Here is a 70,852-nt window from a genome sequence, read left to right as displayed (position 1 = left end):
AGCCTGGATATTGTCCAGGTCTTGCTGCAGTTGGACACGGACTGTTCATTATCTGAGGAGTTACGAATGGTGCTGAACATTGTGCAGTCATCCGCAAACATCCCCACTTCTGACCTTATGATGAAGCAGCTGAAGATGGTTGGATCTAGGATACTATCCTGAGGAACACCTGCAGTGATGTCCTGGAGTTGAGATGATTAACCTCCAACCACCACAACCATCTTCCTTTGTGCCAAATATGACTCAAACCACTGTCCACTAATGCCGCCACCAAGGTGTGTGTCTCTGCACTGATGGAAGCTGGGGTGATGGCTGTGATGCCTCGATGATGGTCTCCTCGGAGCTCTCCTCCAAATTGATCTCCCAGGTGACAAAGGGGACGACGACTCCAGGTGGCCTGACCTCACCAGATGGAGATCCTGTGAGACAAAGGACGTGTGGTCAGTGAGAGGGAAAGATCATTTTGTCTGACATGAACTCACTTGAGACAGGTATTCTGGGTGAAGGTTCAGTGGATCATTACCTCTGTGGCGCAGGCCAACCTCACTGTTGGTGACTGCTCTCTCCTCGGTCAACCCTGCGATCTCCAGGGCCTGTTCCTCATGGCAGGTGAGCGGGGGCTCAACTCGAGACTCTCTGCCCCTCATCTTGGCTTTTCCCCATTTATTATGGGCTATCGTCTCCTGCGGGGACAAAGGGGGCACTGGTAAGCTGCACACTTGATGGGTCAGGGGGGTCTATACGAGGTGGCATGCTCAGGGACCACACTTGGACATAATGGGATTGTGCTGGTGGGTGACAGAGGGTCTGAGGAACAAGCCCAAAGATCAGATGTGGGGAGAGTGTGAAGTGCCAGCTAGTAATTTGGGGGGGGGTTAAAAAGCTCCCCTCGTTAGCGATGAGAGCTACAGCGCGAGTCTGGCGAGACAGCCAGTAATGACGAGAATCTCGTGGAGGCTCATTTTTGGCAGTAAGTGACGTTGAATACAGGCTGCGATCTCACCAACTGGGCTACCGAGGAACAACCCGCCAAACACGCCCAAAACTTTGAAATTTTCCCGTTTCTAAGCATAGTAATCTAAAATGGTCAGAAGCCATTTTAAACTAATATGGAAGACATTTTCAAAACTCAACTATTACTGGAATGCAGCCAGATCAGTTATGTAGAGTCTTAATTGCAAGACAATAGTAATTAATCAATAAATGTAATCGTAAGGCTGGTAATAATATGCAACACAAAAGTTCATACCTTTTATAATTATAAACACTTCACACCTGATCCGGACAAATGTGAGGTAATGCATTTTGGAAGGTCTAATACAGGTAGGGAATATACAATGAATGGTGGAACCCTCAAGAGTATTGACAGTCAGAGATCTGGGTGTACAGGTCCACAGGTCACCGAAAGGGGCAACGCAGGTGGAGAAGGTAGTCAAGAAGGCATACGGCATGCTTGCCTTCATTGGCCGGGGCATTGAGTATAAGAATTGGCAAGTCATGCTGCAGCTGTATAGAACCTTAGTTAGGTCACACTTGGAGTATAATGTTCAATTCTGGTTGCCACACTACCAGAAGGATGTGGAGGCTTTCGAGAGGGTGCAGAAGAGATTTACCAGGATGTTGCCTGGTATGGAGGGCAACAGCTATGAGGACTGGAAAGATAACATGATTGTTAGCATTGACTGAAGAAATAAGTAGGCTTTTATTCAAGACATCTCAATTATAGATGACACACAGTTATGTTAACAAATTATTGTTCGACGCTTAGCCCAACTCAAAATATAGACATCAAAGCTGTGCATAATTAATTAAACCAATGGATTTGCTCTGATTTCATGATTGTTAAATTGTAGGCCTATAATAGGTATAAACTAAAGGTCTTGAGAATCCAACTTGTTAACACGTTATCGACGTTTTTGGAACCTTCACAGGTCCCAAGAAAGGTGGTGAGAAGTCTGTTTACTTGTTAGGTTAAGCCTTCCCCTACAGCTAGTTACTGTTAATTGACACTTTGCTTCTAACCTTTGACTTAGAATCATAGAGCACAGAAGGCCATTCCATCCATCTCGTCTATGCCAGCCAGAGGATCCAATCCCACTTTCCTGTACTCGGTCCATAGCCCTGTATCTTACAGCACTTAAGGTATTAAATCCAGGTACTTGTTTAAAGGAGTTTCGGTCTCTGCCTCCTCCACAAGCAGCAAATTCGACTCCCACTGCCCTCTGCATAAAAAATGGTTAATACATTTTCTAAATTCACAAGTGTTCATTCTTGCCATGTGATTTTACAACTGGGGAATTATTGCAAAGTGAACCCCATAAATCTTTATTCTTCCACCACTTATTTTGAACCCAGTAATTGTAAGTACTCATACTTCAAGTGGCTTAATACTTTCAAATGGCACCAACATTTCCAAAACAAGTTCCTAAAGTCAAAGTCGCTCAATATTAATGAAGCATTCACTGAAACTGTTTGAAAAGAGTATCACCTTTCAACATTGTAATAAGATGGGACTTACGGGTGCGGCGATGACCAGCTGAGTCGCACGTTTCGGCAGCTCCCGGTGAAACGGGCTTTTGGGCTCTTGATAGGAGCCCCAACGGCAATTTTGACGGCTAAAAACACTGTGCGGTAAACCAGAAGGGAATCCCCCCTGGATACGGATGGAAAAAGGAGGAGAGAGTGGCCAGATTGCAGTGGATCCTTTAGAACAGCGGCAAGGGAGGCAAGCAAAAACCAAGATGGCGTCGGAAGGTGGCAGTTTAACATGGGGCCCTGAACAACAAGAGTTCTTGAAATGCTGTGTGGAAGAGCTCAAAAAGGAAATGAAGAAAGAGCTGTTGGCCCCGATACTACAGGCAATCGAAGGGCTAAAGGAGGAACAAAAGACCCAGGAGCGGGAGCTTCGGGTCGTGAAGGCAAAGGCAGCCGAGAATGAGGACGACATACAGGGCCTGGTGGTGATGACGGAGACGCATGAGGCACATCAGAAACGATGTGTGGAAAGGTTGGAGGCGCTGGAGAACAACGCGAGGAGGAACAACCTAAGGATTCTTGGTCTTCCTGAAGGTGCGGAGGGAGCGGACGTCGGGGCATATGTGAGCACGATGCTGCACTCGTTAATGGGAGTGGAGGCCCCGGCAGGTCCGTTGGAGGTGGAGGGAGCATACCGAGTGATGGCGCGAGGACCGCGAGCAGGAGAAATTCCCAGAGCCATAGTGGTGAGATTCCTCCGTTTTAAGGATAGAGAAATGGTCCTTAGATGGGCAAAGAAAACTCGGAGCAGTAAATGGGAGAACGCGGTGATCCCCGTTTATCAAGACTGGAGTGCGGAGGTGGCGAGAAGGAGGGCGAGCTTCAATCGGGCCAAGGCGGTGCTTCATAAAAAGAAGATAAAATTTGGAATGCTGCAACCGGCAAGACTGTGGGTCACATATCGAGGGAGGCACCACTACTTTGAGACGGCGGGTGAAGCGTGGACTTTTATTGTGGAAGAAAAACTGGAATGAGCGGGTTATTAAAAAGAACGTTTGAACAAAGTGGTGGGGCGAATGTGGGGGGCGAAGAGGGGGGTTAAAAAGGGGGGAAAGAGGAGTTTTATGTACTAATCCTGCGATGTGGTAACTTTTCTCTCTTCCACAGGTGGTGATGGGGGGAGGAGGGGAGGTGGAGGAGATGGGGTGTTGGCCATTGGGGGCAGGGCCAAGGGAGAAGCGCGGGCTTGGTTCCCGCGCTATGATAATCATGGCGGGAATAGAGAAGCAGGAAGGAGGGGGCGTCGCACGGTGCGAGCCGAGGTCACGGGGGGAAGCTGAGGTCGGCCAGTGTTTGCTGACTTCTGGGAGCAACATGGGGGGAGTAATTACGCTAGCGGGGGATCTAGCGGGGGGGGGGTGGGAGGGGGGAATTACTGGGTTGCTGCTGCTGGGGAGAGGGGGGAGCTGGTATGGGAGGGGATGGGCGGGGCGGCACCGCCTGGGGGGGGGATACAGCTGCGTGGGAACCGGGTGAGGAGCTGGAAAAAGGGGATGGCTAATCGACAAGGGGGGGGGCGTAGGAAGCCCCCCAACCCGGCTGATCACGTGGAACGTGAGAGGGCTGAACGGGCCGATAAAGAGGGCACGGGTACTCGCACACCTTAAGAAACTTAAGGCAGATGTGGTTATGTTACAGGAAACGCACCTGAAACTGATAGACCAGGTTAGGCTACGCAAAGGATGGGTGGGGCAGGTGTTCCATTCGGGGCTAGATGCGAAAAACAGGGGGGTGGCTATATTAGTGGGGAAGCGGGTAATGTTCGAGGCAAAGACTATAGTGGCGGATAACGGGGGCAGATACGTGATGGTGAGTGGCAAACTACAGGGGGAGACGGTGGTTTTGGTAAACGTATATGCCCCGAACTGGGATGATGCCAATTTTATGAGGCGGATGCTAAGACGCATTCCGGACCTAGAGATGGGAAAGCTGATAATGGGGGGAGATTTTAATACGGTGTTGGAACCAGGGCTGGATAGGTCGAAGTCCAGGCCTGGAAGGAGGCCGGCAGCAGCCAAGGTACTTAAAGATTTTATGGAGCAGATGGGAGGTGTAGACCCGTGGAGATTTAGCAGACCTAGGAGTAAGGAGTTCTCGTTTTTCTCCTATGTCCATAAAGTCTACTCGCGAATAGACTTTTTTGTGCTGGGAAGGGCGTTGATCCCGAAGGTGAGGGGAACGGAGTATACGGCTATAGCCATTTCGGATCACTCTCCACACTGGGTAGACTTGGAGATAGGGGAGGAAACAGGAGGGTGCCCACCCTGGAGAATGGATATGGGACGAATGGCAGATGAGGGGGTGTGTCTAAGGGTGAGGGGGTGCATTGAAAAGTACTTGGAACTCAATGATAATGGGGAGGTCCAGGTGGGAGTGGTCTGGGAGGCGTTGAAGGCGGTGGTTAGAGGAGAGCTGATATCAATAAGGGCACATAAAGGAAAGCAGGAGAGTAAGGAACGGGAGCGGTTGCTGCAAGAACTTTTGAGGGTGGACAGACAATATGCGGAAGCACCGGAGGAGGGACTGTACAGGGAAAGGCAAAGGCTACATGTAGAATTTGACTTGCTGACTACGGGCACTGCAGAGGCACAATGGAGGAAGGCACAGGGTGTACAGTACGAATATGGGGAGAAGGCGAGCAGGTTGCTGGCACACCAATTGAGGAAAAGGGGAGCAGCGAGGGAAATAGGGGGAGTGAGGGATGAGGAAGGAGAGATGGAGCGGGGAGCGGAGAGAGTGAATGGAGTGTTCAAGACATTTTATAAAAAATTATATGAAGCTCAACCCCCGGATGGGAGGGAGAGAATGATGGGCTTCTTGGATCGGCTGGAATTTCCCAAGGTGGAAGAGCAGGAAAGGGTGGGACTGGGAGCACAGATCGAGGTAGAAGAAGTGGTGAAAGGAATTAGGAGCATGCAGGCGGGAAAGGCCCCGGGACCGGATGGATTCCCAGTCAAATTCTATAGAAAATATGTGGACTTGCTCGCCCCGGTATTGACGAGGACCTTTAATGAGGCAAAGGAAAGGGGACAACTGCCCCCGACTATGTCTGAAGCAACGATATCGCTTCTCTTAAAGAAGGAAAAGGACCCGCTACAATGTGGGTCCTATAGACCTATTTCCCTCCTAAATGTAGATGCCAAGATCCTGGCCAAGGTAATGGCAATGAGAATAGAGGAATGTGTCCCGGGGGTGGTCCACGAGGACCAAACTGGGTTTGTGAAGGGGAGACAGCTGAACACGAATATACGGAGGCTGTTAGGGGTAATGATGATGGCCCCACCAGAGGGGGAAACGGAGATAGTAGTGGCGATGGATGCCGAGAAAGCATTTGATAGAGTGGAGTGGGATTATTTGTGGGAGGTGTTGAGGAGATTTGGTTTTGAAGAGGGGTATGTTAGATGGGTGCAGCTGTTGTATAGGGCCCCGATGGCGAGCGTGGTCACGAATGGACAGGGATCTGCATAATTTCGGCTCCATAGAGGGACAAGGCAGGGATGCCCTCTGTCCCCATTTTTGTTTGCACTGGCGATTGAGCCCCTGGCGATAGCATTGAGGGGTTCCAAGAAGTGGAGGGGAGTACTTAGAGGAGGAGAAGAGCACCGGGTATCCTTGTATGTGGACGATTTGCTACTATACGTGGCAGACCCGGCGGAGGGGATGCCAGAAATAATGCGGATACTTGGGGAGTTTGGGGATTTTTCAGGGTATAAATTGAACATGGGGAAAAGTGAGTTGTTTGTGGTGCATCCAGGGGAGCAGAGTAGAGAAATAGAGGACCTACCGTTGAGGAAGGTAACAAGGGACTTTCGTTACCTGGGGATCCAGATAGCCAAGAATTGGGGCACATTGCATAGGTTAAATTTAACGCGGTTGGTGGAACAAATGGAGGAGGATTTCAAGAGATGGGCTATGGTATCCTTGTCACTGGCAGGGAGGGTGCAGGCGGTTAAGATGGTGGTCCTCCCGAGATTCCTCTTTGTGTTTCAGTGCCTCCTGGTGGTGATCACAAAGGCTTTTTTAAAAAGGATTGAAAAGAGCATCATGGGTTTTGTGGGCCGGGAAGACCCCGAGAGTGAGGAAGGGATTCTTACAGCGTAGCAGGGATAGGGGGGGGCTGGCACTACCGAGCCTAAGTGAGTATTATTGGGCCGCTAATATTTCAATGGTGAGTAAGTGGATGGGAGAGGAGGAGGGAGCGGCGTGGAAGAGATTAGAGAGGGCGTCCTGTAGGGGGACTAGCCTACAGGCTATGGTGACAGCCCCATTGCCGTTCTCACCGAGGAACTACACAAGCCCGGTGGTGGTGGCTACACTGAAGATTTGGGGACTGTGGAGACGGCATAGGGGAAAGACTGGAGCCTTGGGGGGGTCCCCGATAAGAAACAACCATAGGTTTGCCCCGGGGGGAATGGATGGGGGATATGGAATGTGGCAAAGAGCAGGAATAACGCAACTGAAAGATCTGTTTGTGGATGGGAAGTTCGCGAGTCTGGGAGCGCTGACCGAGAAATATGGGTTGCCCCAAGGGAATGCATTCAGGTATATGCAACTGAGGGCTTTTGCGAGGCAACAGGTGAGGGAATTCCCGCAGCTCCCGACACAAGAGGTGCAGGACAGAGTGATCTCAAAGACATGGGTGGGGGATGGTAAGGTGTCAGATATATATAGGGAAATGAGGGACGAAGGGGAGACTATGGTAGATGAACTAAAAGGGAAATGGGAAGAAGAGCTGGGGGAGGAGATCGAGGAGGGGCTGTGGGCAGATGCCCTAAGCAGGGTAAACTCGTCGTCCTCGTGTGCCAGGCTAAGCCTGATTCAGTTTAAGGTATTACACAGGGCGCATATGACTGGAGCACGGCTCAGTAAATTTTTTGGGGTGGAGGATAGGTGTGCGAGGTGCTCGAGAAGCCCAGCGAATCATACCCATATGTTTTGGTCATGCCTGGCACTACAGGGGTTTTGGATGGGGGTGACAAAGGTGCTTTCAAAAGTAGTGGGGGTCCGGGTCGAACCAAGCTGGGGGTTGGCTATATTTGGGGTTGCACAAGAGCCGGGAGTGCAGGAGGCGAGAGAGGCCGATGTTTTGGCCTTTGCATCCCTAGTACGCCCGGCGCAGGATATTGTTAATGTGGAAAGAAGCCAAGCCCCCGGGGGTGGAGACCTGGATAAATGACATGGCAGGGTTTATAAAGCTAGAGCGGATTAAGTTCGTTCTAAGGGGGTCGGCTCAAGGGTTCACCAGGTGGTGGCAACCGTTCGTCGAATACCTCGCAGAAAGATAGATGGAATGGAAAAAAGAAGGCAGCAGCAGCAGCCCAGGATCGGGGGGGGGGGGGGGGGGGGGGGCGGTCAGGGTTGTTAATATATACTGTATAATATGTATAGGTCGTTGCGACAGATAATTATATATTGGACTGTTAAATTATATTTTTGGAGAGTGTTACTTGTGATAAGGCAGTTGCCAATTAGGGTTAGTTTTCATTTTTGTTATTTATTATTTATTCATTTTTTGTTTATAAAATAGGTCATTGTTATTTGTGTTGTTATAATATTGTGTAAATAATGCACAATGTACTGTGTTGGTTGACCAAAATTTTCAATAAAATATTTATAAAAAAAAAAACATTGTAATAAGATGGATAAAATAATCAACTTGTAAATGTTGATGTCAGAGACTTGGGTATGTTCATACAAGGAATGATGAAAATTAGCATGCAGTACAGCGAGCAATTAAAAAGGAAAATGACATATTACATAGAACATAGAACGATACAGTGCAGTACAGGCCCTTCGGCCCACGATGTTGCACCGAAACAAAAGCCATCTAACCTACACTATGCCATTATCATCCATATGCTTATCCAATAAACTTTTAAATGCCCTCAATGTTGGCGAGTTCACTACTGTTGCCGGTAGGGCATTCCACGGCCTCACCACTCTTTGCGTAAAGAACCTACCTCTGACCTCTGTCCTATATCTATTACCCCTCAGTTTAAAGCTATGTCCCCTCGTGCCAGCCATTTCCATCCGCGGGCGAAGGCTCTCACTGTCCACCCTATCTAACCCCCTGATCATTTTGTATGCCTCTATTAAGTCTCCTCTTAACCTTCTTCTCTCCAACGAAAACAACCTCAAGTCCATCAGCCTTTCCTCATAAGATTTTCCCTCCATACCAGGCAACATCCTGGTAAATCTCCTCTGCACCCGCTCCAAAGCCTCCACGTCCTTCCGATAATGCGGTGACCAGAACTGTACGCAATACTCCAAATGCGGCCGTACCAGAGTTCTGTACAGCTGCAACATGACCTCCTGACTCCGGAACTCAATCCCTCTACCAATAAAGGCCAACACTCCATATATATTGGCCATGCTGCAAGGGGATTGGAGTACAGGAGTAACGATGTCTTGTTACAATTATACAGGGTTTTGGTGAGGTCACATCTGAAATCATCCTTACTTAAAAAAGGATTTACTTGCATTGGAGGCAGTACTAAATTGGTCCTTGGGATGAAGGATTGAGTAAATTGGGCCTCATATTCAGAGTGCTGAAGAAGGAGAGGCAGTCTCATAAATATTTAATGCAAAAGGATTGTTAATCTTTGGAATTCTCTATCCCAGTATGTCGTGGATGCTCAAACATTGAATACACTTAAGAAAGGGATCAAGAGATATGGGAGCAGACTTGAAGCCCAAGATCAACCATGATTGTGTTCCATAGAATCCGTACAGTACAGGAGGCCATTCAGCCCAATGAGTCTGCACTGACCCTCCTAAAGAACACTCCACCTAGGCCCACTGCCCCGCCCTATCAATGGCCAATTCATCTAACCTGCACATCTTTGGACTGTATTTGGACTTGTATTGAATGGTGGAGCAGGCTCAATGGGCTATATAGTCTACTCCTGCTCCTATTTCTTGTGTAATATTTCATATTCCTCTCCATCCCATAGCTTTACTTTTTAAAAAAATTTGGAGTACCCAATTCATTTTTTCCAATTAAGGGGCAATTCAGCATGGCCAATCCACCTACCCTGCACATCTTTTGGTTCTGGGGGTGAAACCCACGCAAACACGGGGAGAATGTGCAAACTCCACACAGACAGTGACCCAGGGCCGGGATCGAACCTGAGACCTCGGCGCCGTGAGGCAGCAGTGCTAACCACTGCACCACCTTGCTGCCCTCCATAGCTTTACTTTATTGCGGTCAATTATTTCTACTTCTCTCCCCTTGCTTTTATTCCATCTTACTAATGGTTCTTTAAAATTTTGTTTTTCCCCTTTGCTTGGAATTCCAAGCAATGAGAAAAGAAAATAATTTCTTACTTCTTTCTTGATTCAAACTCTTATTACAGCATTAAAAAGGCAACATTTTAAAGAACTAATGACGTCCAATCCTCATGTCAATATTAAAATATATATATATATATATATATATATATAATTCAACTGCAGGGAATCACACCAGCTATTTAATCCCAAGTCTCACTATTGTTATCATATTTGTAAACAAAGATAGTTCCAAATTGCCGATTATATAAATTCATTTTTGTATAATTGACCATGCGCAGTGGAGGGAACTAGTTTCGATTCCGGCTTGGGTCACTGACTGTGCGGAGTCTGCACGTCCTCCCCGTGTCTGCGTGGGTTTCCTCCGGGTGCTCCGGTTTCCTCCCACAATCCAAAGATGTGCAGGTTAGGTGAATTGGCCAATGATGAATTGCCCTTAATGTCCAAATTGCCCTTGGTGTTGGGTGAAGGTGTTGAGTTTGGGTAGGGTGCTTTTTCCAAGAGCCGGTGCAGACTCAAAGGGCCGAATGGCCTCCTTCTGCACTGTAAATTCAATGATAATCTATGATTAATCTAGGACAAAGGTTCGGCACAACATCGTGGGCCGAAGGGCCTGTTCTGTGCTGTATTTTCTATGTTCTATGTTAATACTACAGCAGAATAAAGCAAAGTTTACATTGCTTTTAATTGTGGGATTGTGCAACACAGGTTCTTCAGTGCCTCAAGCATTTCAGAAAGAAAGTTTAGAAATGTTTAGAATCATTTAAAATAAATACAAAATCATACTTGCTGGATGTTTCCAAAGATTTAATGCTTTAAACATGGTCTCAAGAGAGCTGGAATCTGTTTAACAAATGTTACACAAAAACATTTTAAAACAGCGATGGCAGAAATCTGTTTGTTGCCTCGAAGTCCAGCATGAATACTCCTCATTTCATGGCAGCTTTGAGTCTCTCTCCTACATTCTCCCAGTTGATAACATTCCAGATAGCTTTTAGATAGTCACCCCGCACATTCTTGTACTGCAGGTAGTAGGCATGCTCCCACACATCAATTCCAAGTAGGGGAATTAGACCTGAAACATGGGACATGTTGACTTTAGTGAGTCTATTCAAGGAACGTTGCATTAACAATTGTACATGTTATCCATAAACACAAACATCATTAAGTATTTGCAAAAATATGAGTAATATGATTTGAATAGAATGAAAAATGAAATGAAAATCGCTTATTGTCACAAGTAGGCTTCAATGAAGTTACTGTGAAAAGCCCCTAGTCGCCACATTCCGGCGCCTGTTCAGGGAGGCTGGTACGGGAATTGAACCGTGCTGCTGGCCTGCTTTAAAAGACAGCGATTTAGCCCAGTGTGCTAAACCAGCCCCTAACTCCAATAGATAACTCCAATTGAGGAGGTACACTGCACCCAACAATTATCTTGTGCTGTAATTGTCCTTTTGGTGTACTGTATGTACTTTTATTTTCCACCATCAAAGATATGGAGCATCATAGAGTCAGAGAGGTTTACAGCATGGAAACAGGCCCTTCAGCCCAACTTGTCCATGACGCCCAGTTTTTACCACTAAGCTAGTCCCAATTGCCCTTATTTGGCCCATATCCCTCTATACTCATCTTACCCATATAACTGTCTAAATGCTTTTTAAAAGACAAAATTGTACCGTCTCTACTACTGCCTCTGGCAGCTCGTTCCAGACACTCACCACGCTGTGTGTGAACAAATTGCCCCTCTGGTCTCTTTTGTATCTCGTCCCTCTCACATAAACCTATGCCCTCTAGATTTAGACTCCTCTATCTTTGGGAAAAGATGTATACTATCTATACTATATCTATGCTCCTCATTATTTTATAGACTTCTATAAGATCACCCCAAGCCTCCTACGCTCCAGGGAAAAAGGTCACAGTCTATCCAGTAGAAGGAAAATAAAATTAAAACTAGGATAAGTTACCAGGAACCTCACGTAAGGAGGGCAAAAACATAACTGCACGCCATTAATGCTATCGTTTCAGAAGGACCACGGATTAATGTTATTCTTTGGTAATATAATTGAATACAAAATCCAATCTGAAACCTTTAAAGCGTTCTGATTCCTATTCATCTTGGGGAAGGGCAGGATTGAATTTGTAAAGATTCAGTTAAAATAAGAGCAGACAATCAAAAGGTCTGACCAAATTTAGAGACTGGTCTATTTGGAGATAATCAATATCTACCAGCAAAGTAAAATCAAAGCATATTCTAAATGTGACAGATCATTCCTATTTAGGCCATTAATTCACGAGAAGGGGAAAATAAAGCCATAGCTAACCTGTTGTTCCTTGCAGTGGATCCTGATTGGAAGCAGCAGCAAGCTGTAGCCTTCCTGAATTCTTGTTGTAACCCAGCCATCCCCATCCCGAGCCTTGAACACCAACTGAGGTTGCAGTCATCGTTTCCTTAAACTTTTCAAAGGAACCAAAGTGCTGCTTGATGGTTTCCATTAACGCTCCTGAATATAGCAAAACAAAACACACATTAGGAAGCATTCTTCAACTCCACCAATATTAAAATGCTTTCTCACTAAAGAGTCTTTAAACCATATCCCACCAATTAAAGCACATGAACATTTAAGGAGAGGTATTTTCCCAGAATTGTCGGACTCAGACTGAAAACCAGCACGTTTCTCTCCAGAAACACATCCAAATTTTCAGACCAGATTTTCTGGCACTTAGTGGAGAGAAAATCTGAGAGTGTGGTTTATGCCGTCAATCTGGTAGAGTTCGGCCTGATAGAGCTGGAAACTTTAAGTTTCCCCAACCCGTCCACAGACTACACCCACAAGCTTCGGGCAATCCCTCCCACCCCCAACCACAGAGGGCACCCTCCCCTGTCTCCTCTCCTCACCCCCATGCTGTCATCAGGGCTCTCCCCTCTCTCCCCTAATCACCAGGAGGGTGGTTACACCCCTGGCACTGCCTACTGCAGCGGCCACTTGGCACTACCAGGGGTATTGGCCATCCTTGGCCCTCAACCCCTGGGGTCTCCAGGCACCTCTGCAATCCTGGCATGGCTCATGCCACTGAGGAACGCAGACTCCACGATGGCCGGATGCTGCGGCTATTCTCAAACAGGAGATTTTGCCTTCGCAAATCCGGTTTTGGCCCTTTCGTGAGATTCAGCAACCATAGCGGGATTTGTGCCTGCGGCAAACGGAACCGCTAGATCTCTTCCAAAATGTTTCAGGCATTACAAAAGTTGGTTTAATAATTACATTTTGTTCCATTGCCTCACAGCAAGTTTTATTTTAATTTAAGAGTACCCAATTATTTTTTTCCAATTAAGGGGCAATTTAGTGTGGCCAAGCCACCTACCCTGTACATCTTTTGGGTTGTGGGAGCGAAACCCACACGGGGAGAACGTGCAAACCGCCTCACAGCAATTTACCTTGAGACGGCCTCATTATTGACATCAGCAAAAAAAAGAACACAGATTCCTGGGGGCACTGAAGCCTCACAGCGATAGGGACCAGAGTTCAATTCCGGCCTTGGGTCACTGTCTGTGTGGAGTCTGCATGTTCTCCCCGTGTCTGCGTGGGTTTCCTCCGGGTGCTCCAGTTTCCTCCCATAGTCCAAATATGTGCAGGTTAGGTGGATTGGCCATATCATAGAATCATAGAATCATAGAAGTTTACAGCATGGAAACAGGCCCTTCGGCCCAACCAGTCCATGCCGCCCAGTTTTTTTACCATTAAGCTAGTCCCAGTTGCCCGCACTTGGCCCATAACCCTCTATACCCATCTTACCCATGTAACCATCTAAATGCTTTTTGAAAGACACAATTGTACCCGCTTCTACTACTACCTCTGGCAGCCCATTCCAGACACTCACTACCCTCTGAGTGAAGATATCTTTTTATTAAACAGTTCACAAGACAGTTGTACCAGGCCAAACGGTACAAACATTAATTTTGCGTTGGAGAAACAGGGTACCCTCCCCTCAGTACCAACGTATGGGGAGGGGGTAGGATACTCTGATTATTAAAACAGTTCATAACACAGTTGTACAAAAAACAAATGGTGCAAGCACTAATCTTTGCGCTGAAGAGACCAGATACCCTCGCCTCTGTACCAACAGAACAACCCTCAATTTCCTTGATAATTAAAAAATTAGCCAACTCAGCCATGAATGACCCAACCTGTGCTGTTTTCTGTGGAAGAGATTAAAGACTCTTTGATAGAAGAAAGGCATCGAACCATAGAATTCCTACAATGCAGAAGGTAGCCATTCAGCCTATCGAGTCTGCCCCGACCCTCTGAAAGAGCACCCTACCTGGAACCACTCCCCCAACTAAACAGCACATCTTTGAACATTTAAGGGCAATTTATCATGGCCAATCCACCTGACCTGCACATCTTTGGACTGTGGGAGGAAACCAGAGCACCCGGAGGAAACCCATGCAGACACGGGAGAATGTGCAGACTCTACACAGTCACCCAAGGCCAGAATTGAACCCATATCCCTGGCGCTGTGAGGCAGCAGTTCCTCCTCATTTCCATCTAAAATGGGAGACCCTGGTTGTTAAACTGTTCCAGTCCGCAATTCCCCCACGAGAGGAAATACCCTCTCAGCATCTACCCTGTCAAGTCCCCTCATATGTTTCAATGAGCCTCAACAATCTGTGGGCATCCAGGTACTGGGCAAACCTGTTCTTCAGGCTGAAGTGCAGCAGAGTTTAACCTCAGCAACACTACCACTGAGATGAGCAAAGGTAGTTCTTGCTGCCATATCATACCTGTAGTGTCTGCATAATTTAATAATAATCTTTATTGTCACAAGTAGGCTTACATTAACACTGCAATGAAGTTACTGAGAAAAGCCCCTAGTCGCCACTGTGCTACCAATCTGCCCATATATTTATCATACATACATAATCCCAGAAAGCAACTGTATAATTCTATAGTGAAGAAATTGGCTAAAACCTGAAAACAGACAAGAGGATGGTAATACAAAATTGGGCAACACAGTAGCATAGTGGTTAGCACAATTGCTTCACAGCTCCAGGGTCCCAGGTTCGATTCCCGGCTGGGTCATTGTCTGTGCGGAGTCTGCACGTTCTCCCGTGTGTGCGTGGGTTTCCTCCGGGTGCTCCGGTTTCCTCCCACAGTCCAAAGATGTGCCGGTTAGGTGGATTAGCCATCCTAAATTGCCTTTACTGTCCAAAATTGCCCTTAGTGTTGGTGAGTGGGGTTACTGGGTTATGGGGACAGGGTGAAGGTGTGGGCTTGGATAGGGTGCTCTTTCCAAGAGCCGGTGCAGACTCGATGGGCCGAATGGCCTCCTTCTGCACTGTAAATTCTATGATCTATTCTATGAACCTAGACCTAGCATTAACTATGAGGAGAGGTTGGATAAACTCAGTTTGTTCTCACTGGAATGATGGAGGTTGAGGGGCGACCTGATAGAGGTCTACAAAATTATGAGGGGCGTAGACAGAGTGGATAGTCAGAAGCTTTTTCCCAGGTGGAAGAGCCAATTACTAGGGAGCATAAAGGTGCGAGGGGAAAAGTTTAGAGGAGATATGCGAGAGATGTTTTTTCACAGAGGGTAGTGGGTGCCTGGAACTCGCTGCCGGAGGAGGTGGTGGAAGCAGGGACGATAGTGACATTTAAGGGGCATTTTGACAAATACATGATTAGGATGGGAATAGAGGAACAAGGGTCCCTAATGTGTAGAAGGTTTTAGGTAAGACAGGCAGCATGGTCGGCGCAGGCTTGGAGGGCCGAAGGGTGTGTTCCTGTGCTGTAGTGGTCTATGTTTGTTGTTCTTGTTCATTGCGGATTACATTAGTGCTGCCTTATCATTTAACTGAATGTAGCCAATGCCACTGCACATTAACAGGGCACAAAATACTGTGAGCGTACGTCAGCATCTGAAAGGGAAGGTGCATTGGGGCTGTGAGAAATGCAGGGAGTTTTAAAAAATAAATATTTTGGCTTCTACCTCAATTAAAAGTTGTTGGATTTGCACTTAAAGGATTCCACATCACCTGCTGAGCAGTCCTGGTACTTCGCCCAATTAAGCATCTCAAAATGACTGCCAGCATGTTTTCTGCCCTTTAGCCCAGTTTGGCGGACATTTTTTTAAATAAAAGGTGGGGCTGCTGTCCATGGACCTACCCAGTCTATGGAGTAATATCGAATTACCTCTGACTGAACTCCTTAAGCTCAGCCTATCTCGCTCGTATATTGGACCACTTGATCCAAAGTACATTTAAGATCATTTAGTCTGAAGAAAGTTGGGAGATTTTTGTCTCAGATGCCCATGACTATGTGATCGCAGATTAACATGTCCTTCTGCGGCTTCCGGGTGCGGCGATGACCAGCTGAGTCGCACGTTTCGGCAGCTCCCTGTGAAACGGACTTTTGGGCTCTTGATAGGAGCCCCAACGGCAATTTTAACGGCTGAAAACACCGTGTGGTAAACCAGAAGGGTGTTCCCCCTGGACACGGATGGAAAAAGGAGAGGAAAGTGGCCGGATTGCAGCGGATCCTTTGGAACAACGGCAAGGAAGGCAAGCAGAAACCAAGATGGCGTCGGAAGGTGGCAGTTTCATATGTGGCCCTGAACAACAAGAGTTTTTGAAACGCTGCGTGGAGGAGATAAAAAAGGTTGGCCCCGATATTACAGGCGATTGAAGGGCTGAAAGAGGAACAAAAGACCCAGGAGCAGGAGCTTCGGGTCGTGAAGGCGAAAGCAGCAGAGAATGAAAACGACATACAGGGCCTGGTGGTGAAGTCGGAGATACAGGAGGCACACCAGAAACGATCTGTGGAGAGGTTGGAGGCACTGGAAAATAACGCAAGGAGGAACAACTTGAGGATTCTTGGCCTTCCTGAAGGTGTGGAGGGGGCGGACGTCGGGGCATATGTGAGCACGATGCTGCACTCGTTAATGGGAGTGGAGGCCCCGACGGGTCCGTTGGAGGTGGAGGGAGCATACCGAGTTATGGTGCGAGGATCGAGAGCAGGAGAAGCTCCCAGAGCCATAGTGGTGAGATTTCTCCGTTTTAAGGATAGAGAAATGGTCCTTAGATGGGCGAAGAAAACTCGGTGTAGTAAATGGGAGAACGCGGTGATCCGCGTCTATCAAGATTGGAGTGCGGAGGTGGCGAGAAGGAGGGCGAGCTTTAATCGGGCCAAAGCGGTACTTCACAAAAAAAAGATAAAGTTTGGAATGCTGCAACCGGCAAGACTGTGGGTCACATATCAAGGGAGGCACCACTACTTTGAGACGGCGGATGAAGCGTGGACTTTTATTGTAGAAGAAAAATTGGAATGATTGGACTACGAAAATGAACGTTTGGACAAAGTGGCGGGACGAGTGGGGGGGGGGGCGAAGAGGGATTGTATGATTAATCCTGCGGTATGGTAATTTTTCTTTCTCCCACAGGTGGTGATGGGGGGAGGTGGGGAGGGAGAGGAGATGGGGCGTTGGCCATGGGAGGCGGGGCCGAGGGAGAGGCGCGGGCTTGGTTCCCGCGCTATGATAATTATGGCGGGAATAGAGAAGCAGGAAGGAGGGGGCGCCGCATGGGGCGAGCCGTGATCACGGGGGGAAGCCAAGGTCAGCCAGAGTTTGCTGACTTCTGGGAGCAACATGGGGGGAGTAATTACGCTAGCGGGGGGTCTAGCAGGGGGGGGGGGGGGGGAGGGGGGAATTACTGGGTTGCTGCTGCTGGGGAAAGGGGGGAGTGGGTGCGGGAAAGGATGGGCGGGGGGGCACCGTCTGGGAGAAATACAGCCGCGTGGGAACTGGGCGAGAAGCTGGAAAAAGATGATGGCTAACCGGCAGGGGGGGGGGGTGGGAAGCCCCCCAACTCGGCTGATCACATGGAACGTGAGGGGGCTTAACGGGCCGATAAAGAGGGCACGAGTACTCGCACACCTTAAGAAACTTAAAGCAGATGTGGTCATGTTACAGGAAACGCACCTGAAACTGATAGATCAGGTTAGGTTGCGCAAAGGATGGGTAGGGCAGGTGTTCCATTCGGGGCTGGATGCGAAAAACAGGGGGGTGGCTATATTAGTGGGGAAGCGGGTAATGTTCGAGGCAAAGACTATAGTGGCGGATAACGGGGGCAGATACGTGATGGTGAGTGGCAAATTACAGGGAGAGATGGTGGTGTTGGTAAACGTGTATGCCCCGAATTGGGACGATGCCAATTTTATGAGGCGAATGCTAGGACGCATCCCAGACCTAGAGACCGGAAAGCTGATAATGGGGGGAGACTTTAACACGGTGTTGGAACCAAGGCTGGATAGGTCGAAGTCCAGGACTGGTAGGAGGCCGGCAGCAGCCAAGGTGCTTAAGGATTTTATGGAGCAGATGGGAGGGGTGGACCCGTGGAGATTCAGTAGACCTAGGAGTAAGGAGTTCTCGTTTTTCTCCTATGTCCATAAAGTCTATTCACGCATCGACTTTTTTGTGTTGGGTAGGGCATTGATCCCGAGGGTGAGGGCAACGGAATATACGGCTATAGCCATTTCGGATCATGCCCCACACTGGGTAGACTTGGAGATAGGGGAGGAAACAAGAGGGCGTCCACCCTGGAGAATGGACATGGGACTAATGGCGGATGAGGGGGTGTGCTTAAGGGTGAGGGGATGCATTGAAAAGTACTTGGAACTCAATGACAATGGGGAGGTTCAGGTGGGAGTGGTCTGGGAGGCGTTGAAGGCGGTGGTTAGGGGGGAGCTGATATCAATAAGGACACATAAAGGGAAGCAGGAGAGTAAGGAACGGGAGCGGTTGTTGCAAGAACTTTTGAGGGTGGACAGACAGTATGCGGAAGCACCGGAGGAGGGACTGTATAGGGAAAGGCAAAGGCTGCATGTGGAATTTGACTTGCTGACCACAGGCACTGCAGAGGCACAATGGAGGAAGGCGCAGGGTGTACAGTATGAATATGGAGAGAAGGCGAGCAGATTGCTGGCACACCAATTGAGGAAAAGGGGAGCAGCGAGGGAAATAGGGGGGGTGAGAGACGAAGATGGAGAGACGGAGCGGGGAGCGGAGAGAGTGAATGAAGTGTTTAAGACATTTTATAAAAAATTGTATGAAGCTCAACCCCCGGATGGGAGGGAGAGAATGATGGAGTTTTTGGATCGGCTGGAAATTCCCAAGGTGGAAGAGCAGGAAAGGATGGGATTGGGAGCACAGATCACGGTAGAAGAAGTGGTGAAAGGAATTAGGAACATGCAGACGGGAAAGGCCCCGGGACCGGACGGATTGCCAGTTGAATTTTACAGAAAATATTTGGACTTGCTCGCCCCGCTACTGACGAGGACCTTCAACGAGGCAAAGGAAAGGGGACAACTGCCCCCGACTATGTCAGAAGCAACAATATCGCTTCTTTTAAAGAAGGAAAAGGATCCGCTACAATGCGGGTCCTACAGACCAATCTCCCTCCTCAATGTAGATGCCAAGGTCTTGGCCAAGGTAATGGCAATGAGAATAGAGGAATGTGTCCTGGGGGTGGTTCATGAGGACCAAACTGGGTTTGTGAAGGGGAGACAGCTGAACACGAACATACGGAGGTTGTTAGGGGTAATGATGATGGCCCCACCAGAGGGTGAAACGGAGATAGTAGTGGCGATGGATGCCGAGAAAGCATTTGATAGAGTGGAGTGGGATTATCTGTGGGAGGTGTTGAGGAGATTTGGGTTCGGAGAGGGGTATGTTAGATGGGTGCAGCTGTTGTATAGGGCCCCAGTGGCGAGTGAATGGACGGGGATCGGCATATTTTCGGCTCCATAGAGGGACAAGGCAGGGATGTCCTCTGTCCCCATTACTGTTTGCACTGGCGATTGAGCCCCTGGCGATAGCGCTGAGAGGTTCCAAGGGATGGAGGGGAATACTTAGGGGAGGAGAAGGACACCGGGTATCTTTATATGCGGATGATCTGCTACTATATGTGGCGGATCCAGCGGAGGGGATGCCAGAAATAATGCGGATACTTGGGGAGTTTGGGAATTTTTCAGGGTATAAATTGAACATGGGAAAGAGTGAGCTGTTTGTGGTGCATCCAGGGGAGCAGAGTAGAGAAATAGAAGACCTACTGTTGAGGAAGGTAACAAGAGACTTTCGTTACCTGGGGATCCAGATAGCTAAGAATTGGGGCACATTGCACAGGCTAAATTTGACGCGGTTGGTGGAACAGATGGAGGAAGATTTCAAGAGATGGGATATGGTAGCATTGTCAATGGCAGGGAGGGTGCAGGCGGTTAAGATGGTGGTCCTCCCGAGATTCCTCTTTGTGTTTCAGTGTCTCCCGGTGGTGATCACGAAGGCTTTTTTCAAAAGGATAGAAAAGAGTATCATGGGTTTTGTTTGGGCCGGGAAGACTCCGAGAGTGAGGAAGGGATTCTTACAGCATAGTAGGGATAGGGGGGGGCTGGCACTACCGAGCCTAAGTGAGTATTATTGGGCCGCTAATATTTCAATGGTGAGTAAGTGGATGGGAGAGGAGGAAGGAGCGGCGTGGAAGAGATTAGAGAGGGCGTCCTGTAGGGGGACCAGCCTGCAGGCTATGGTGACAGCCCCATTGCCGTTCTCACCAAGGAACTATACCACGAGTCCGGTGGTGGTAGCTACACTGAAGATTTGGGGACAGTGGAGACGACATAGGGGAAAGACCGGAGCACTGGGGGGGTCCCCGATAAGAAACAACCATAGGTTTGCCCCGGGGGGAATGGATGGGGGATATGGAATGTGGCAAAGAGCAGGTATAACGCAACTGAAAGATCTATTTGTGGATGGGAAGTTTGCGAGTCTGGGAGCGCTGACCGAGAAATATGGGTTGCCCCAAGGGAATGCATTCAGGTACATGCAATTGAGGGCTTTTGCGAGGCAACAGGTGAGGGAATTCCCGCAGCTCCCGACACAAGAGGTGCAGGACAGAGTCATCTCAAAGAAATGGGTGGGGGATGGTAAGGTGTCGGATATATATAGGGAAATGAGAGACGAAGGGGAGACTATGATGGACGAACTAAAAGGGAAATGGGAAGAAGAGCTAGGGGAGGAGATTGAGGAGGGGATGTGGGCAGATGCCCTAAACAGGGTAAACTCGTCGTCCTCGTGCGCCAGGCTAAGCCTGATTCAGTTTAAGGTATTACACAGGGCACATATGACTGGAACACGGCTCAGTAAATTTTTTGGGGTGGAGGATAGGTGTGCGAGGTGCTCGAGAAGCCCAGCGAATCATACCCATATGTTTTGGTCATGCCCGGCACTACAGGGGTTTTGGATGGGGGTGACAAAGGTGCTTTCGAAAGTAGTAGGAGTCCGGGTCGAACCAAGCTGGGGGTTGGCTATATTTGGGGTTGCACAAGAGCCGGGAGTGCAGGAGGCGAAAGAGGCCGATGTTTTGGCCTTTGCGTCCCTAGTAGCCCGGCGCAGAATATTGCTAATGTGGAAAGAAGCCAAGCCCCCGGGGGTGGAGACCTGGATAAATGATATGGCGGGGTTCATAAAGTTAGAGCGGATTAAGTTCGTCCTAAGGGGGTCGGCTCAAGGGTTTACTAGGCGGTGGCAACCGTTCGTCGAATATCTTGCGGAAAGATAGATAGGGGAGAACAAAGAAGGCAGCAGCAGCGGCCCAGGACTTTGGGGGGGGGGGGGGGGGGGGGGGGGGGGAGGGATGGGGGGGGGGGGATGGGGGGGGGGGGGGGGGAGGGTGGCCTGAGACAAGGCAGTTGCCAATTAGGGCTAGTTTTTATTTTTATTTTTTTGTTATTTAATATTTATTTATTTGTTGTTGTTTTTGTTTAAATTTAAAAAAGGTCATTATTATCTGTATTGTTACAATGTTGTGTAAAGGATGCACAATGTACTGTGTTGGTTGACCAAAAATTTTCAATAAAATATTATTTAAAAAAAAAAACATGTCCTTCTGCAAGAACTAGCCAGACAACATTGAGAAAGCTCTCAAAGTCTGCGGTGGACTCCTTCACTTAGGAAAATGTTGTCTGCCAATGGACCTACATCATAAAGAAACAAACTGACTCGATGCTTCTGTTCTTTAATGTGAAGGCCCAATCCCTACTCAATATCGTAGGAAAAGGTATTTCCATAATTCCCACTTTTTCCGGTCTTGAGAAAGTCATATGGGCAGCATAGGGCCAGGGATAGCTTACTGGTTATGGTCATTGTTACCTCTATCCACTCTTCCTTACTTCAAGTCTTAAGGGCAAGCTGCTATCAAGCTGTTTATTTTATTTTTTAAAAATATTTTTATTAAGGTTTTGCTGAATTTTTCATAATAAAACAGTAGTAACAATAATAACAAAACAAACTAGGGTGAACATTAACATAGTGCAAAAAGATAATATACAATAACAATTAAATAAACATTACGCCACGCGACTCAGTCTTCCCACACCATCCCAATGAAGCACTCACAACCCCCCCCCTCCTACAGATTGCTGCTGCTGACATTTTCATTTTCCCCGAGAAAGTCGAACGGCTGCCACCTCCGAGAGAACCCTAGCGTAGACCCTCTTAAGGCAAACTTTATTTTCTCGCGGCTGAGAAACCCAGCCATGTCGTTAACCCAAGTCTCTATACTCGGGGGCTTCGAGTTGCTCCACATTAATAAAATCCGTCTCCGGCCTACTAGGCCAAGACGTCGGCCTCTTTCGCCCCCTGAACTCCCGGGTCTTCAGACACTACAAACATCGCTATCTCTGGACTCGGCACCACATGTGTGTTAAGCACCTTGGACATTGCCCTCGCGAACCCTCGCCAGAACGCTCTAAGCTCCGGGCATGCCCAAAAACATGTGGACATGGTTTGCAGGGCTGCCCTTGCACCTCATACAACTGTCTTCTACCCCAAAAAACTTGCTCATTCTCGCTGCCGTCATGTGTGCCCCGTGGACCACCTTAAATTGAATTAGACTGAGCCTGGCACATGATGAGGAGGAATTAACCCTGCCCAGGACCTCTGCCCACAGACCTGTTTCCAACTCCTCACCTAGCTCCTCCTCCCACTTGCCCTTGAGCTCCTCCACCGGGGTTTCCTCCGCCTCCTGTAGTTCCTGGTAGATATCCGACACCTTCCCCTCCCCCACCCAGGTGCCGGAGACCACCCTGTCCTGTATCCTCAGTGGCGGCACGCGTCGGAAAGGCCACTACCTGTTTTTTCAGGAAGGCTCGTACTTGCAGATATTTAAAGGTATTTCCTGGCGGCAGATTAAATTTGTCCTCTCGCGCTTCAAACTGGGAAAGCTTCAGTCTATGAACAGATCTCCCATCCTTCTGATGCCTGCCGTCTGCCAGCTCTGGAACCCACCATCCATCCCATTCGGGACAAACCTGTGGTTGTTACCTATCGGGGTCCAGACCGATGCTCCCTCCACCTTCTTGTACCTCCTCCACTGTCCCCAGATCCTCAGTGTCGCCACCACCACCGGACTTGTGGAGTAACGGGTCGGCGAGAACAGCAAAGCAGCCGTTATCAAAGCTCCCAGACTAGTCCTTTTACTTGACGCCGCCTCCAGCTGCTCCCAAGCCGCCCGCCCCCCCACCCCCCCCCTCCCCATCGCCCACTTCCTAATCATAGCTATATTGGCCGCCCAGTAGTAGTTGCGAAAGTTCGGCAGTGCCAACCAATCCCCCCCCCCCCCCCCCCCCCCCCCCCCCCCCGACTGAGCTCCAACAGCGATCTCCTTATTCGTGGGGTCTTATTCGCCCACACAAAGCCCGTAATGATCCTACTCACCCGCTTAAAAAAGGCCTTAGGGATGAAGATGGGGAGGCACTGAAAGACAAACAAAAATCTGGGGAGGACAGTCATTTTCACGGTCTGCACCCTCCCTGCCAGTGACAGCGGGAGCATGTCCCACCTTTTAAAGTCCCCTTCCATTTGCTTCACCAACCGGGTCAGGTTGAGCCTGTGCAGGGCATCCCATTTCCTGGCCACCTGTATACCCAGGTAACAAAAACTTTTCTCTACCATCCTGAGCGGCAGCTCTTTCAGCCTCTTCTCCTGCCCGTTGGCCTGGATCACAAACACCTCGCTCTTTCCCGTGTTCAGTTTGTACCCTGAAAAACTACCAATATCCCTCTGGATCCGCAGAACCTCCCCCATCCCCTCCACAGGGTCCGAAATGTACAGGAGCACATCATCCGCGTATAGCGAGACCCGATGTCCCCGCCAGTTCCTTGAGGCTCGCAGTGCCATAGCTAGTGGTTCTATAGCTAAGGCAAATAGTAACGGGGAGAGGGGACACTCCTGCCTCGTTTCCCGGTGAAGCTCGAAGTACCCCGATTTCAGCCGGTTTGTACATACACTTGCTACAGGCGCCTGGTACAGCAATTTCACCCAGACAATAAAGCCCTCACCAAACCTGAACCTCCCCAGCGTTTCCCACAGGTACTCCCATTCCACCCGGTCAAAGGCTTTCCCTGCGACCATCGCTGTTACCATCTCCGCCTCCCCTCCCTCTGAGGGCATCATGATAATATTCAAAAGTCTCCGGAGATTGGTATTGAGTTGTCTGCCTTTAACAAACCCAGTCTGGTCTTCCTCTATCACCCCTGGGACGCAATCCTCAATTCTTGTGGCCAGAATCTAGCAATCTGGCATCCCGTTTAAAAGCGAAATCGGCCTGTATGACCCGCAATGTTCCGGGTCCTTCCCTCGTTTAAGAATGAGTGAGATCAAGGCCTGTGACATTGTTGGGGGAGGGTTCCTTTCTCTCTAGCCTCTTTGAAGGTCCTCATCAGGAGTGGGCTCAATATTTCCGAAAATGTCTCACAGAATTCTACCTGGTAACCGTCCAGCCCCGGGGCGTTACCCAATTGCATGTCCTCTATACCCTTGACAATCTCCTCCAATTCAATCGGGGCCCCCAGCCCCTCCACCAGGTCCTCTTCCACCTTTGGAAACCTCAGCTGGTCCAAAAATTGCCTCATCCCTTCCACTCCCGTCGGGGGCTCCGACTCGTATAGTTTACCATAGAACTCCTTAAAGACTCCGTTCACCCCCCCCTGGATCCAAGACCGTGTTACCCTCCTTATTCTTTACTCCCCCGATTTCCCTGGCCCCCTCCCTCTTTCGCAGTTGGTGTGCCAGCATTCTACTCGCTTTCTCCCCGTACTTGTAGACTGGCCCCCTTGCCTTCCTCAGCTGTGCTACCGCTTTCCCTGTGGTCAGCAGTTCAAACTCTGCCTGCAGACTCTGCCACTCCCTCAGTAGCCCCGCCTCGGGGCCTCCACGTATCTCCTGTCCACTCGGAGTATCTCCTCCACCAGTCTCTCCCTCTCCGCTCTTTCTCTCTTTTCCCTATGGAATCGAATTGAGATGAGCTCCCCTCTGACAACTGCCTTCAGAGCCTCCCAGACCGTTGCCGCTACTACCTCACCCGTATCGTTTGTTTCCAGGTAATCCTGGATGTTCCTGCTAATCCACCCGCAAACCTCTTTGTCCGCCAGCAGCCCCACATCCAGTCTCCAGAGTGGGCGCTGCCCTCTCTCCTCACTAAGCCGCAGGTCCACCCAATGAGGGGCATGGTCCGAGACTGTGATTGCTGAGTATTCTGTCCCCACCTTTGGGATTAACGCCCTGACTGTGTTAAAGTCTCCCCCATGATCAGGTTGTGTGACTCGAAGTCCGGGATTTTGCCTAGCATGCGCCTCATAAATTCCACATCATCCCAATTCGGAGCGTAGACGTTCACAAACACCACCCAGACCCCCTCCCACTTTCCACTCACCATTATATACCTGCCCCCCTTATCTGCCACAATTCTCCCAGCCTCGAATGCCACACCCTTACTGATCAGAATTGGTCTTCGAATCCAGCTCTGAATGGAACACCTGGCCTATCCATCCCTTTCTCAATCTCGTGTGATCTGCGAGCTTTAAATCTGTCTCCTGAAGCATTGCTACGTCTGCCTTTAATCCCTTTAGATGCGTGAACACGTGCGCTCTTTTGACCGGCCCATTGAAACCCCTCACGTTCCACTAACCGCCCCCCACCGACTGTCCATCGGCCTTTTTTGGCCAACCTCGAACTTTCGCTTTGCTTCCTCGAGCGCCCACACAGGGAGCCACCACCCCCGACCCTCAATTGGTTCCCTGAAATTGATACCTCCTCTGTCAGCAAAGCAGCATCCCCCCCTCCCCTCCTCCCCAAACAGCCCCACGACCCAAAAGCCCCAGTCAAGCACCAGCTGAGCACTTGTTCACCCCCCACTACGCTCCCGAGAGTCAGCTGACCCATGCTGACCCCGGCAGCTCCCGCCCCTGGCGCCGATCAGACTGTTGCCTCATTGTCCGGACCTCTCTCCCCACATGAATAAACCAATTAAACTACCTCTCCAGTCCCAGTGAGTAAATAGTAATACGAAACGAAAAATAAACAGAAGACACTAACATTGCCCCGTGAGGAGACACTTACTGAACCAAGGCTCCAACTTCCCGAAAAATCGCACTAAATATCTCAACTTTGTCGAAAACGCTGCACCCTCCACCACAGCCCTTACACGCACCCAACATTGTATACAATCTTATATTAGAAACGGTACCGTGTTACCCAGCCCCACCGCCGCATTCCACCAAAGCTTAACTGTCCTTTAATTCGAGTCCAGCTTTTCTTGTTTGACGAATGACCACGCCTCGTCCGGCGTCTCAAAATAGTGATGCCGTTCCTTGTACGTGACCCATATCCTCGCTGGGTGTAGCATCCCAAATTTCACCCCCTTGCTGAAGAGGGTCGTCTTCGCCCGGTTGAATCCAGCACGTCTCTTGGCCAGCTCCGCACCCAGGTCCTGGTAGATGCGTATCACGCTGTTCTCCCACCTGCTGCTCCGTTTTGCCCACCGCAAGACAAGTTCCTTGTCCGAGAAGCGATGAAATCTCACCACCATGGCCCTCAGCGCTTCATTCACCTTGGGCTTCCTTGCAAGGGCTCTGTGCGCCCCATCCAGCTCCAGGGGTCGAGGGAATACCCCCGTCCCTATCAGCGTCTCCAGCACCTTGGACACCAATGCTCCCGCATCCGACCCCTCCACACCTTTGGGGAGGCCCACAATTCTCAAGTTCTGTCTCCTGGACCAGTTTTCTAGGTTCTCCAGCCTCTCCTGCCACTTCTTGTGGAGGTCATCCTGCGCCTCCACCTTAAGGGCCAATACGACCAACTCGCCCTCATGGTCGGATAGCTTTTTCTCCATCTCCTTAATCGCTTTCCCTTGTGTCGCCGGAGTTGCGATCATTTGGTCTATTGATACCTTCATCGGGGCCAGCATGTCCTTTTTAAGATCCACAAAGCAGCCCCTAAGGAACTCTTGTTGCTCCTGTGACCACTGCGCCCATGCACCCTGGTCGATACCGGCCGCCATGCCATGCCTCGGCGTCCGCTCCGCACGCTTCTGTCTGTTGGGACTTCACCCGGCCACTCCTGGTCCAGCTATCCATACAACAGAGAGGGAATCCTTTTGGCAGTGTTCGCTTCACCAATCTGCCCCAAAGAGTCCGTGAAAACTCCTGAAAAATGGTCCGAGAGTCCGTTCCAGGCGGGAGCTGCCGAATGCGCGACCTACTCCTCCATGGCCACCACCAGAAATGCGCGACCTACTCCTCCATGGCCACCACCAGAAGTCTCATCATCGCTTCTTCAATGGCCTTTGCGAGATCTTTTCGCAGTTGTTCCCTCTGCTGCTGGAATTCAGCTTTAATAAAGGCCATCAAGTCAGTTTGAAGCCTTTGAGCTTGCCCTTCCCCCGCCTGCATGCTTGAAGAGGCTTTTGTCTTTGCTGCAGCACCACCCAAATCCATCACTGTTTCTGCCGGGTCTGGTAATCAAGAGACATACCATTCCTGGGGGAAAGTACTCCTCCAACTTCCACCTACATCTTTTCATCAAAATTCCACTCTGTATTGATTAAAAAGAGCTCTTTTCTGTAACCTTGGGCAGGAGCTGCCTTGTATGTGACCACTTACTCCATGGTCCACACCGGAAGTCCTTAACACTTGTTTATTAGTACTTCATCTAAACAGGTTACTGAGGCACGATCAATTGGACTAAAGACGAAAGTTGAATCCAAACTGAGGCTTTATTGCTATCAGATGTGTGGCCTCCCACAGCAACTGGCGAAATGGCTGCGAGCAGGAGGACACGCATATTTATACCCCGCCTCCTGGGCTGAGCCAGCAGGCAGGGGCCACAGGTGAACCTGTAGTGCAGGTTCTACCGTACATCCTCTAATATAGGTACAACAGTGGTTTACCACATTCACCCCCTGTTAAAATTGTGTCCGGCGGGGGTGGTGGATAACTATATATAATAATGATTTTAGTATTTACAAAGCAAAACAAATGTCCTTTGACGTCCGGTGGACCGGTCAGAGGTTCAGCCGGTCCGGGGCCTTGATGGTCCTTTGGGAGTGCCGAAGTGGTGACGGCGATGTTGGTGCTGACCTGGTCGAAGGTGACTCTGGGAACCAAAATCCTCTTCATCGACGGGCATGGGCAGGGGGGGAACGGACGGTCCTAGGGGTGGTGGTGTTATGAGCGCCGGGGGAGGGGAGGGTGGCGCCGGTGGAGGAGGTGTGGAGGTGGAACCTGCTGGTGCCATGTCCCTGAGGGAGACAGTATCCTGGCGGCCGTCGGGGAATGCCACGTAGGCGTACTGGGTTTGCGTGGAGCAAGTGTACCCTCTCCACAAACGGGTCCGCCTTATGGGGTGGGACGTGTTTACAGAGAAGCACGGTTCCCAGAGCTGTGAGCCAAGTCGGGAGTGACACCCCGGATGTGGACTTCCAGGGACGTTCATGTGGTGTATTGTTAGTGGCAGTGCAGAGTAATGAGCAAATGGAATGTAGTGCATCAGGGAGGACCTCTTGCCAGCGGGAGATTTCTGGAACGTAGGGCCAGCTGGACGGCCCTCCATACCGTCCCATTCTCCCTTTCTACCTGCCCATTTCGCTGGGAAACTGGTCGTCCTGCTTGAGGTGATACCCCTGCTGAGCAGGAACTGACGCAGCTCATCACTCATGAATGAGGATCCGCCTGCACCAGGCGTGTGCGGTCCGGCCGGTAGAAGTGCGGCTTGCACTCTGCACAGACTTGGAAATCCCTGGTGATTGTCCTCACTTCCTCGAAGGAGTAGGGCAAATTTTGTGCCTTAATGAAGTGGTACAACCGTGACTCCTGGGTGACAAAGGCTGTCGTGCAGGGTCCAGAGTCGGCCTACCTGTGCGCTGGCACATGTACCTCGGGATAGGGCGTCTGGGGGCTCGTTGAGTTTGCCAGGGCGATACATAATCTCGTAATTATAGGTGGAGAGCTCGATTCTCCACCGCAAGATTTTATCATTTTTGATCTTGCCCCGCTGTGTGTTGTTGAACATAAAGGCTACCGACCGTTGGTCAGTGAGGAGGGTGAATCTCCTGCCGGCCAGGTAATGCCTCCAATGCCGCACAGCTTCAACGATAGTTTGGGCCTTCTTTTCGACGGAGTGCCGAATTTCAGAGGCATGAAGGGTGCGGGAAAAGAATGCCACGGGCCTGCCTGCCTGATTGAGGATGGCGGCAAGGGCGACGTCTGATGCGTCGCTTTCTACTTGGAAGCGCAGTGTTTCATCTACAGCGTGCATTGTGGCCTTGGCAATATCAGCTCTGATCCGGGCGAAGGTCTGTTGGGCCTCGGCCGTCAGGGGAAAGTGGGTGGACTGTACGAGTGGGCGGGCCTTGTCCCCATAGTTTGGGACCCACTGAGCGTAATATGAAAAGAACCCCAGGCAGCGTTTGAGCGCCTTGGGGCAGTGGGAGCTCCATGAGGGGGCGCATGCGGTCGGGATCGGGCCCCAGAACTCCGTTATACCGGACCATATAACTCCGGACCACATAGCCGAGGATGGCTAAGCGGTTTGTGCTGAACACGCACTTCTCCTTGTTGTAAGTGAGGTTTAGGAGAGTAGCGGTGTGGAGCAATTTAGCAAGGTTGGCGTCGTGGTCCTGCTGATCATGGCTGCAGATGGTGACATTGTCTAGGTACGGAAACGTGGCCCGCAAACGGGGCTGTTTAGCACAGGGCTAAATCGCTGGCTTTGAAAGCAGACCAAGGCCAGCAGCACGGTTCAACTCCCGTAACAGCCTCCCCGAACAGGCGCCGGAATGTGGCGACTAGGGGCTTTTCACAGTAACTTCATTTGAAGCCGACTTGTGACTATAAGCGATTTTCATTTTTTCATTCATTTCATTTTTTCAAACCGTACCGGTAACCATTCAGTCCATCTTCCTTTGGAAGACCGAGACCCCGTTAGTGACGCCGAAGGGGACCCTAAGGAAGTGGTATCGGCGGCCGTCTGCCTCGAAGACGATGTATGGACGGTCCAATTTACGGATGGGGAGCTGGTGGTAGGCGTATTTCAGGTCTACCGTTGAGAAGACCCGGTACTGTGCAATCTGGTTAACCATGTCAGATATGCGTGGGAGGGGGTACGCGTCGAGCTGCGTGTACCGGTTGATGGTCTGGCTGTAGTCCACAACCATTCGGTGTTTCTCCCCAGTTTTGACCACTACCACTTGGGCTCTCCAGGGGCTGTTGCTGGCCTCGATGGTGCCTTCCCGAAGCAGCTGCTGGACTTCGGACCGGATGAAGGTCCTGTCCTGGGCGCTGTACCGTCTGCTCCTGGTGGCAATGGGTTTGCAATCTGGAGTTAGATTGGCAAAGAGGGAAGGTGGGTTGACCTTTAGGGTCGCGAGGCCGCACACAGTGAGGAGTGGGAAGGGTCCACCGAATTTCAAGGTTAGGCTCTGGAGGTTACACTGGAAATCCAGGCCGAGGATTAGTGCAGCGCAGAGGTTAGGGAGAACGTAGAGGCGGAAGCCGTGGAATTCTATGCCCTGGACCGTAAGCGTGACCGTACAGTACACCCGGATCGCTACGCAATGGGATCCGGAGGCCAGGGAGATTTTTTGACTGGCGGGGTGTATCGTGAAGGAGCAGCGCCTTACCGCATCCGGGTGTATGAAGCTTTCGGTGCTCCCGGAGTCCAGCAGGCAAGAGGTTACGTGGCTGTCGACTTTCACGCTGGTGGATGCGTTGGTCAGGTTATGCGGGCGAGACTGGTTGAGTGACATGGAGGCGAGCCTTGGTTGGTCGTCGGGTAATGGGGCGGCCGTTGAGTTCAGGTCCTGGAACGCTGGTGGTGCCCATGTGCTGAGGGGTAGACAAGATGGCGGCGCCTGAAGGTCTTGCGGGTTACAAAATGGCGGTGCCCATGGAACGCCGTTGCGGGGGTGGGACAAGATGGCGGCGCCCATGAAACGCACGTGTCGTGCGGAGGGGAAGATGGCTGCACCCACTGGCTGCACGTGGTCTGAGGGGGGGGGGGATGGCGGCGCCCATTGTCCGTGACCTGGGGGGTGGGCGATCGCGGCTACTGAGCGGGCCTGGCACACCGCGGCGAAGTGGCCCTTCTTCCCGGAGGCTTTACAAAGGGCAGCATGGGCCGGGCAGCGTTGGCGGGGGTGCTTTTGCTGGCCACAAAAATAGTATCGGGGCCCTTCGGGGTTTGCTGGCTGGCGTGCAGCGCAGGCATATTGGGTGGGCAGCGACCCCCTGAGGTGGCCGTCTGTGGGGTCCACGAAGCGTAGGAGGGGTGGGCCGCGCGGTTGGGGGCGTAGGACTGGACGTTGCGCAGGGTGACCGTCATGGAGAGCGCTAGCGTTTTAGTCTCTGCGAGGTCGCGCCTGGCCCCTTCTAGGAGCCGCTGGCGTATGATATCTGACCCAATTCCAGTCACAAAGGTTTCCCGCATCAGGAGGTCTGAGTGTTCCTTGGCTGTAACGTCCTGGCAGTCACAGTCTGGGACTAGTGGGATTAGGGCCCTCCCAAAGTCTTCTATGGACTCACCAGGTAGTTGAGAGTGAGTGACAAGCGCGTGCCCGGCGAAGAGCATGTTTGTCTTCTGCTCGTAGTTGTCCTTGAGTCGAGTCATGGCTTCGGAGTAGTTCGGCGCATCCTGGATTCGTGGGAAGACTTGAGCTCAGCCTGGAATATAAGATCTGAATCTTCTGAGCCTCCGGAACAGGGGTCGGCGCCGTGTTGATATACGCTTCAAAGCAAGCTAGCCAGTGCTGGAAGTCCTTTCTCGCGTCGCTTGAGTGCGGATCCAGCTGCAGGCGATCTGGTTTAATACGGAGGTCCATCCTTTGAAACTGATACCAATAAATTGAGGCACGATCAATTGGACTAAAGATGAAAGTTGAATCCAAACTGAGGCTTTATTGCTATCAGATGTGTGGCCTCCCATTGCAGCTGGCGAATGGCTGCGAGCAGGAGGACACGCATATTTATACCCAGCAGGCAGGGGCCACAGGCGAACCTGTAGTGCAGTTTCTACCGTACATCCTCTAATATAGGTACAACAATGGTTTACCACAGTTACAGAGTAGGCATATTGCTCCTGAGCATGGAGTTCCAACCTCTCTTTAACACAAGACAGACTAATATAGTGATATATCATCATCCCAGTCACACATTAGCATATCCCTTCTGATATTATTAGTCAGTGCCAGGACTGTTGTTCCAAGATCGTGAATGCAGTGCAGGATGTTGCAGAACCTGCAGGATTTTGAACATCTCCAGCAAATCACCTCATAACCTTCTCCCAGGAAAATAACCACGACTTCTCCAACTATCCATGTCCTTCAAGTGCTTAAACCCTGAAACCATTTTTAAAATATCTTTTACATCCTCTCTAAAGCTTTCACTACTTTTCCTAAAGTGTGATTCTCAGAATTGGACACAACACTCCACTTGAGGCCAAAACAAAACTTAAGCCATAACTTAAAATAAGCAAAATAAGGATACTGGAAACCGAAACAAGAACAAAGGAAGCTGTAAAAATGGAGCCGATCTGGCAGCATCCAACAAGAAACAGAGTTAATGCTTTTAGTCATAGACCCTTCATCGGAAACAAAAGGAATGTTGGTGCAAAAGAAACGGCAACAAAAAGTAGCAACTTTAAGAACTTATGACAGGGGCCTGGTGTGAGGGGGGCTTTTTGCATTGAGGCAATACATCTACGGAATATTAAAGAAAGAGAGAGTGGGGGGGGGGGGTTAAGATAGAGGCAGCCTAAAGATGCCAAATTCAACATAGTCTTGAGGGCTGCAACATGCTTAACCAGAAGATGAGATGCTTCTCCTCCAGCTCACGCTGGGCTTCACTAGAGCATTGCAGTAGGCCAAGACGGGGTATGTGGGCATGAGAGCAAGGTGCTGAGTTAAAATGGCAAGCAAGAGGAAAGTTAGGGTCATGCTGATGAACTGAGTAAAGGTATTCCGCAAAGTGGTCACCCAGTCTGCGCTTACATTCCTGATGAAGAAGAGACGGCATTGGAAGCAGTGAATGGAATAAACCAACTTGAAGGAAGTACAAGTGAAATGCTGCTTAGCTTGAAAGGAGTATTTGTGGCCTTGAACAGTGAGGAGGTGGCTTCAATATGCTATGCCTTTTTTATAAAGCCCTGCTACCATCGATGATTTATGCACATCCCCATTATTTTATGTTGCCCCTCTTTACTCTTTACATGAGTCGCAAAAAGTTGGTTTACAGGTGCAACAGGTGATTAAGGCGGCGAATGGAATTTTGTCCTTCATTGCTAGAGAGATGGAGTTTAAGACTAGGGAGGTTATGCTGCAATTGTATAAGGTGTTAGTGAGGCCACACCTGGAGTATTGTGTTCAGCTTTGGTCTCCTTACTTGAAAAAGGACGTACTGGCACTGGAGGGTGTGCAGAGGAGATTCACTAGGTTAATCCCAGAGCTGAAGGGGTTGGATTACGAGGAGAGGTTGAGTGGACTGGGATTGTACTCGTTGGAATTTAGAAGGATGCGGGGGGGGGGGGGGGGATCTTATAGAAACATATAAAATTATGAAGGGAATAGATAGGATAGATGCGGGCAGGTTGTTTCCACTGGCGGGTGAAAGCAGAACTAGGGGGCATAGCCTCAAAATAAGGGGAAGTAGATTTAGGACTGAGTTTAGGAGGAATTTCTTCACCCAAAGGGTTGTGAATCAATGGAATTCCTTGCCCAGTGAAGCAGTTGAGGCTCCTTCATTAAATGTTTTTAAGATAAAGATAGATAGTTTTTTGAAGAATAAAGGGATTAAGGGTTATGGTGTTTGGGCCGGAAAGTGGAGCTGAGTCCACAAAAGATCAGCCATGATCTCATTGAATGACGGAGCAGGCTCGAGGGGCCATATGGCCTACTCCTGCTCCTAGTTCTTATGTACTCTTCCTACCAAAATGTATCACTTTGCTCTTCTTTGCATTAAATTTCATACCACATGCCTACCGATTCAAACTCCAAGTCTATGTCTTCTTGAAATGTTTCACTATCATCCGCACAGTTCACAATACTTCCAGGTTTTGTGGCATCTGCAGATTTTGAAATTGTGCCCTGTAGTGCACCTACGTCCCGGTCATTAATACCCATTAAGAAAAGCAGTGGTCCTGCTACGGACCAATGGGAAATCACACTGTAGGGCTTCCTACAAAAAAAACACCGTTCACCACTACCCACTGTTTCCTGTCATGCAGCCAAAGTCATGTACATACTGTCACTATCCCTTCTCTTCCAGCAGCCTCAAATCTGCTGGCACTTTATCAAGTGCCTCTTTGGAGTCCATGTACACCACTTCAACCGCAACAACCATGTCTGTCTTACCTCATCAAAAAAAACTCAAATTAATTAAATATGATTTGTCTTAAACAAATCCTTGCTGATTTTCCTTAATTAATCCAAACTTGTTCAAGTAACTCACAATTATGTGCAGGATTATCCTCTCTAAACGCTTTCCCAATAATAAATTGACTTACCCTTATGCCCTTTTTTGAACACCAGTGCAACACTTCCAATTCTCCAATCTGAATTAGTGCCTCCATAATTTTCATTCTTACTTCCCTCACTATCTTTGGATGCATCCCATCTGGCCCTGTGTCTTATCAACTTTAAATAAAGTCAGCTTTTTAATCGCTTCTCCTAATCAATTTTAGCCAATCTAGCATCTCAACAGCCTCCTTTTTCACTATTATTAAATGCGAGAGTATCCCAATAGCCAGATGGGTAACTTGGAACACCGGTTTTTAGTGGTGCACATTTCAATATGATATACTGTGAGAAAAGATATGTGAACCAGGGAGGTATAGTCCAGTTGTGTGATCAATTAATAAAGAATATTCATTAACTTGAATGAAAAAAAATACCATGACAAGAAGGACACATTACAACACTGATGGCTATACACACATAGCATTACATAAAGTTACCCTTTGGCTCCCAACTACCTACATTTCCTAAACGCGGAGATGCCCCTTTGTTCCTAACAACATCCAATATTATATAACTCTTTAAACCAAATCCAGCAGATAATTACCACACACAATGGGTGGAATTCTCTGATCTTGAGGCTAAGTGTTGATGTGGGAAACGCCGTAGCGTTTCTCGATGGCGTCAACATGGCCCCAAGATCAGCAATTCTGGGCCTACAGGGGGCCAGCAGGGCGCTGGAGCGGTTCACGCCACTCCAGCTGCTGATCCGGCCGTGGAATGGGCGCCGGGGGATATGCGTGCACAGTGGGTCCGGCGTGAACCCACGCATGCGCAGTCCCACCGGCGCGATTTCCACGCATGCGCGGTGTCTCACTTGTCTGCGCTGGCCCCGACCCAACATGGCACAGGAGTACAGGTGCCGGCGCAGAAGAAAGGAGGCCGGGAGACAGAGAGGCCAGCCCGCCGTTCAGTGGGTCCCGACCGCGGGCCAGGCCACATCAGAGGCTCCCCCCAGGGTCGGAACCCCCCTCCCCTCCCCACAGGCCAACACCTGACCCTTCAACGCTGAGGTCCCGCCGGCTCAGAGCAGGTTAGAACGGCGCCGGCAGGACTCGTTTTTTTTTTTTTACGGCTGCTCGGTGTAGCCATCTGGGATGGCCACTTCCAGAATACAAAATGGACATCTGCAAAGATTGCAGGGAAAAATGGACAATGTTAAGAAAGCAAGGAGGCACAGAGCCTGTCTGTATATTGGAGAAACAACTCCCAGACGAGACTGAAACTGTAGGCCCATTAGCATATGGATGGCCCATCTCCAGGAACAAAGGAAGATACTTAAGTAACCGATCTGGCCCCAGACCTCGCGGCGCCAGTTCCCCAAACCAAAAGCAGAAAACAAAGCAGGCCACCGGCCACCTAGGACACGCCCAGCCATCAGGCACCCACCCCTTTATTGGTCAGGATCAATGCGAATGATCAAGAAATGGCCCAATTGATTGGGGCCAAGTTCAAGGCCCGCTCAAAAGCGCGTAGCCTCCTTCGGGTATAAGAAGACCCCAAGAGAGAATCGCTCTCTTGGAATCGGCTCTCAAAGCGGAGAGACCCGTCCACCAGCTACAACAGAAGCAAGTAAGTCCAAGGTCAACGCTCGCTACCAGACGGACGACCTTAGCTGTTCCCCTTCACCACTTCGACCCAGCAGCTTCAGAACCGAACAACGGCCATTGTTCCTCTGACTGAGTGGGCGCCCGAAGCTAAGTATAGGCTTTAGCAGTAGTGATAGTTTAGTCTGTAGTATTTTGTGCATGAGTAGATATTGCTGTGTATGTAAATAAATAGTATTGACTTTGAACTGACTAACTGGTGTACAGACACTTTGATCAGTATTCGGGTTTGAACCATGTGGTGGTATCGAAAGATACCTGGCGACTCTAAAGCAAATGTAATTAGAATTAAGGAAGGCGACCATATTGACCGCCATATTTAGAAACAACCAAAGAGAGCAACATCAGCCCATCCGGGCAGTGATGTCGAGCCAGCAGAAGATCGCCGAGAAGCTGACAATCCTGAACGACAGGGAGATTGGTATGCTGACTCGGATTTATAACATCAAAAAGGCATGTGGGGATCCAAAGGCAAAACCATCATACTTAATTGACAAAAACATGGAATCTGCTGTCAAATACATCGGCAAAAAGTTTCCGGTTGTTGATACCCGCAACAACAGTCAACAGCTGTCACAGCTGCATAAGGAGAAACAGGAAATTTTGAAGAACCTGAAGTGCGCTTCGGCGCTGCACCGACCAAGTCAGCCCCAATGGCCGCCGATTCTCCGCTCTGCAGAGAATCGCGTCCTGGCGTCGGGGCGGTGTGGCGCGATTCATGCGGCCCCCTGGCAATTCATGCGGCCCCCACGCGGGGTCGGAGAATCCCGCCCAGGTTATTTGGCTACATTTGGGAAAACTGTCTTCAGTTTCAGCGAAGGCAAAATCTTCTCAATTTGAGTTTTGGATTTGAACCAGCTGCCCGTTTAGCCACAACTTGTATTTAGGAGACTGTTTTTCCAGCTGGATGTGGTGGCTGTGATGGTAGCTGCTGTGGTCTCTTTCTCCAGTTATTCTGCTATAGATATACTATTCTTTCCCTTTGATGTTACCGACCCTGTAGATACGGCTTTCAACATATAAATGCCAATTTCCTTATCTCTCCAATTTGAAGTTACCTCTTCTCCATCCCATTGTTTCCCCCAGTCACATAGGTAAACACTTGCTTTTCTGACAGATATGCTAATTTGCACGTCAAAATCTCTTCAGACAGCTACCCTTGTCAACTCCCTTTTTTATTTTATCGCAATTTCATTTTTTAAAATCTTAATGACTACTAAGAATTGGGGAAAATTAAGTACTCAGCTATGTCCTCTGCCTCCACGGATTTCATTTTTGGGCCATAATTACACCTCTCCCCTGTTTTTAATACCAGTTTACTATTTATGTGGCTGTATAAGACTTTTGGATTTCTTTTTAAGTTAGGTGTCAGTCTTGTCTCATACTCTCCATTTGTCTCTCTTATCTATCTCAGTGTTTTTCAAACTTTTTTCCCCGAGACCCACTTTTGCCAACTGGCTGACTTTTGGGACCCAAGCTGATCGACCTTCGGGATACAGTCACGTTGCTAACCCAGTCTATCCTTATTTAAGACCGTGTTTGAGACATTAAAGTTTTCTTGCCACAGGCAAGGGATGGAAAATAAATCATCTAGCTTTCCTGTTCTTATTCATTATCCAGTAGCCTCTGATGCATTGAATTTATGTCAACATTGAGTGAGGACAGATCGTATATGCCTGTGATATCCCCCTATCTATAAAGGTTCACTGCCCAGGGTCACGCATGAAGGATAGTTACACATGAGAGATATGGAGAGCCACCAACAATGTAACTTGCATTCATCGTGAGACACTGCCTCTAGGAAACAAAGAAGTGAAGGAAGACTGAGGTGAGAACAAAGAACAGATACAAGTGTGAGAGAGCCAGATGTGGTTCTTGTAAATAAAACAGCTGTAAACCTGAAGATAGTGAAATTAAAATCTTGATTTATAATTGGCTTAAATGCAGTTCAATTATTTTATGCAAGTTTATTCAACTTCAAAGTACACTATCAGAAATAAGTTCACCAATATTGATGATGGCTGATAACACTAAAACTGACCAAAGGCACCCGACAAGCTAACTGTTCTGCTTGTCATTAATCAGACAAAATGGACATTGAAAAAAGTTTTCTCAAATATTCAATTGTGGCATCGTGAAGTGCTCATGTCTCCCCAACCAGAAGACATGCCATTGCAGTTTAGTTCAGTTGGCTGAACAGCTGGTTCGTGATACAGAGTGAGACCAGCAGCGGGGTTTCAATTCCCGTACCGGCTGAGGTTATTCATGAAGCACCATCTTCTCAACCTTGTTCCTTGCCTGAGGTATGGTGATCCCAGGTTAAATCACCACCAGTCAGCTCTCCCCCTCAAAGCTAGCCTATGGTCATCTGGGACTATGGCAACTTTACAAATTACATAGTTCAAACCTACCTGCAGGCTCTCCTCCTCCATTAGGAGACAGGTTAGTCCAGAAGATAGAGTGATTAATATGACCCCCACCATTAAATCGTAATGCTGACTGTAGAGCAACTTGAGTTGTCACATCACCTAAAATATAGGAAAGAAATTTTAAGATCTGCTCAGTTTGCAAAAAATTATTCAATGTGGGGAAATCTATTTAACATAAACACAAGTACAATCATTCCACAATGGGAAGCTTTTTTATTCCGCACCCCAGTCTGCAACTCCTTCTGGCTACATAAATCAAAACAGGAGTTGCATGTCCAGTTCTAGGTAATCTTCTCATTATGTCACTAATAATAGAACACCAGAGCAGGAATAGACGATATGGCCCGTCAAACTTGCTCCATTCTTCAACATGATCATGCTGATCCCATCCGCTCCCCAAATCCTTTAATTCCCCAAGACACGAAAAATCTGTCTATCTGCCTTAAAATGTATTCAACAATGCAGCATCCACAACCCTCTGGGTGGAGAATTCCAAAGCTTCACAAACCCTTGAGTGAAGTAAATTCCCCTCATTGCAGATTTAAATGTTTGGCGCATTATCCTGAGACTGCGCTTTAGGCTCCCCAACCAGCGGAAACCATCTCTCCCATCAAACCACTTCAGAAATTTGTAGGTTTCAATGAGATCATCTCTCATTTTTTTTCTTAAAACTCCTGAGAATGTAAACCCAATTTAATTAGCCTCTCATCATAATACAATCCTCTCATCCCAGTGGTCAATTCAGTGAACCTTTGCTGTACCTCCTCCAAAGCAAGAATATCCTTTTTTAAATGTGGAAACCAAAGTACTCTTCTAAATGTGGTGTCATTAAAACCCTGCACAATTGCAGCAGACTTCTTTAACTTTGCATTCTAAATCTCTTGAAATAAAGGTCCACATGCCATTTGCCTTCCTAATTCCTTGCTGCATCTGCATGTTAACTTTCTGTGTTCCTTGTATAAGTACACCCAAGTCACTTTCAGCATCAACACTTACAAGTTTTATACCTTTAAAAATATTCTGTTTTCTATTCTTATGGCTAAAGTGAATAACTTCACACTTCCTGCATTGTACGCCACCCGCTGAGCGTGATTAAACACGCAAAAACCAGAATCCCGTGTTGGGAACGTATAGCAGCTATTAAACAGGAATGCTACGCCAAGGCCGCACTTAAAAAATTTTTTTAATGCCAACCCGATCACTTGATTTCCCCCCCTGGACACCCCACTGCGGTCTCTGGACCCCTCCACTACAACCTACCTCTTAGAGGGACCTTGACCCCCCCCCCCCCCAACACACACCCACCCTCACCCCACCTCTTAAGGGTAGGGCACCCCGAGCCCTGGCAGTGCCAACCTGGCACCCAGGCACTGTCACAGCCTGGCAGTGCCCCAGCCAGTGCCACCCAGGCACGCCAATATCTCTTTGCAGCCTATTGTGTCCTCCCCACACAGCTTCAGATCATCAGCAAACTTTGACTCTCTGACTCTTCATCTAAGTATTAATATAGATTGTAAATAACTCAGACCTCAGCCTTGTGGCACTCCATTATTCACTGCCTGTCAACTTGAAGTCGCTCAGTTTATGTCCACACTCTGCTTTATCCATTAATCAATCCTCAGTCCTTGCTAAAGTATTATCCCCAATCCATAAGACCTAATCTTGCCCAATGAACTCTTTTTTGAAAAATATTTTATTGGCATTTGCACTTAATGTCAAAACTTTGCAGAGCAATACAGAGACACCAATCATTTGGGGGCAGCACAGTAGCACAAGTGGATAGCATTGTGGCTTCACAGCGCCAGGGTCCCAGGTTCGATTCCCCGCTGGGTCACTGTCTGTGCGGAGTCTGCACGTTCTCCCTGTGTCTGCATGGGTTTCCTCCGGGTGCTCCGGTTTCTTCCCACAGTCCAAAGACGTGCAGGTTAGGTAGATTGGCCATGATAAATTGCCCTTAGTGACCAAAAAGGTTAGGAGGGGTTATGGGGATAGGGTGGAAGTGAGGGCTTAAGTGGGTTGGCCTCCTTCTGCACGGTATGTTCTATAATCAACACAGTAACAACATCAACATAGGTACCACAGGCTGTCCCCGCATCTGTGACTGTGATCCCAGTTCTATCTTTCCCCTACACAATTACATTAGTGTGGATCTTAATAGTTTTTAAAAAAAAAAAAATTTTTATTAAAGGTTTTCATAAAATATCAATAACAAAATGAGACAGAAAAAAGAACCCAACAAGTTCAACCCAATAAGTACAAAACACAATCTAAAAAAGCAACCCCCCAAACCCCTCCCCCACTGTACCTAAATAATAAATTAACATTAACACCCCGACTTAAGACAACAGGTGTATACACCCCCTCAGACCCTTCCAGTGTAAATAACATAAACAAAAATAAAGTAAACCCCCCCCCCCCTCAAAGCTGCTGCTGCCATTGACCAATGTCTATCGTTCTGCCAGGAAGTCTAAGAACGGTTGCCACCGCCTAAAGAACCCTTGTACCGACCCTCTCAAGGCGAATTTCACCCTCTCCAATTTAATGAACCCTGCCATATCGTTGATCCAGGATTCCACACTTGGGGGCCTCGCATCATTCCACTGAAGGAGAATCCTTCGCCGGGCTACCAGGGACGCAAAGGCCAGAATTCCGGCCTCTTTCGCCTCCTGCACTCCCGGCTCCTCTGCCACCCCAAATATTGCGAGCCCCCAGCCCGGTTTGACCCTGTATCCTATCACCCTCGACACCGTCCTCGCTACGCCCTTCCAAAATTCCTCCAGCGCTGGGCATGCCCAGGACATATGGGTGTGATTTGCTGGGCTCCCTGAGCACCTAACACACCTGTCCTCACCCCCAAAGAACCTGCTCATCCTTGTCCCGGTCATGTGTGCCCTGTGCAGCACCTTAAACTGTATGAGGCTGAGCCTCGCGCACAAAGAGGAAGAGTTCACCCTCCCTAGGGCATTTGCCCACGTCCCCTCTTCGATCCCCTCTCCCAACTCCTCCTCCCACTTACCTTTCAACTCCACCACCGAGGCCTCCTCCTCCTCCTGCATCACCTGGTAAGTTTCCGAGATCTCCTCCCCCCCCCCGGCAGCGGCGCCGTTGCCAGCGCCCCCAGACTCGTACCCACACAGGACGCCGTCTCCAGTCTCTTCCATGCAGGCCCCTCCATCACCCACTTGCGCACCATTGTCACATTGGCGGCCCAGTAGTACCCACAGAGGTTGGGCAGCACCAGCCCCTCCCTATCTCTACTCCACTCCAGGAACACCCTTCTCACCCTCGGAGTCCCTCGTACCCACACAGACCCCATTATATTCCTGTTAACCCGCCTGAAAAAAGCCTTCGGGATAAACACTGGAACAGGAACAAAAACCTTGGGAGCACCGTCATTTGACAGCGGCAGCTATTCCCACCTCTTGAACTCCTCCTCCATTTGCTCCACCAGCCTTGTAAAGTTAAGCCTATGCAGGGCCCCCCAGCTCCTGGCCACCTGGACCCCCAAATATCTGAAGCTCCTCTCCGCCCTTTTTAGTGGGAGCTCGCCAATCCCCCTCTCCTGGTCCCCGAGCTGAACTACGAACAGCTCGCTCTTCCCCATATTGAACTTGTACCCCGAAAAGTCCCCGAATTCCCTAAGGATCCTCATTACCTCTGGCATTCCTCCCACCGGGTCCGCCACATACGGCAGCAGGTCGTCCGCATAAAGCGACACCCTATGCTCCTCCCCACCCCGCACCAACCCCCTCCAGTTCCTCGACTCTCTCAGTGCCATAGCCAAGGGTTCAATCGCCAGTGCGAAGAGCAGGGGTGACAGGGGACACCCCTGTCTCGTCCCTCGGTGCAACCGAAAGTACTCGGACCTCCTCCTATTTGTGGCCACACTCGCCATCGGGACCTCATACAACAGCCTAACCCACCTGACAAACCCCTCCCCAAACCCGGACCTCTTCAGTACCTCCCACAGGTACCCCCACTCTACCCTATCGAAGGCTTTCTCAGCGTCTATCGCCACCACTATCTCCCCCTCCTTCGCCGGCATCATGATAACGTTCAAAAGCCTCCGCACATTCGCGTTCAACTGTCTCCCCTTCACAAACCCCGTCTGGTCTTCATGGATGATCTGCGGCACACAATCCTCAATCCTCGTGGCTAAGACCTTCGCCAGCACCTTGGCATCTACATTTAGCAAGGAAATCGGTCTGTAAGACCCACATTGCAGGAGATCCTTGTCCCACTTCATGATCAAGGAGATCAGTGCCCGGGACATCGTCGGGGGTAAAGCCCCCCCCTCCCTTGCCTCATTGAAGGTCCTAACTAACAGCGGGCCCAACAGGTCCATATATTTTTTATAGAACTCGACCGGGAAACCGTCCGGCCCCGGTGCCTTCCCCGCCTGCATGCTTCCTATCCCTTTGATCAGCTCCTCCAGCCCAATCGGGGCCCCCAGTCCCGCCACCAGTCCCTCTTCCACCTTTGGAAACCTCAATTGGTCCAGGAAACGGCCCATCCCTCCCTCCTCCCGTGGGGGCTCGGATCGGTACAATTCCTCGTAGAAGTCCCTGAAGACCCCATTGATGCCAACCCCACTCCGCACCACGCTCCCTCCCCTGTCCTTAACTCCCCAGATCTCCCTAGCTGCATCCCGCTTCCGAAGCTGATGCGCCAGCATCTGGCTTGCCTTTTCCCCATACTTGTAGACCGCCCCCTGGGCCTTCCTCCACTGCACCTCCGCCTTCCTGGTGGTCACCAGGTCGAATTCGGCCTGGTGGCGGAGCCTCTTCCTCAACAATCCTTCCTCAGGCTCTTCCGCATACCTCCTGTCTACCCTCACCATCTCCCCCACCAGCCTCTCCCTCTCCCCCCGCTCCCTCCTCTCCTTGTGGGCCCTGATGGAGATCAGCTCTCCCCTCACCACCGCCTTCAGTGCCTCCCATACCATCCCCACTCGGACCTCCCCGTTTTCGTTGGTCTCCAAGTACCTCTCTATACTTCCTCGGACCCGCTCGCTCACCTCCAAGCGCCACAGCGGGCGCTGGTCCCTCTCCTCCCCCATCTCCAAGTCCACCCAATGCGGGGCGTGGTCCGAAATGGCTATTGCCGAATACTCAGTATCCTCTACTCTCGCTATCAGCGCCCTACTCAAATGAAAAAGTCGATTTGAGAATAAGCCTTATGGACATGTGAGAAGAATGAAAATTCCCTAGCCCCAGCCTTGCAAATCTCCAAGGGTCCACCCCTCCCATTTGGTCCATAAATCCCCATAACACTCTAGCCGCTGCCGGCTTCCTACCCGTCCTAGACCTGGAGCGATCCAGTGCAGGATCCAACACAGTGTTAAAGTCTCCCCCCATTATCAGGCCCCCCACTTCCAAGTCTGGGATCCGACCCAACATACGCCACATAAAACCCGCATCGTCCCAGTTCGGAGCATACACATTGACCAGTACCACCCTCTCTCCCTGCAACTTACCACTTACCATTATGTACCTACCGCCATTATCTGCCACAATGCTCGACGCCTCGAATAACACCTTCTTTCCCACCAAGATCGCCACCCCTCGATTTTTGGCATCTAGCCCCGAGTGAAACACCTGACCTACCCACCCTTTCCTCAGTCTTACCTGGTCTGCCACCTTCAGGTGTGTCTCCTGGAGCATAACCACATCCGCCTTGAGCCCCTTCAGGTGCGCGAACACGCGGGCCATTCAGTCCCCTTACATTCCAGGTTATCAGCCGGATCAGGGGGCTACCCGCCCCCCTCCCCCGCTGACTAGCCATGACCCCTCCTCGGCCAGCCACGCGCCCGCACCCCACACCCGGCCCGTTCCCCACAGCGGCATACCTCCGTCTCGACCCACTCGCTCCAGCTCCTCCTTGATCTTAGCAGCAGCAACTCGATTCCCCACAGTCGCGCCGGTTGCAACACGCCAAACTTCACCCCCTTCCTGTGCAGCACCGCCTTCGCTCGATTGTACCCGGCCCTCCTCTTCGCCACCTCCGCACTCCAGCCCTGATATATCCGAACCTCCGCGTTCTCCCACCTGCTGCTCCTCTCCTTCTTGGCCCACCTGAGCACACACTCCCGTTCAACAAACCGATGGAACCGCACCAGCACCGCCCGCGGAGGCTCGTTAGCCTTGGGCCTCCTCGCCAACACTCTATGGGCCCCTTCCAGCTCCAGGGGCCCCTGAAATGACCCCGCTCCCATCAGCGAGTTTAACATGGTGACCACATAGGCCCCCACGTCCGGCCTCTCCAGCCCCTCCGGGAGGCCCAGAATCCGCAGATTCTTCCGCCTCGACCGATTCTCCATCTCCTCGAACCTCTCCTGCCATTTCTTGTGGAGCGCCTCGTGCGCCTCCACCTTTCCGCCAGGACTAAGATCTCGTCCTCATTGTCAGAGATCTTTTGTTGATCCTCTCGGATCGCCACCCCCTGGACCGTCTGTGTCTCCAGCAGCTTATCAATAGAAGCCTTCATCGGATCTAGTAGGTCCGTTTTAATCTCTCTGAGGCAGCGCTGGATACCCTCCTGTTGCTCCTCCGCCCACTGCCTCCACGCTGCCTGGTCTCCGCCCGCCGCCATTTTGTCCTTCTTCCCTCCCTTCTTCTGGTCCACCACCACCTTTTTTGTCACCCCGCTCCTAGTTAAAGCCATATACTGACAGGGAGCTATTATTAACTCCTTCCCACACTGGGAAACGTCGAAAAAGTCGCAGGAGCCGCCGAATGTGCGACTTAGCTCCGCATAGCCGCAACCGGAAGTCTCGAGAGGGAATCCTTTTGGCAGTGTTCACTTCACCAATCTGCCCCAAAATGTCTGTGGAAACTCCTGAAAAAGGTCTAAGAGTCCGTTCCAGACGGGAGCTGCCGAATGCGCGACTTACTCCTCCATGGCCGCCACCGGAAGCCTCGTCCCCGCTTCTTCAGTGGCCTTGGTGAGATCTTTTCACAGTTGTTCCCTCTGCTGCTAGAATTCGCCTTTGATAAAGGCCCTCAGGTCAGCTTACAGCTTTAAGCTTGCCCTTCCCCCGCCTGCATGCTGGAAGAGGCCCTGTTTATCCTGTTGTAGCCAAATCTTTTACTGTTTCTGCCGGGTCTGGTAGCCAAAAGAAATAACATTCCTGGGGGACACTGTCAGGGGAATGTTGCAGTCTTCTTGCCACACCAGGAAATGTCAAACAAATGCCGTGGGGGCCCTGTAAAAGAGCCCAAAGTCCGTTCCAAGCGGGAGCTACCGAATATGCGACCTAGCTCTGCATAGCCGCACCCGAAAGTCTTAATAGTTTTTTTAAAGAAGTGTTCTTGTCGGGACCCAATCCCAATTCTGCTTCCATTGGGATCTGGCCTATGGTTTTTCTTTTTTTTTGATTTAGAGTGCCCAAGTATTTATTTTCCAGTTAAGGGGCAGTTTAGCGTGACCAATCCACCTAACCTGCACATCTTTTGGGTTGTGGGTGTGAAACCCACTCAGACACGGGAAACCTGTTTACAGAAGTATGTTGATACATTCAGAGGAAAATGGGCTTAGGGCTTTAAATTCTGCAAAGGGCCTCAGCTGAATTGTTGAAATAATGACATGGAGAACGGCAGACTGCAATCCAAGTCTTTAACTAGAATTAAATTCTAACTTCACCAAATGCAAGGTGGGGGGGAGAAAAAAGACAGTTGAAAAGCTGTCAGCTTGCATCTGGGCTATCATATGCAGCAATTTTAAAAAAGTTCGCAGAATAAAAAGCTGATAAAGCAGCTGCCGAAACCATGCCTCCCTCCCAAGAAACAGCATCTTGCCTATAATCTAATGACTACCCATCAAATGCCGATTGGTATAAATACTAACATAGCATTCAGTGCAGTCCACAAGAACTTTAGTTTAAAATTTAATACATACTGACAATTGGTTAAAAAAATACAAATTCTTCACTGGACATTTTAGTTTGCTCAATCTGGAACTGGCTAATGCTATTATCCATGAATAACATTATTGATAGCCCATTATTCATCTCCTGCCAGCATTTTGGAATTTAAAAAAAATCTGCCTGGACATTACTCTCAGGTCAGCTATGCTACGCATCCCGCATATTGTACCTACTCACCCTTGGCCAAGGACTCCGCATACTTCTCCTCTGTGATATTCAGGTTGTTAACATAGGTTGCATGATGCTTGCTATGGTGCAGCTGCATTATTTCAGCACTGATATATGGCTCCAGTGCACCATAGTCATAAGGCAGATCAGGCAGTGTGTGCTTTTGTCTGCAAGCTAAAAAACGCAAAACTGGAGAAATGTTGGAGACACATCTGCATGAAAAACAAAAAGTTAAATTAATTAGCCAGTGAAATTAAAAATGTACACATTCTCAAACACTAACATTATTTGAATTGGGGTGTCAGAAGACCCGGGAGTCCAGGGGGTGAGAGAGACTGACGTTTTGGCCTTTGCCTCCCTGATATTCTGGAGATGTTGCTATAATGGCAGGACTCGGAGCAGCTGAAAGCAGGAGTGTGGGTGAGTAGCCTGGCAGAGTTCCTGAGGCTAGAGAAGGTCAAGTTCGCTCTGCAAGAGCGGCAGAGGGGTTCACCCCGTAGGTGGAAGCCGTTTATCGGTTTCTTTAAAGAGGACTGAGGGGTCAGCAAGAGGGTTAAAATGGGGAAAACAGAGCAAACTCTACCTTGCAATGTCCAAATTACCTAACAAGCATGTCTCTCAGGACTTGTGGGAGGAAACCAGAGCACCCGGAGAAAACCCACGCAGACACAAGGAGTACGTGTATTCTCAATGCAGACAGTGACCCAAGCCAGGGATCGAACCTGGGACCCTGGAGCTGTGAAGCTACAGTGCTAACTACTGTGCTATCGTGCCACCCTTATTGGTTCACCAAAAATAATTTTATTCAGACAATGAAGCCAGACTTGACTAAATGCAGATTGGCTTTGGAATTCATATCAGCGGTTATGAAAATATATATGCTAATTGAAGTGAGCGCCAATCGAGCAGCAAGATGGGCAGGGATAGTAGATTCAAATGAGCAGATTGAGAGGAACCTGTTACTTTGGATCCGTTCCACGTTTTACCCCAAAGATGGTTACAACTACAGATGGTGACCATAATGTGGCATTCTCTGCCACAAACTATTATTGAAGCAGATCCCAGGAAATATTTAACAGAAGAATCATAGCTCCTTGAAAATTAGAACATTCTGACACCTGTTCGGGCACACAGAGGGAGAATCCAGAATGTCCAAATTACCTAACAGCACATCTTTCGGGACTTGTGGGAGGAAACTGGAGCACCCGGAGGAAACCCACGCAGACACAGGGAGAACGTGCAGACTCCACACAGAGTGACCCAAGCCGGGAATCAAACCTGGGACCCTGGTGCTGTGAAGCCACAGTGCTACCTGGTGTTGTAAGACTTCTTACTGTGCCCACCCCAGTCCAGCGCCGACATCGCCACATCATTGTTGGTAAGTTTTAAACTAACTTGGCAGGGGGCTGGGATCCTGACAGAAGGTTCAGCAGGAGGAGATACACAGCCAAAATTATAAGAGAAGTCAAGTCTGGCAGCACAGTGGTTAGCACTGCTGCATCACAGCATCAGGGACCTGGTTTCAATTCTAGCCTAAGGTCACTGTCTGTGTGGAGTTTGAACCTTTTCCCCGTGCCTGCATGGATTTCCTCCGAGTGTTCCAGTTTCCTCCCAGTCTAAAGATGTCCAGCTTAGGTGGATCTTAGTGTCCAAAAAGATGTGACGGTTAGATTAGTGGGTTAATGGAATAGGGCGGGGGGGTGAGCTTGAGTGAAGTATTCTTTCAGAGGGTCGGTGCAGGCTCGATGGGCCGAATGGCCTCCTTCTGTGCTGTACGGATTCTATGGTTCTAAGGGAGTTTGGCAAGATTGGATGGTATTAATTTTAATGCAAGGAGTCTGATGAACAAAGCAGATGAATTGAGAGCACAAATTAAAACATGGGGTAAGATGCCATTGCGGTCATTGAGACATGGTTGAGAGAGGGGCAGGATTGGCAGCTCAATATTCCAGGATATAGGAACTTAAGGCGAGAGAGGGAAGGACATAAAATAGGAACGGGTGTTGTAATTTTGATCAAGGAATCAATTTTAGCAGTTAGGAGGATGACATCTTAGAAGGCTCTTCAAATGAAGCCATATGGGTAGAACCCAAAAGTCAAAAAGGAGCAATCACGTTGCTGGGAGTGTTTCATAGGCCCCCTAACAGTCTGAGGGAAATAGAAGAGCAGATATGTGGGCAAATTTCAGAGAAATTAATAGGGTAGTGACAGTGGGAGATTTCAACTTTCCCAACATTAACTTGGGTAGTCAGAGTGTGAAAGGTTTAGAGAGTGGAAATACATTCAGGAGAACTTTTTAAGCCAGTACGTAGAAGGTCTGGACTTAATTTTAGGTAACAAAGCTGGGCAAGTGGTTGAAGTATCAGTGGTGGAACAGTTTGTAAATAGCAATCATAACTCCGTTAGATTCAAGATTGTATGGAAAAGGACAAGGATGGTCCTGAAATCAAAGTTCTAAACTGGGGAAAGGCCGATTTTAATAAGACCAGATATGATTTGACCCAAGTTAATTGGAAGCAGACACTTTTAGGTAAATCTGTGCCAGAACAGTGAGATGCATTCAAGGTGGAAATAGGGAAAGTACAGGGACAACATGCTCCAATCAAGAAAAAGGGTGGGTCCAACAAATCCAGTGAACCCTGCATATCGAGGGATGTACAGCATTGGATAAAAAGTAAAAGGGAGGCTTATGGCAGATATCGAGGGCTCAAAACAGCAGAAGCCCTAAAGGCGCATAGACTGTGCAAGAAAGGAACTTAAAAAGGAAATTAGGAATGCAAATAGGGGGCATGAAAGGATACTGGCAGGTAAAATAAAGGAAAATCCGGAGTTGCTTTACAATTCTCATTCAGAAAGTCAGGGGGCATGGGATACAGGGAAATGTGGCTGTCTGGATACAGAATTGGCTGGCCGAAAGAAGACAGCGAGTGGTAGTGGATGGAAAGTATTCCGCCTGGAGGTCGGTGACCAGTGGTGTCCTGCAGGGATCTGTTCTGGGACCACTGCTCTTTGTGGTTTTTAGAAATGACTTTTGGATGAGGAAGTGGAAGGGTGGGTTAGTAAGTTTGCCGATGACGTGAAGGTTGGTGGAGTTGTGGATAGTGTCGAGGGCTGTTGCAGGTTACAACAGGACACTGATAGGATGCAGAGCTGGGCTGAGAATTGGCAGATGAGTTCAACCTAGATAAATGTGAAGCGATTCCCCGGGCCTTCGGGAGGCCATATTCGGGGTTTTGGACCAGCCGGGGTTGGAAACGGGCGCGGAGGCAGATGTTGTAGCCTCCGCCTCGTTGATCGCCCGAAGGCGGATCCTGTTAGGGTGGAGATCAACCTCTCCACCCTGTGCCCTGGCGTGGCGGGGGGACCTGCTGGAATTCCCGACGCTTGAAAAGGTCAAATTTGAACTGAGGGGAAGGATGGAGGGATTCTACAATTCATGGGCGTTATTCATTATGCACTTTCGAGAATTGGATCACATCGAACACTAGGGGGGTTGGGGGACTGTATGTGTTAATGGTGATTATGGGTAATTCCGGATTCCTCTTTGTCATTTGTTTATGTTAACATACGGGCTAATGTTTGGGGGATGGTGGGAGGATGGGATTGTTGTTATTGATATGGGGATTGACATTACATTCGTTACTGATTATTGTTTATTGTTGGGTGTAAATTTGGGAGAAAATGTGAAAAAGGAGAATAAAATTTTTTTTTTTTTAAATGTGAAGCGATTAATTTTGGAAGGTCAAATTTGAATGTTGAATGCAGGATTCTTGGAAGTGTGGAGGAACAGAGAGATGTTGGGGTCCACGTACATAGATCCCTCAAAGTTGCCACCCAGGTTGATAGGGTTGTTAAGAAGGCGAATGGTGTGTTGGCTTTCATTTACAGGGGGATTGAGTTTAAGAGCCCAAGGTTTTGCTGCAGTTTTATAAAACCCTGGTTAGACCACACTTGGAATATTGTGTCCAGTTCTGGTCGCCTCATTATAGGATGGATGTGGATGCTTTGGAGAAGGTACAGAGGAGATTTACCAGGATGCTGCCTGGACTGGAGGGCATGTCTTATGAAGAAAGATTGAGGGAGCTAGGGCTTTTCTCACTGGAGCGAAGAAGGAAGAGAGGTGGCTTGATAGAGGTGTACAAGGTGATAAGAGGCATGGAGAGAGTGGATTGGGAGGAAATGGCTGTCACAAGTGGACATAATTTTAAGATGATTGGAGGAAGGTATAGGGGGCAGGTTCTTTACACAGAGAGTGGTGGGTGTGTAGAATGCACTGCCAGCAGAGGTGGTGGAGTCAGAGTCATTAGGGACATTTAAGCGACTCTTGGACAGGCACATGGACGACAGTAAATTGAAGGGGTGTAGGTTAGGTTGATCTTAGATTGGGATAAATGGTCAGCACAACATCGTGGGCCGAAGGGCCTGTGCTGTACTGTTCTATATTCGAAGTACATTAAGGGGGACTTCCGCTGGCGGCCATGAGCTGAGCAGTCACATGAAAGGTGGCTCCAGTATCATATCTTCGACTACCCAGCAAAAGGGCACCAAAAATACCTACAATCCCCCACCCTAACCCCTCATCAACCACACGGCCAAGCAAGGTGGGAAAGAATCAGCCGCCAAGCTGAAAAGCCAGCAGAGACGAGGGGAGGCAGACCTCAGCCTCGGAGCCAGCAGCCACATGTGGAGGCATGGAAACGGGGACGGCCGACCCTGCCGAACCCCCAGTGCAGACCCAGGCTCTGATGGACAAGCTGTGGTACCAATGTGTACCACAATATCTGTCTGTTTGCACCCCCCCTCCTTCAGAATGCCCTGCAGCTGTACAGTGACATCCCTGATCCTGGCACAAGGGAGGCAATTTACCATCCTGGAGTCTCTTTTCTGGCCACAGAAACGCCTGTCTGTTCTCCTTACAATCAAATCCCCCACCGCTATAGCCATACTGTTCTTCCTCCTCCTCTCTTGTGCAGCAGACCAACCCATGTTGTCCTAAGTTGGCTGCCATTGCTTTCCCATACACAGTCATCTCCCTCAACAGTATCCAAAATGGTTTACCTGTTAGAAAGGGGGATGGCCCCAGGGGCCTGTTCAGGGAGGCTGGTACGGAAATGGGGAGGCTGATACGGGAATCTTTGATGGCATCGTTCCAATGTCCTTGCCAACGGTGGGTGGTATGCAGTTGATTTAAGTTGTTCTGTTCCTAAACTGCAGTTTCCTGGAACACTCGTGACATAAAATTTGACTCTCCGTTAGATTGAACCTCTGAACTGCCACTAAAGGAGGCAGTGAGCTGTCTTCTTGAACCACTGCAGACCCTGTAGTGTAGGTGCCACCAGCAGTGCTGACAGAATTTTGACCAAGCAACAGTGACGTAACGTTGATATATTTCCAAATCAGGATGGTGAGTGACTTGGAGGGGAACTTCCAAGTGGTGGTGTTCCAAAGTGCCCACTGCCTTTGCCCTTCTATTTGGTACTGGGCATGAGTTGGGAAGGTGCTGTCAAAAGACAGTTGGAGACTTCCTGCAGTGCATCTTGCAGATGGTTCACACGGCTGCTACTGTGGTCAGTGGTGGAGGTAGTGAATGTTTGTGGATTAGGTGCCAATTAAGTGGGCTGCTTTGTCCTGGATGAAGAGTTTCTCTAATTTTATCAGAACTGCACTCATTCAGGCAAGGGTAGAGTATTTCTGACTTTGCCTGTAGATGGTTGTCAGGCTTTGGGGAGTCAAGAGGCAATTTGCTTGCCACAGCATTCTTAGCCTTTGACCATAGAATCCCTACAGGGCCCTATTTGGCCAAATGGGTCTCCACCAACCCTCTGAAAGTGCATCCTAATTCCTGTAACGCCATCTGACCTGCACATCTTTGGACACCAAGGGGCAATTTAACATGGTCAATCCACCTAACCTGCACACCTTTGGACTGTGGGAGGAAACCAGAGCACGCGGAGGAAACCCACGCAGACACAAAGAGAACATGCAAACTCCACACCGACAGTCTTATGGCCACAGTATTCAGATGGCTAGCCCAGTTCAGTTTCTGGTCAATAGTGACCCCCAGGATGTTGATAGTGGGGGATTCAGTGATGGTAATGTCAAATTTAGCACGAGTCTTTCTGATTCTTAAATGAATTAATGGAGGGACAACAATTTTATGTATGACTGAGGCAGTTGGTTTAAAAGTTAGAAATATTTTATCTTGCTTCATTGGCAGGAATGGATAATAGGGGAGGCAGTGGCGTAGTGGTATTGTAGCTGGACTAGTAATCTGGGGACCTGGGTTCAAATCCCATCATGGCAGGTGATGGAATTTAAACTCAATAGAAGATTTGGAATTAAAAGCCTAATGATGGATGTTGCAACCTGCACAGGTCCTATTGGATAGGGACAATTGGTTTCCCCATGGTGCATATTTTGGTTTATTAACAGTTCCTGAACATAAAAAAGACCAAGTTAAAACAACAATATAAACTTGAAACTTTAAACAGGAAAAATTCAGTGAAGTCACCAGCATATCACCTTTACAAGGAAACAGGCCAAACCTGGTCCATGAACAGTCCTCATATCACAAGGGCCATGAATCCATAAGGAAACGGCACCGTGTTATACACACAGGCACCGATATACTACAAAATATTTGTACCGACAGACACAACATTGTAATTACACGAGAAAAACAAATACACAGTAAACAGGGCCCTCACACTCGGTGTGCCTTTGCACACGGCAGGATGTTGTTCCTCGCACTTGGGACGCTCTCGCATCCGGGTCCTCATACTCAGACCCCATACAACCAAGTAACAACATCAACAATTCACGCGGCTCCCAAACCCGGAGCAGTACCTAGCCACGAACACAGAAGATCACCATTAGTTCACGAGGTATCCTGATACGACCTCAAGAGTTGCACAGTCGAATCGAGGCACCGCCCCTCCTCTCCCGCAGTACCGGCATCTGGTCTCCCGACACCACCCAGTTCTAAGACCAGGCCACAGGAACACAGGGGCATTAACAAGTGACACACAAGTCCAGGCATAAGTCAATGCACAATCAAAAGTCAACAAGTATGTCAATGAAGATATTAACAAGCCGCAAGAACAGGCAGGCCTTCCTCCTCTCTCTCTCCCACACTGGCAGCTTCCAGGAGCAGAATCTCGAAACAGGAAAAGTCAGTACCTGAAGCCACAGTAGCTCAAAGTATAGCAGAGGAGTTCGAAAGCACTTCTTCCCAGTAGGCATGTTCACAGCTTTCTTTTGCCTCATTCCAGGCTTCAGAAACAGAAAAAGCAGCAGCAGACAAAACACTAGGTCTTCAAGCAGTTCTGCAGCTAAAAAAGCAGGACCAGTTGGAGGCTATGAGCTCACTCGATAGGGAGGCAGGCAATCGTCAACCTTTTCTGTTGTATAAACTGGTTAGAGAGACCAGTAGCGAAGTACTGGTGCTGTATATTAGTGTCAATAAAGTGAAGTTTTGTTTGACTCATGAACTTTTGGTGCACCCATCGTTGCCCACACAAAAATGGTGATCAGGTTTAAAATCGGATAGCTGACTACGCTGCTGAAGCCACCTTCTTTTTCAGAAACAGTTTGGAAGTTTTTTCCTGTTGCTCAATGTCTCTCTTCGGAAGTTTGGATGCGTTTAATGCTGCGCTGGAGAATTGGAATTAGTGCATACAAAGAATGCATTACTTCTTCCAGGCATGGCCGCCAGGTGGTTATTTTGCCAACCCCCTGTGACACGCATACGTTTGGGATGATAAGAAGCCTGACACACACAGCCACACCGGACACCTAATGAGCTTGTGACTTTGGTAGGATGACATTTTAACCCGATCCCGTCTGTGATAGTCGAACGTTACCAGTTTTACACTGGTTGAAATCTTCATGGCCCTTGCAAAAATGACCATGAAATCATTGTCGATTGTCATAAAAATCCATCTGGTTCATGAATATCCTTTAGGGGAGGAAATCTGACGTCCTTACCCGGTCTAGCCTACATGTGGTTGACCCTTATATGCCCTCTGAAATGGCAAGCCATAGTTGTATGAAACCGGATTGACCACCTGGCCTCGGCCCAGGCACCGGAACCGACAAACCCAGCTCTGTTGACCATTCAAACTCCTCCTTACTAACATCTGGGGGCTTGTGCCAAAGTTGGGAGAGCTGTCTCACAGACTAGTCAAGCAACAGCCTGACGTACTCATATCACAGAATGATGTCCCAGACACCACTATCACCATTCCTGGGCATGTCCTGTCTCACCAGCAGGACAGACCCAGCAGAGGGGACGGCGCAGTGGTATACAGTCAAGAGGGAGTTTCCCCGGGAGTCCTCAACATCCCAGGGCGTCATTTCTACGGTCACTGAACCCACGGACTGGGTTAGCTCCATGGTCTGTGTCAAAAAACCGTCAGGGAAACTTCGCATTTGTATCGACCCCAAAGATTTGAACCATAACATCATGACGGAACACTACCCTATACCTAAACGGGCAGCACGGTAGCATTGTGGATAGCACAATTGCTTCACAGCTCCAGGGTCCCAGGTTCAATTCCGGGTCACTGTCTGTGCGGAGTCTGCACATCCTCCCCGTGTGTGCGTGGGTTTCCTCCGGGTGCTCCGGTTTCCTCCCACAGTCCAAAGATGTGCAGGTTAGGTGGATTGGCCATGATAAATCGCCCTTAGTGTCCAAAATTGCCCTTAGTGTTGGGTGGGATTCATGGGTTATGGGGATAGGGTGGAGGTGTTGACCTTGGGTAGGGTGCTCTTTCCAAGAGCCGGTGCAGACTCGATGGGCCGAATGGCCTCCTTCTGCACTGTAAATTCTATGATTAGCCTGTATTACAGAAGACGGTTAATTAGCTGAAAAGCTTTCCCTTCTGCTTACTTATGCTCCGGAAGCAGCAGAATGAGAAACAAAATACAAATTCTTTAAAATATCTGGATAATTTTTAAATGTATTTAGGAGGATTTGAAATTCATGTGCACTCTGTTTCAGCTCTGTGATTTGTGTTAAAGTAAAAGCTACAAAACTCCAATCTTGTTATTCAGTAAATTTGGTTATTTTGGTTTAGTTCACTGACAGGAATTATAACACAATCCCATGATATTGTTCCTAAACAGTATCATTATATTTTGAATAAACAAGACCCATGTGATAATAAATTGGAATTTTAATTGCTGGTAGCAGTATTTAAACTTTGCTATTTCAGCAAGCAGAACAAGTTGAAGCACTGTCACATGAAATTTAATTCCCAAGTCTAGATTTCCCAACCAGAGGAAACACCCTGGGCGCGATTCTCCCAGCCCTGCACTGGACCGGAGAATCGCCGCAACCGCGTCACGCCGCCCTGACGCGCGATTCTCCGAGGTATGGAGAATCGCTGCCATTTGCGCCGGCGCGTTTGGCGTGGCGCCGGTCGCGGGCTGCTGTCCGCGGCCAGGCCGCCGATTCTCTGGCCCGGATGGGCCGAGTGGCCGCGCCGAAATGGCAGAGTCCCGCCGGCGCCATTCACCCCTGGTCGCTGCCAGCGGGAACTCTGAGTGAAGGGTCAGGCGGCGGCCTGTGGGGTGGGATAATGCGCTCCTTCATCGGGGGGGTCCTTCGATGGGGTCTGGCCCACGATCGGGGCTCACCGATCGGTGGGCCGGCCTCTCCCCCCCCGAGCCTACTTTGTTCCGCTTCCGGCCCCAGAACCCCGCGCCATGTTGCGTCGGGGCCGGAGCGTTCCGCGAGTCTACCGTGCATGCGTCGGTTGGTGCTTCGCCACTGCGCATGCGTGGGTTGGCACCGCCCCCAGTCCGCGCCAGGATGTAAGGCTGGAGCAGCGTGAACCGCTCCAGCGCCATATGGGGGCCAGAATCGGTGTTCCCCGCGCCTGTTTCGTGCCATCATGAAACGCGACGCCGTTCACGACGGCGCGAATACTTAATCTCCATTTCGGAGAATCGCGCCCCCTTTCTGCATTTGTCTGATCCATTGTTTCAAAGTGATCTTCTCTCTTTTCTCTGAACTCCAAAGGATATCGGCTCATTCTACTGTACACTAATCTCCAGGTGTGGTCTGACCAAAGCCCTGTATAAATTGCTGCAAGCCTTCCTTACTCTCATATAGAACATAGAACATTACAACGCAGTACAGGCCCTTCGGCCCTCGATGTTGCGCCGACCTGTGAAACCACTCTAAAGCCCATCTACACTATTCCCTTATCGTCCATATGTTTATCCAATGACCATTTAAATGCCCTTAATGTTGGCGGGTCTAATACTGTTACAGGCAGGGCATTCCACGCCCTTACTACTCTCTGAGTAAAGAACCTACTCATCATTGTTACAAAGCCAAATCTCTTTATTTTTTTAAATATTAATTTTCAACTTTCAACTGACTGGAAATGTTTCAATTTAATTTGAGACAGTGCACACTGCTTAAACGTGCAAGGCCGCAATCCAACTTAAAGGTGAGAAACCAACAAATAACCCCTCAGGGGTTTCATCCAAATGCCCATTCAAACTCATAACTGTCTCAGGAAGAGACATTTAAAAATCAAAGTACAGATTGTCATGTGAGAGTACCCTTTAAGAAATGAGTGTTTAAGAAATGTACCTTTAAGAAATGCAGCTGCTCATGTTACTGGAGTGATGTCAGAGTGTGGGTGGAGCTGAGCTCCACTTCTACTTTTTAGTTTCAGTTTGAGAAAGCTTGGGGGTGTCTGTGAGCTGCACTGCTGTTGATCTCTGCCATCCAAAAACTATCTTAATCATTTGGTGAATTCAGAAGAATTATAAATGTTTTCAGTCTTGAATGTAAACCCTAATGTGCTCCTGTTTGAAGATTTGTTGAGCCTTTTGGATGGTAAAAGGACGGCATACAGATTACTTAGTGTTGTATTCTTTGGGGGGGGGTGTATTTGATTTACTGGTTGCTAAGATGTTCACTGTTTGTTTTAGAAAGGTTAACTTGAGTTCATAGAATAACCATTGTTTTGTTTTAAAAACCACTGGTCGATTTCTGCTGTACCACACCTGTAGAGTGGGCCGTGTGCTCCCCATACCACAATCTATTCAAAGTTGTGGGTCAGGTGAACTCCATGATACACTTTGGGATTCTCTAAACACTGGCCCATAACAAGATATTGAAACAATGGCTGACAGACCTAAAACCTCTTGAAAATACACAATGGATGAAGTACAGTAAGGCTGTCAGCCAATAAGAGAGGCAGCAAGTGACCAGGGTGGTGTCAAGAAAGCTTTTCGGCAGAGGAATCAAGCTGAGGCTGCACTCTGTCCCTCTCTCTTGGCAGAAACGTGTTGCCTGGTTCGAGATGCGAACTCTATCAGCAAACCAAGATCTCCTAATAATTGTAACATCTCACCACATCGAAGGGGGGCGGGAGGAGAGAACCTGGTTGGGTGGGGGGGGGGGGACAGAGAACAGGGTGGGGGGGGGAGTTGGGAGAACCGGGTGGGGGAGGGGAAGGGGGAGAACCGGGTGGGGGAGGAGGGGGGAGAACCGGGTTGGGGGGACAGGGGAGAACCAGGTGGGGGGGGGGAAACCGGGTGGGGGGTGGAGGGGGGAGAACCGGGTAGGGGGGGAGGGGGGAGAACCAGATGGGGGATAACCGGGTGGGGGGGGGGGGGGGGAGAGGAGGTGGGAGAACCGGGGTGGGGGGGGTGGGGAGGGAGAGAGAACCGGAGGAGGGGGAGAACTGGGGGTGGGAGAACCGGGAGGGGGGGGGGAGACCAAGTTGGGAGGGGGGAAACGGGGGGTGGGGGAGATCCGGGGGCGGAGGGAGAACCGGGGGACGAACGGGGTGGGGGGTGGGGGGGGGGGGGGGAGGGAGAACCGGGGGGGGGGGGTGGAAGTGGGGGAGAACCAGGGGACGGACGAGGGGAGAGAACCGGGGGACGGGCGAGGGGAGAGAACCGGGTCCCGGGGGGGGGGGGGGGGGAGGAGGAGAAGGGCCAAGTTTTTTTGTGTGGGGGGGGGGGGGGAGGAAGAATTGGGGGGGGGGGGGGGGAGCATGGTGGGGGGGGGGGGGGAGGAGGAGAATTGGAGGGAGGGGGACAATCGGAGGGGGACAATCGGGGGGGGGGGGGTGTAGAACCAGGGTGGGGGGGGGGAGAACCGGGGGGAGAGAACCGGGGGGGGGGGGGGGGAGGAAATCCAGGGGCGGGGGAGAAGCGGGGAGGGGGGGTAAGAGGACCGGGGGGGAAGGGGAGAACCGTGGGGGGGGGGGGGGTGAGGGGGAGCAGCGAGGCGGGGGGGGGGGGGGGGGAGAACCGTATTTTTTGGGCGGGGAAGAGGGGAGAGAATCGGGGGGGGGGGGGGGACCGTGGGGGGGTGGGGAGGGGGAGAACCGTGGGGGGGGTGGGAGGGGGAGAACCGTGGGGGGGGGGGAGAACCGGGGGGGGGGGGGGGAGAACCGGATCGGGGGAGATGCCTGTTGGGGTGGGGGAGAAGCAGGGAGGGGGAGAAGCAGGTTATCAGGGGGGGGGGGCGAGAGAAGAGAGAATCAATGGGGGTGGAGAATCGGGGGTGGGGGGAGAATCGGGGGAGGGGAGAGAATCGGGGGAGGGGAGAACCAGCACCGTGGGGGGGGGAAGCGGAGAACCGTGGGGGGGGGGGGGAAGCGGAGAACCGTGGGGGGGGGGGGTGAGGGGGAGAAGCGGGGGGAGAACCGGGTTTTGGGGTGGGGGGAGAATTGGGGGGAGGGGGTGAGAATTGGGGAGAGGGGGGGAACTGAGGGGGACGGGGAGAACCGTGGTGGGGGGGGGGGAGAACCAGGTTTTGAGGGGGGGGGTGGAGAGAGAATCGATGGGGGGGGGGTGAATTGGGGGAGGGGAGAGAATTGGGGGGCGGGGAGAACCGAGGGGGGGGGGAGGGGGAGAACCATTGTGGGGGAAGGGGAGAACCGTGGGGGGGGGGGGGGGGAGGGGGAGAATCGTGGAGGGGGAGAGGGAGACCCGGGGGGGGGGGGGGAGAACCGGGGTTAGGGGGGGGAAACCGGTGAGGGTGGTGGAAATTCGGGGGTGGGGGAGGGGTAGAACTGGTGAGGGGGGGGGCGAACCGTGGGGGCGGGTGGGGGGAGGTGAGGGTGAGAAGCGGGGGGTGGGGAGAACCGGGTTTTGCGGGGTGGATAATTGGGGGGTGGGGGGAATTGAGGGGGAGAATTGGGGGAGGGGACGGGGGAGAACCAAGGTGGGAGGGGGAAGAACCCGGGGGGGGGGGGGGAGAAGAACCGGGGGGGAGAGAATAGGAGAACCGGTGAGTGGGGGAGAACCGTGGGGGGGGGGGGGAGAACCGGAGGGGAGGGGGAGGGAGAAGGTAGAACCGGGGGAGAGGGGGGAAATCTGGGGGGTGGGGGAGAACCGGCCGCGGATGGGGGAGAGGGGGGGGGGGGAGGAGACGGGGGGGGGGGGGGAGGAGACGGGGCGGGGGAGGAGACGGGGGGGGGGGGGGGGGAGAGGAGACGGGGGGGTGGGAGAGACGGGGGGGTGGGAGAGACGGGGGGTTGGGGGGGGAGGAGACCGGGGGGTTGGGGGGGGAGGAGACGGGGGGGTTGGGGGGGGCGGAGGAGACGGGGGGGTTGGGGGGGGAGGAGACGGGGGGGTTGGGGGGGGAGGAGACGGGGGGGTTGGGGGGGGATGAGACGGGGGAGTTGGGGGGGGAGGAGACGGGGGGGTTGGGGGGGGGGGAGGAGGAGACGGGGGGGTGGGAGAGGAGACGGGGGGGTGGGAGAGACGGGGGGTGGGAGAGACGGGGGGGTGGGGGAGAGAGACGGGGGGGTGGGGGAGAGAGACGGGGGGGTGGGGGAGAGAGACGGGGGGGTGGGGGAGAGAGACGGGGGGGTGGGGGAGAGAGACGGGGGGGTGGGGGAGAGAGACGGGGGGGTGGGGGAGAGAGACGGGGGGGTGGGGGAGAGAGACGGGGGGGTGGGGGAGAGAGACGGGGGGGTGGGGGAGAGAGACGGGGGGGTGGGGGAGAGAGACGGGGGGGTGGGGGAGAGAGACGGGGGGGTGGGGGAGAGAGACGGGGGGGTGGGGGAGAGAGACGGGGGGGTGGGGGAGAGAGACGGGGGGGTGGGGGAGAGAGACGGGGGGGTGGGGGAGAGAGACGGGGGGGTGGGGGAGAGAGACGGGGGGGTGGGGGAGAGAGACGGGGGGGTGGGGGAGAGAGACGGGGGGGTGGGGGAGAGAGACGGGGGGGTGGGGGAAAAGAGAGACGGGGGGGTGGGGGAAAAGAGAGACGGGGGGGGAAAGAGAGACGGGGGGGGGGAAAGAGAGACGGGGGGGGGAAAGAGAGACGGGGGGGGGAAAGAGAGACGGGGGGGGGAAAGAGAGACGGGGGGGGGAAAGAGAGACGGGGGGGGAAAGAGAGACGGGGGGGGGGGGAAAGAGAGACGGGGGGGGGGGGGAAGAGAGACGGGGGGGGGGGGGAAGAGAGACGGGGGGGGGGAAAGAGAGACGGGGGGGGGAAGAGAGACGGGGGGGGGGGAAAGAGAGACGGGGGGGAAAGAGAGACGGGGGGGAAAGAGAGACGGGGGGGAAAGAGAGACGGGGGGGAAAGAGAGACGGGGGGGGAAAGAGAGACGGGGGGGGAAAGAGAGACGGGGGGGGAAAGAGAGACGGGGGGGGAAAGAGAGACGGGGGGGAAAGAGAGACGGGGGGGAGAAAGAGAGACGGGGGGGGAAAGAGAGACGGGGGGGGAAAGAGAGACGGGGGGGGAAAGAGAGACGGGGGGGGAAAGAGAGACGGGGGGGGAAAGAGAGACGGGGGGGAAAGAGAGACGGGGGGGGAAAGAGAGACGGGGGGGGAAAGAGAGACGGGGGGGAAAGAGAGACAGGGGGGAAAAAGAGACGGGGGGGGAAAGAGAGACGGGGGGGGAAAGAGAGACGGGGGGGGAAAGAGAGACGGGGGGGGAAAGAGAGACGGGGGGGGAAAGAGAGACGGGGGGGGGGGAAAAGAGACGGGGCGGGGGGGAAGAGAGACGGGGCGGGGGGGAAGAGAGACGGGGCGGGGGGAAAGAGAGACGGGGGGCGGGGTGAGAGACAGAGAGACGGGGGGTAGAGAGAGACGGGGGGAAGAGAGAGAGACGGGGGGGGGAAGAGAGACGGGGGGGGGAAGAGAGACGGGGGGGGGAAGAGAGACGGGGGGGGGAAGAGAGACGGGGGGGGTGGGAGCGACGGGGGGGTGGGAGAGACGGGGGGGTGGGAGAGACGGGGGGGTGGGAGAGACGGGGGGGTGGGAGAGACGGGGGGGTGGGAGAGACGGGGGGGTGGGAGAGACGGGGGGTGGGAGAGACGGGGGGGTGGGAGAGACGGGGGGGTGGGAGAGACGGGGGGGTGGGAGAGACGGGGGGGGTGGGAGAGACGGGGGGGTGGGAGAGACGGGGGGGTGGGAGAGACGGGGGGTGGGAGAGACGGGGGGGGTGGGAGAGACGGGGGGGTGGGAGAGACGGGGGTGGGGGAGAGAGACCGGGGGGTGGGGGAGAGAGACGGAGGGGGTGGGGGAGAGAGACGGAGGGGGTGGGGGAGAGTGACGGAGGGGGTGGGGGAGAGTGACGGAGGGGTGGGGGAGAGAGACGGGGGGTGGGGGAGAGAGACGGGGGGTGGGGGAGAGAGACGGGGGGTGGGGGAGAGAGACGGGGGGTGGGGGAGAGAGACGGGGGGGTGGGGGAGAGAGACGGGGGGGTGGGGGAGAGAGACGGGGGGGTGGGGGAGAGAGACGGGGGGGTGGGGGAGAGAGACGGGGGGGTGGGGGAGAGAGACGTGGGGGTGGGGGAGAGAGACGGGGGGGTGGGGGAGAGACGGGGGGGTGGGGGAGAGACGGGGGGGGGGGAAAGAGAGACGGGGGGGGGGGAAGAGAGACGGGGGGGGGAAGAGAGACGGGGGGGGGAAGAGAGACGGGGGGGGGAAGAGAGACGGGGGGGGGGGGAAAGAGAGACGGGGGGGGGGAAAGAGAGACGGGGGGGGGGGAAAGAGAGACGGGGGGGGGGGAAAGAGAGACGGGGGGGGGGGGGGAAAGAGAGACGGGGGGGGGGAAAGAGAGACGGGGCGGGGGGGAAAGAGAGACGGGGCGGGGGGGAAAGAGAGACGGGGCGGGGGGGAAAAGAGACGGGGCGGGGGGGAAGAGAGACCGGGGGGGGTGAGAGACAGAGAGACGGGGGGTAGAGAGAGAGACGGGGGGGAGAGAGAGAGACGGGGGGGAGAGAGAGAGACGGGGGGGAGAGAGAGAGACGGGGGGGGGGGAAGAGAGACGGGGGGGGAAGAGAGACGGGGGGGGGGAAGAGAGACGGGGGGGGGAAGAGAGACGGGGGGGGGGGGGAAGAGAGACGGGGGGGGGTGGGGGAGAGAGACGGGGGGTGGGGGAGAGAGACGGGGGTGGGGGAGAGAGACGGGGGTGGGGGAGAGAGACGGGGGTGGGGGAGAGAGACGGGGGGTGGGGGAGAGAGACGGGGGGTGGGGGAGAGAGACGGGGGGGATGGAGAGAGACGGGGGGGATGGAGAGAGACGGGGGGGGGATGGAGAGAGACGGGGGGGGGATGGAGAGAGACGGGGGGGTGGAGAGAGACGGTAGGGGGGGAGACGGGGGGGGGGGAGAGACGGGGGGGGGAAAAGAGAGACGGGGGGGGGGAAAAGAGAGACGGGGGGTGGGTGAGAGAGACGGGGGAGAGAGACGGGGGGGTGGGGGAGAGAGACGGGGGGGTGGGGGAGAGAGACGGGGGGGTGGGGAGAGAGACGGGGGGGTGGGGGAGAGAGACGGGGGGGTGGGGGAGAGAGACGGGGGGGTGGGGGAGAGAGACGGGGGGGTGGGGGAGAGAGACGGGGGGGTGGGGGAGAGAGACGGGGGGGTGGGGGAGAGAGACGGGGGGGTGGGCGAGAGAGACGGGGGGGTGGGCGAGAGAGACGGGGGGGGTGGGGGAGAGAGACGGGGGGGTGGGGGAGAGAGACGGGGGGGTGGGGGAGAGAGACGGGGGGGTGGGGGAGAGAGACGGGGGGTGGGGGAGAGAGACGGGGGGGTGGGGGAGAGAGACGGGTGGGGGGGGGGGGAGAGAGACGGGGGGTGGGGGAGAGAGACGGGGGGTGGGGGAGAGAGACGGGGGGTGGGGGAGAGAGACGGGGGGTGGGGGAGAGAGACGGGGGGGTGGGGGAGAGAGACGGGGGGTGGGGGAGAGAGACGGGGGGTGGGGGAGAGAGACGGGGGGGTGGGGGAGAGAGACGGGGGGGTGGGGGAGAGAGACGGGGGGGTGGGGGAGAGAGACGGGGGGGTGGGGGAGTGAGGCGGGGGGTGGGGGAGAGAGGCGGGGGGGTGGGGGAGAGAGGCGGGGGGGGTGGGGGAGAGAGGCGGGGGGGTGGGGGAGAGAGGCGGGGGGGTGGGGGAGAGAGGCGGGGGGGTGGGGGAGAGAGGCGGGGGGGTGGGGGAGAGAGGCGGGGGGGTGGGGGAGAGAGGCGGGGGGGGTGGGGGAGAGAGGCGGGGGGGGTGGGGGAGAGAGGCGGGGGGGGTGGGGGAGAGAGGCGGGGGGGGTGGGGGAGAGAGACGGGGGGGGTGGGGGAGAGAGACGGGGGGGTGGGGGAGAGAGACGGGGGGGTGGGGGAGAGAGACGGGGGGGTGGGGGGAGAGAGACGGGGGGGTGGGGGAGAGAGACGGGGGGGTGGGGGAGAGAGACGGGGGGGGTGGGGGAGAGAGACGGGGGGGGTGGGGGAGAGAGACGGGGGGGTGGGGGAGAGAGACGGGGGGGTGGGGGAGAGAGACGGGGGGGTGGGGGAGAGAGACGGGGGGGTGGGGGAGAGAGACGGGGGGGTGGGGGAGAGAGACGGGGGGTGGGGGAGAGAGACGGGGGGGTGGGGGAGAGAGACGGGGGGGTGGGGGAGAGAGACGGGGGGGTGGGGAAGAGAGACGGGGGGGTGGGGAAGAGAGACGGGGGGGTGGGGGAGAGAGACGGGGGGGTGGGGGAGAGAGACGGGGGGTGGGGGAGAGAGACGGGGGGTGGGGGAGAGAGACGGGGGGTGGGGGAGAGAGACGGGGGGTGGGGGAGAGAGACGGGGGGTGGGGGAGAGAGACGGGGGGTGGGGGAGAGAGACGGGGGGTGGGGGAGAGAGACGGGGGGTGGGGGAGAGAGACGGGGGGGTGGGGGAGAGAGACGGGGGGGTGGGGGAGAGAGACGGGGGGGTGGGGGAGAGAGACGGGGGGGTGGGGGAGAGAGACGGGGGGGGTGGGGGAGAGAGACGGGGGGGTGGGGGAGAGAGACGGGGGGGTGGGGGAGAGACGGGGGGGTGGGGGAGAGACGGGGGGGTGGGGGAAGAGAGGCGGGGGGGTGGGGGAGAGAGGCGGGGGGTGGGGGAGAGAGACGGGGGGGTGGGGGAGAGAGACGGGGGGGTGGGGGAGAGAGACGGGGGGGGGTGGGGGAGAGAGACGGGGGGTGGGGGAGAGAGACGGGGGGTGGGGGAGAGAGACGGGGGGTGGGGGAGAGAGACGGGGGGTGGGGGAGAGAGACGGGGGGGTGGGGGAGAGAGACGGGGGGTTGGGGGAGAGAGACGGGGGGTTGGGGGAGAGAGACGGGGGGTGGGGGAGAGAGACGGGGGGGGTGAAGAGTGGGGACGGGGGGGAAGAGTGGGGACGGGGGGGAAGAGTGGGGACGGGGGGGGAAGAGTGGGGACGGGGGGGGGGAAGAGTGGGGACGGGGGGGGGAAGAGTGGGGACGGGGGGGAAGAGTGGGGACGGGGGGGGAAGAGTGGGGACGGGGGGATTGGGGGGATGGTGACGGGGAAGAATGGGGGGGGGGGAGAAGAGTGGGGACGGGGAGAAGAGTGGGGACGGGGGGGGGGGGGGAGAAGAGTGGGGACGGGGGAGAAGAGTGGGGACGGGGGGGGGGGGGAAGAGAGAAGAGTGGGGACGGGGACGGGGGGAGAAGAGTGGGGACGGGGACGGGGGGAGAAGAGTGGGGACGGGGGGGGGGGGGGGAAGAAGAGTGGCGACGGGGGGGGGGGGGGAGAAGAGTGGGGACGGGGGGGGGAGAAGAGTGGGGACGGGGGGGGAGAAGAGTGGGGACGGGGGGAGAAGTGTGGGGACCGGGTTGGGGGGGGGGGGGAGGAGAAGAGTGGGGATGGGGGGGGGAGAGTGGGGGGGGAACGGGGGGAGGGGAGAGTGGGGGGGACGGGGGTGGGGGGGAGAGTGGGGACGTGGGTGGGGGAAGAGTGGGGACGGGGGTGGGGGGAGAGTGGGGACGGGGTGGGGGGAGAGTGGGGGGAGAGTGGGGACGGGGTGGGGGGAGAGTGGGGACGGGGTGGGGGGAGAGTGGGGACGGGGTGGGGGGAGAGTGGGGACGGGGGGGTGGGGACGGGGAAGAGTGGGGACGGGGGGGTTTAGAGTGGTGCCGGTGGGGGGGGGGGGGAAAGAGTGGTGACGGGTGCGGGGGGGGGAAAGAGTGGGGACGGGGGGCGGAAGAGTGGGGACGGGGGGGGGGGGGGGAAGAGAGTGGGGACGGGGAGAGTGGGGACGGGGGGGGGGAAGAGAGTGGGGACGGGGGGGGGGGAAAGAGAGTGGGGACGGGGGGGGGGAAGAGAGTGGGGACGGGGGGGGGGGGAGAGAGTGGGGACGGGGGGGGGGGGGAAAGAGAGTGGCGACGGGGGGGGGAAAGAGAGTGGCGACGGGGGGGGGGGGAGGGGAGAGAGTGGCGACGGGGGGGGGGGGGGGAGAGAGAGGGGATGGGGGGGGGGAAGAGAGTGGGGACCGGGGGGGGAAGAGAGTGGGGACCGGGGGGGGGGGGAAGAGAGTAGGGACCGGGGGGGGGGGGTAAGAGAGTGGGGACCGGGGGGGGGGGGGAAAGAGAGTGGGGACCGGGGGGGGGAAGAGAGTGGGGACCGGGGGGGGGGGGGGGAAAGAGAGTGGGGACCGGGGGGGGGGGAAGAGAGTGGGGACCGGGGGGGGGGGGGGGGGGGGGAGAGAGTGGGGACCGGGGGGGGAAGAGAGTGGGGACCGGGGGGGGGGGAAGAGAGTGGGGACCGGGGGGGGGGGGGGAAGAGAGAGGGGACCGGGGGGGGAAGAGAGAGGGGACCGGGGGGGGGGGGAAGAGAGTGGGGACCGGGGGGGGGGGAAGAGAGTGGGGACCGGGGGGGGGGGAAGAGAGTGGGGACCGGGGGGGGGGGAAGAGAGTGGGGACCGGGGGGGGGGGAAGAGAGTGGGGACCGGGGGGGGGAAGAGAGTGGGGATGGGGGGGGAAGAGAGTGGGGACGGGGGGGGGGGGGGGGGGAGAGAGTGGGGACAGGGGGGGGGGGGGGAGAGAGTGGGGACGGGGGGGGAGAGAGTGGGGACGGGGGGGAAGAGAGTGGGGACGGGGGGGAAGAGAGTGGGGACAGGGGGGAAGAGAGTGGGGACGGGGGGGAAGAGAGTGGGGACGGGGGGGAAGAGAGTGGGGACGGGGGGGAAGAGAGTGGGGACGGGGGGGAAGAGAGTGGGGACGGGGGGGAAGAGAGTGGGGACGGGGGGGAAGAGAGTGGGGACGGGGGGGAAGAGAGTGGGGACGGGGGGGAAGAGAGTGGGGACGGGGGGGAAGAGAGTGGGGACGGGGGGGAAGAGAGTGGGGACGGGGGGGAAGAGAGTGGGGACGGGGGGGAAGAGAGTGGGGACGGGGGGGAGAAGAGAGTGGGGACGGGGGGGGAAGAGAGTGGGGACGGGGGGGAAGAGAGTGGGGACGGGGGGGAAGAGAGTGGGGACGGGGGGGAAGAGAGTGGGGACGGGGGGGAAGAGAGTGGGGACGGGGGGGAAGAGAGTGGGGACGGGGGGGAAGAGAGTGGGGACGGGGGGGAAGAGAGTGGGGACGGGGGGGAAGAGAGTGGGGACGGGGGGGAAGAGAGTGGGGACGGGGGGGAAGAGAGTGGGGACGGGGGGGAAGAGAGTGGGGACGGGGGGGAAGAGAGTGGGGACGGGGGGGGAAGAGAGTGGGGACGGGGGGGAAGAGAGTGGGGACGGGGGGGGAAGAGAGTGGGGACGGGGGGGAAGAGAGTGGGGACGGGGGGGAAGAGAGTGGGGACGGGGGGGAAGAGAGTGGGGACGGGGGGGGAAGAGAGTGGGGACGGGGGGGGGGGGGAAAGAGTGGGGACGGGGGGGGGGGAAAGAGTGGGGACGGGGGGGGGGAAGAGAGTGGGGACGGGGGGGAAGAGAGTGGGGACGGGGGGGAAGAGAGTGGGGACGGGGGGGGGAAGAGAGTGGGGACAGGGGGGGGGAGAAGGAGAGTGGGGACGGGGGGGGGAGGAAGAGAGTGGGGACAGGGGGGGGGAAGAGAGTGGGGACGGGGGGGGGAAAGAGAGAAGAGAGTGGGGACGGGGGGGGAAAAGAGAGTGGGGACGGGGGGGGGGTGAAGAGAGTGGGGCCGGGGGGTGGGGAAAGAGAGTGGGGCCGGGGGGGGGAAGAGAGTGGGGACGGGGGAAGAGAGTGGGGACGGGGGGGGGGAAAGAGAGTGGGGACGGGGGGACGGGACGGGAAGAGAGTGGGGACGGGGGGGGGGGGGAGAGAGTGGGGACGGATAGGAGGGGGGCAGTTGGGGGGAGGAGGGGAGGGGGGGGGAGGGGAGGGGGGTAGGAGGGAAGGGGGGAGGAGGGGAGGGGGGAGGGGGGGATGAGGGGAGAGGAGGGGAGGGGGAGGAGGGGAGGGGGGGAGGGGTGGAAGAGGGGAGGGGGGGAGGGGTGGAAGAGGGGAGGGGGGGGAGGGAGGGGAAGGAGGATGAGGGGGGAGGAGGAGGGGAGGAGAGGGGGGGAGGAGAGGGGGGGAGGAAGTGGGGGAGGAGAGGGGGGGAGGAAGTGGGGGAGGAGAGGGGTGGAGGAGGGGGAGGGGGAGGAGGGGGAGGGAGGAGGGGGAGGCGGAGGAGGGGGGAGGAGGGGGGGGAGGAGGGGGGGAGGAGGAGGGGGAGGAGGGGGGGGAGGAGGAGGGGGAGGAGGAGGGGGAGGAGGAGGGGGGAGGGGAGGAGGGGGGGGAGGAGGGGAGGGGAAGGGGGGGGAGGAGGAGGGGAGGGGGAGGAGGGGAGATAGACGGGGGGGGGGAGACACGGGGGGGGGGAGAGACGGGGGGGAGAGAGACGGGGTGGGAGAGAGACGGGGGGTGGGGGAGAGAGACGGGGGGTGGGGGAGAGAGACGGGGGGGGTGGGGGAGAGAGACGGGGGGGGTGGGGGAGAGAGACGGGGGGGGTGGGGGAGAGACGGGGGGGGTGGGGGAGAGAGACGTGGGGGTGGGGGAGAGAGACGGGGGGGTGGGGGAGAGAGACGGGGGGGGTGGGGGAGAGAGACGGGGGGGGTGGGGGAGAGAGACGGGGGGGGTGGGGGAGAGACGGGGGGGTGGGGGAGAGAGACGGGGGGGTGGGGGAGAGAGACGGGGGGTGGGGGAGAGAGACGGGGGGGTGGGGGAGAGAGACGGGGGGGTGGGGGAGAGAGACGGGGGGGTGGGGGAGAGAGACGGGGGGGTGGGAAAGAGAGACGGGGGGGGGGGGAAAGAGAGACGGGGGGGGGAAGAGAGACGGGGGGGGGAAGAGAGACGGGGGGGGGGAAAGAGAGACGGGGCGGGGGGGAAAGAGAGACGGGGCGGGGGGGAAAGAGAGACGGGGCGGGGGGGAAAGAGAGACGGGGGGGTGGGGGAGAGAGACGGGGGGGTGGGGGAGAGAGACGGGGGGGTTGGGAGAGACGGGGGGGTGGGAGAGACGGGGGGGTGGGAGAGACGGGGGGGTGGGAGAGACGGGGGGGTGGGAGAGAGTGGGGACCGGGGGGGGGGGGGGAAGAGAGTGGGGACCGGGGGGGGGGGGAAGAGAGTGGGGACCGGGGGGGGGGGGGGGAAGAGAGTGGGGACCGGGGGGGGGGGAAGAGAGTGGGGATGGGGGGGGAAGAGAGTGGGGACGGGGGGGACGGGGAGAGAGTGGGGACCGGGGGGGGGGGGGGGGGGGAAGAGAGTGGGGACCGGGGGGGGAAGAGAGTGGGGATGGGGGGGGAAGAGAGTGGGGACGGGGGGGGGGGGGAAGAGAGTGGGGACGGGGGGGGAGAGAGTGGGGACGGGGGGGGGGGGGAGAGAGTGGGGACGGGGGGGGGAGAGAGTGGGGACGGGGGGGAAGAGAGTGGGGACGGGGGGGAAGAGAGTGGGGACGGGGGGGAAGAGAGTGGGGACGGGGGGGAAGAGAGTGGGGACGGGGGGGAAGAGAGTGGGGACGGGGGGGAAGAGAGTGGGGACGGGGGGGAAGAGAGTGGGGACGGGGGGGAAGAGAGTGGGGACGGGGGGGAAGAGAGTGGGGACGGGGGGGAAGAGAGTGGGGACGGGGGGGAAGAGAGTGGGGACGGGGGGGAAGAGAGTGGGGACGGGGGGGAAGAGAGTGGGGACGGGGGGGAAGAGAGTGGGGACGGGGGGGAAGAGAGTGGGGACGGGGTGGGGGGAGAGTGGGGACGGGGTGGGGGGAGACGGGGAAGAGTGGGGACGGGGGGGTTGAGAGTGGTGCCGGTGGGGGGGGGGGGGGAAAGAGTGGTGACGGGTGGGGGGGGGGGGGGGAGAGTGGGGACGGGGGGGGGGGGAAGAGAGTGGGGACGGGGGGGGGAAGAGAGTGGGGACGGGGGGGGGGAAAGAGAGTGGGGACGGGGGGGGGGGAAGAAAGTGGGGACGGGGGGGGGGAAGAAAGTGGGGACGGGGGGGGGGGAAGAGAGGGGGGGGGGGAAAGAGTGGGGACCGGGGGAGGGGGAAGAGAGTGGCGCCGGGGGGGGGAAAGAGAGTGGCGACGGGGGGGGGAAAGAGAGTGGCGACGGGGGGGGGAAAGAGAGTGGCGCCGGGGGGGGGGAAAGAGAGTGGCGACGGGGGGGGGAAAGAGAGTGGCGACGGGGGGGGAAAGAGAGTGGCGACGGGGGGGGGGGGGGGGGGGAAGAGAGTGGCGACGGGGGGGGGGGGGAAGAGAGAGGGGACGGGGGGGGGAAGAGAGTGGGGACCGGGGGGGGAAGAGAGTGGGGACCGGGGGGGGAAGAGAGTGGGGACCGGGGGGGGG

The 70,852-nt window shown here is 53.6% G+C and overlaps 1 protein-coding gene across 2 annotated transcripts; it reads right to left on the bottom strand.

Annotated features, from left to right (window-relative positions):
• Positions 1–10,615: 10,615 nt before the first annotated feature.
• Positions 10,616–47,084, bottom strand: sod2 (superoxide dismutase 2, mitochondrial). Of its 2 annotated transcripts, XM_072502618.1 has the most exons (4): positions 46,858–47,083; positions 38,739–38,855; positions 12,147–12,326; positions 10,616–10,900 (listed from the first exon to the last, which is right to left on the bottom strand). In XM_072502618.1, the coding sequence occupies exons 1-4, from the start codon at positions 46,943–46,945 to the stop codon at positions 10,755–10,757; spliced, it is 531 nt and encodes a 176-aa protein (XP_072358719.1). In that variant the 5' UTR covers positions 46,946–47,083; the 3' UTR covers positions 10,616–10,754. The 2 variants fall into 2 exon arrangements, with proteins under 2 accessions (XP_072358719.1, XP_072358725.1); XM_072502624.1 differs by lacking the exon at positions 38,739–38,855 and having other exon boundaries at positions 46,858–47,084.
• Between the last annotated feature and the right edge of the window lie 23,768 nt (positions 47,085–70,852).

Source organism: Scyliorhinus torazame, chromosome 1 (genome assembly GCF_047496885.1).
Source record: "Scyliorhinus torazame isolate Kashiwa2021f chromosome 1, sScyTor2.1, whole genome shotgun sequence".
NCBI lineage: Eukaryota > Metazoa > Chordata > Chondrichthyes > Carcharhiniformes > Scyliorhinidae > Scyliorhinus > Scyliorhinus torazame.
This window is presented reverse-complemented; position numbering and strand designations above follow the sequence as displayed.

What these genes read in the sequence shown, in the direction of transcription:
- sod2 (XM_072502618.1), bottom strand. Translation starts at nt 46,945, where the DNA reads ATGCAGCTGCACCATAGCAAGCATCATGCAACCTATGTTAACAACCTG. An exon ending in TGCGGAGTCCTTGGCCAAGG is followed by an intron (nt 38,856 to 46,857) that starts GTGAGTAGGTAC and finishes CCTATATTTTAG; the next exon opens with GTGATGTGACAACTCAAGTT. An exon ending in TGGAGGAGGAGAGCCTGCAG is followed by an intron (nt 12,327 to 38,738) that starts GTAGGTTTGAAC and finishes TGCTATATTCAG; the next exon opens with GAGCGTTAATGGAAACCATC.